Source organism: Furipterus horrens, unplaced genomic scaffold (genome assembly GCF_987537825.1).
Source record: "Furipterus horrens unplaced genomic scaffold, mFurHor1.1.pri manual_scaffold_8, whole genome shotgun sequence".
Lineage (NCBI taxonomy): Eukaryota > Metazoa > Chordata > Mammalia > Chiroptera > Furipteridae > Furipterus > Furipterus horrens.
In genome coordinates, this window is record NW_028327178.1 from 47895541 (window position 1) to 47967629 (window position 72089).

Below are 72089 nucleotides of genomic sequence, written 5' to 3' on the forward strand. Positions count from 1 at the left end.
CAGTCCGACTCGGGAGTGACACGGTATCTGTCTCCTCCCGTGTTGAATGGAATGGACATCTTGCGATGACGCTGGAGTGTCCTCTCCAGTGAAGCTGAAGCTACAGAGCCTGGGCAGGGTGATATGGAGGGTCTGCTGTTGCCCAAGCAGCAGACCCCCCCCTCTCTTCGCAGCTGAAGGGTCCAAGGGAAAGATGGAGTCAATACAGCTTGGTTTCAGGTGCGCCGCAGGAGTTGCCGGTGTTGACTACAACGTCAAACCGCCTTAGGGACTCCGGCTCCGGATTTTCTGTCGGGGTTTACTCCCTTAGCCTTTCCCCTAAAGAGGTATGCCGCAAGGCAGCAGAGGTTTTTTGGAGTCAGAGTTTTCCTTCTCTGATGTGCCCTGACTGGAAGATCGAACCAGCGACACTTAGCTCGCAGGCCGACGCTCAATCCACTGAGCCAAACCAGCCAGGAGTATTCAATGAGATAAAAGGCAACCTGCAACCAGGATTACTCTATCTAGTAAAGCTATCATTTGGAATGGAGGGGCAAATGAAATGCTTCCCAGACAAGGGACTTACTTAAGAAAAAAGAAGATCAAAACTATGAACACTAAAATGACAACAAACTCACAAATATCAACAAGTGAATCTAAAAAATAAAAACAAAATCCAACTAAGCAAACCAGAACAAGAATAGAATCATAGGTATGGGGATCATTGGGAGGGTTATCAGCTGGGAGGGAGGAAGGGGAGAAATGGGGAAATGGTGAAGAGACTAAGAAGCATAATCAATTGGTAAAAAATAGACAGAAGGATGTTAAAAATAATATAGGAAAGGGTGAAGCCAAAGAAGTTATATGCATGACTCATGGACATGAACTAAGGGGGATGGGACTACTGGAGGGAAGGGGGGCACTGGGCAGAGGGCAGCAAAGGGGAAAAAATTGGGACTACTGTAACAACATAATCAATAAAATATACTTAAAATATTATATTTAATTATTTATTGTGAATTTTTCCCTATATTGTGGGATTTTGCAGTACTGTATACATATGTTGTTAAAGTTACATAGGTTTAAGAGTGTAGAATATGTTTAAGAACATAAGTAGTGTTTATAAAAGTGTGGAAAAGGTTAATAAGGGAGTGGGAAAGGTTTATAAGTGTGTGGGAATGGTTTATAAAGCCTTAAAATATATATAAATACTAAGATAAATGTAAGGTTCCTACTTCGTGGATATTTACCTATCGTGGGGTGGTGGTGGTCTAGAACATAATAGCTGTGATAAGTTAGGGAATACTGTACTTTGGTTATCTGACATGTAAAGATGGGCTACTAATTAACTTTGAAAGCCTCAGAGGAATCCTACCTTTTCCTCCTCCCAAAACAAGAAAGCAGCTTAGAGGATTCCTGGGTTTGACTGGATATTGTCGCAGTTGAATTCCAAATTTTTATTAATGGCCCAGCCTCTATATGCCTTATTAAAATTAAATTGATTTGACCACCTTCTTGTTCCTAGGAATGGTTTATAGGAAACTGCTTGATAATACTGACTTAATTAAGTTTACAGATGGATCTTTGGAAGATAAATAAGAATGGTACTCAGCTGGATAAGCAGTAACTCCCCTGGTGGACATAATTTGAAGTTCTTGTTTACCTAAATAAGATCTGCACAACAAGCCTAATTAATTTTTTAACTCAGACTTGTCAATTGACCAAAGGTCAAATTGTTACAGCTATATAGGTGAGATTAAACACTCTGAAGCAGTGTATAAAGTAAGCAATAGATTTTAATAATTGCCAGCAGTCAGGCAGACTCTGAGCTGGTCTCTAACAAGCTCCGACCTTCAGTGGGGTCTAAAAACTGGGTTTATATACTGATGATGTTTCTTTGTTTCTTCTTTGGCGGGAAACAGCCTTAGGAAGAAGGGACTGGGCAGGACTGCAGGAATGTTTTGGCAGTAACAGGAACAGAAATTCGCAAGGCTATAAAGTTATCTTTAGCTTGCAGCTGCAGCCTTTTAGTTATAAGGTCAAATTCTTTGTAAACCAATTAATTTTGCAAAAAGGCTAGACACTTTGTAAGACATAACTTTATTAGAGTTACAGACAAGTTACAAGCAAATGGAAGGAGATAGGGGCTAAGATGGGGTCTTTTAACTTGTAAGTCATTGAGTGGCTGTAACATTCTTTTTTTTTTTAAGGCTTTCTAGCAGGCCTTTGCTACTTCTTACAAAGAACATTTGAAGCCCCTGCATATTTACATATTTAGCAGACCTTTGAAACTTTTTACAGGGAATATTTGGTGCCCCTACATAATAGCCAGTATTTACATGAGTAATAGCTGTACCTTTGGTATAGCTCACAACTTTAGAATATTGTTGAAGCAGTGAGTCTTCTTAATTTTCTCAGGGCAGCCCATAAAGAATGGAAAGTAGGTTGCAAAATTATTAGCTGTCATACAGAATTTGAAGCAGTTGGCCATTATCAAAAATCCAGGGCTTTCTAAAGCTGATTCTGCAACTAGACAGGCAGCGTTAAACAGCCAAATTATCCAGACCTGAAAATGCTCCTTCCTTTCTACTAAATCAATAAAAGACTTCCATTGTTAGTTCCAATGGACAGCTGCAGAGGAAAAGAGAATATGACAAGAAAAGGGGGAAACTTTGTTCTAGGCAAACAAATATAGCTTGGACCCAATCAGAAACCAATCTTACCTATAGGAGCTTGATTACCTATACTGTACTCTAACATGTCATCGTCATCATCGGCAGCCATCCGTCTCGAGAGACGATGGCGTAGCTTCTTGAGAGTCTATCTGCACCGCCGAGAATGGCTGTGCAGTCCGACTCGGGAGTGACAATCCCTGCCGCACTTGTTACAGGTGAAGGCAGATGGCTGTTGTTGCTGCTGTTGACGCTGCTTCCGCCTCGATCTTTTCTGGACCGCCTCCTCGTTGCGCGCAGCCTCTGCGCATGACGTACCTTGCCTGACCGCGAGCCTCCAGGCTAGGCGGTCGTCTGCTTGAACTTCCCATGTGTTGAGATTGATGGAGCATTGTGTCATGTCCTTTTTGCAGATGTCTTTGAACCGCAGTTTTGGGCGCCCTGTCATCCTCTGGCCTTCTGCTAGCTCGCCGTAGAGGAGGTCTTTGGGAATACGGCCTGCATCCATTCTTTTGACATGGCCGAGCCACCTGAGGCGTCTCTCACTAAGAACTGCATGCAAACTGCTCATGTTGGCTCGCTTCAGCACCTCGGTGTTGGGGACCTTATCCTGCCAGGCGACATGCAGGACGCGTCGCAGGCACCTCATGTGGAAGCTGTTGAGTTTCCTTTCGTGCCTTACGTAGGTGGTCCACGTCTCGCTGCCATAGAGGAGAGTGCTGAGTACGCAGGCTTGGTAGATGCGCAGTCTGGTTTTCTCAGTGAGGCTGGAATTGTTCCACACTCGCCGGTTCAGTTTGGCCATAACTGTGGCTGCCCTGGCGATTCTCCGGTTGACCTCCAAGTCGACTGACAGAGAGCTCGAGATGGTGGACCCGAGGTAAGTGAAGTCGTTGACAACCTCCAAGGTGTATCCGTCGATGGTGATGCATGGGGGAGTCCCCGTGCCTTGAGCCATAACATTCGTCTTCGTCAGGCTGATGGCTAGTCCGAACTCCTTGCATGCGTGGGAAAGGCAAGTGACTAGCTGCTGGAGTCCCTCTTCGGAGTGTGATGTCAAGGCTGCGTCGTCAGCGAAGAGCATCTCACGGATGAGCACCTCTTTGACTTTGGTCTTGGCTCGTAGACGGGCCAGGTTGTAGAGCTTGCCATCGGATCTGGTGTGAATGAAGACACCCCCGCTGCAGTCCTTAAAGGCGTATTGGAGGAGCATGGAGAAGAAGATTCCGAACAGCGTAGGCGCGAGGACGCAGCCCTGCTTTACTCCGCTGCTGACTGGGAAGGCCTCAGAGGTGGCGCCGTTGTAGGACACCATGCTGTGCATGTTGTCGTGAAAGGACATGACCACAGCAAGCAGATGTGGTGGACAGCCAATCTTCCGTAGCAAGCTGAAGAGTCCGCTTCGACTGACCAGATCAAACGCCTTCGTGAGGTCGATAAAGGCGAGGTAGAGTGGTTTATGCTGCTCGTGACACTTCTCCTGCAGCTGGCGTAGGGAGAAGATCATGTCCACTGTTGATCGGCCAGCTCTGAAGCCACACTGGGACTCTGGGTAGACGCGGGAAGCAAGGGTCTGCAGGCGGGCAAGAGCGACCCGGGCGAATACTTTGCTGACGACGCTGAGGAGAGAGATGCCCCGGTAGTTGTTGCAGTCGCTGCGGTCTCCTTTGTTCTTGTACATGGTGATAATGTTGGCGTCTCTCATATCCTGGGGGATGTAACCCTCCTTCCAGCAGAGACAGAGTAGATGGTGGAGCGGCTGTAGCAGGACTGGTTTCCCGCTCTTTAGGATTTCTGGAGGGATTCCGTCGCTTCCTGGTGCTTTCCCGCAAGCGAGGCGGTCGATGGCTTTGCCGAGCTCTGCCGCAGTAGGTGGGGTGTCTAGCTCCTCCATGACTGGTAGGTCTGGGATGGCGTTAAGAGCAGTGTCTGTTACGGTGTTCCTCGTTGCGTACAGCTCGAGGTAGTGCTCGGTCCACCACCGCATTTGCTGTTCCTGGTCAGTGATGACCTCACCTGTCTTGGATTTAAGGGGGGGCGATCTTGGAGGGGATTGGGTCTGTTGCCTTCTTGATACCCTCATACATTCCTCATGCGTTGCCTATATCGGCGGCTTCCTGTATGGTTCTGCACAGGTTTAGCCAATAGGTGTTGGCACAGTGGTGGGCGGTCTTCTGGACTTTGTTCCTGGCAGCCCGTAGAGCTTGAAGTGTACTGGGAGTGGGCGTGGCCTTGTAAGCCAGTAGGGCCTTCCTCTTAGCCTCGATCACGGGTTCCATTTCTTCCCAGTGAGCCTCGTACCAGTCAGCGTTCTTCCGGTCTTTCTTCCCGTAAGCAATAATGGCGGAGTTGTATATGGCGTCGCGGAGACGTGGCCAATTGGATTCGATAATGTCATCTGCCGCCATTCCCTCGCCGAGTGCATCTTCCATCCTGTTGATGAATTGCTGGGTCTTAACTGGGTTGCTGGCACAACTGGTGTTGATGCGTGGGCGACCCTTCATCTTGGAGTGGTGCATCCTCTTCGGCATTATGCGCACCTTGCTTACCACGAGGGCATGGTCCGTGTCGCAGTCTGCACTGTGGTAGCTGCGGGTGAGGAGGGTGCTGCCAATATCCGTTCTTCTGGTGATGACGAGGTCAAGCTGGTGCCAGTGGCGGGAGCGGGGGTGTCTCCATGACACCTGGTGGATCTCTTTGCACTTGAAGAATGTGTTTGTCACGCACAGGCCGTGGTGACATGAAAGCTCAAGCAGTCGCTGACCATTCTCATTGATCTTTCCTCTCCCAAAGTTTCCGAGGCAGGTGGGCCAGGCCATGTGGTCGGCTCCTACTCTTGCATTGAAGTCTCCAAGGAGATAAAGAGCGTTACTTCTGGGGATCTTGGATAACGCTTCGTCCAGTGCATGGTAGAACTGTTCTTTCTCTTCGGTGGTGGCGCAGAGGGTTGGGGCGTATGCGCTAAGAATGCTGACTGGGCCGAAAGTTGTTGACAATCGGAGGGTAAGTAATCTCTCTGTGCCTCCTGTGGGTGGCTCTATGGAGTTAACAAGCGTGTTCTTCACAGCGAACCCAACACCGTGCTGTCTTGGTTGGTCCGGAGACTTCCCTTGCCAGTAGAAGGTGTAGTTGGTTTCTCTGATAGTTCCGTTGTCGGCCAACCGGGTCTCCTGTAGAGCCGCAATGTCGATGTTTAGTCGTGCCAGTTCCCTGTTGATGACGGCAGTTTTCCTGGCACTATTGATCCACGGAAGGTCTGCAGTAAGTCCGGGACACATGGTCCTGATGTTCCAGCTAGTGAGGCGAAGAGCTGGAGGCTTCTTTCTTGTTGCTTGCTTGGAATTGCCTGGTGCTAGTGTTTTGTGGCCCACTTTTCAAGAGACGCCTCTCTGATCCCCACGCACCCAGTGGGGCAGGTGAGCCATGGCGAGACGGCACCTAATTGGCTGGGGGCTGCCCAGCTTGAGGCGGGCGGTAGCTGTCCAGTGAGGTGCGATGACCTCTCCCACCATCAGAGGAGACCCCTGGCGCTCGTTTCCTTCGCCAATCGGATGAGCTTATAACCGGTAACTGTCTCCTCCCATGTTAAGTCGACATCTTGCGATGACGCTGGAGTGTCCTGTCCAGTGAAGCTACAAAGCCTGGGCAGGGTGATATGGAGGGCCAGCTGTTGCCCATGCAGCAGACCCCCCCTCTCTTCGCAGCTGAAGGATCCAAGGGGAAAGACAGAGTCAGTACAGCTTGGCTTCAGGTGCACCGCAGGAGTTGCTGGTGTTGACTACAACGTCAAACCGCCTTAGGGACTCCGGCTCCAGATTTTCTGTCGGGGTTTACTCCCCTAGCCTTTCCCCCGAGGAGGTATGCCGCAAGGCAGCGGAGGTTTGGAGTCAGAGTTTCCCTTCTCCTTAGCCTTTCCCCTGAAGAGGTATGCCGCAAGGCAGCGGAGGTTTTTTTGGAGTCAGAGTTTTCCTTCTCTGATGTGCCCTGACTGGAAGATCGAACCAGCGACACTTAGCTCGCAGGCCGACGCTCTAACATGTACATGAGCTAAAATTAGAATTTTTAAAGATGATTTCATGCAGTAAACAATATTACTGGGAACGTTCTCCTACTATATCTCATAATGTGTACAGCAGATGTTCTGTCTGTCCAAAACATAGCCCAGGAAAATAATTCCATGGATCCCAAGAACATTTTTCACTTCCTTTAGATTTATTTGATATGGTAATTGAATTTTATCAAAATGCCACCATCTCAAGAATACAAAAAATGTTTTAGTTATGATTTTGTATAGGTTGAGGCATTATCTTGCAGGAGAGCAACAGCTTTAATGGTAGGTAAATTATTAAAAATATATATTTAATTAATTTCCAATTGGAGAATTCCCTCTGAGTTAGTGACTAAAGGATTCATTTTACTAGTCAAACAATGTAATCCATTTGTAATATTTGGCCTTTTCTACAGTATTTTTATTGTGCCTATCATCCCCAGTTCTCTGGATTGGTAAAACACACAACTGATACAATTAAAACTCAACTAGGCAAATTTTAAGAAGCTTTTAATCTCCCTTGGCCAAAAGTTCTCCTTATAGTACTCCTCAACCTGAGATCTATGGTAAACATAGCCTTTCTCCTTATGAAATAGTCACCAGCCACCCTATGAATCTAGATGAAGGGACATATGCATCAACTTTACTAAAAGGAGACGTTCTGCATTATTATCGAGGGCTCATTAACCACCTTATAAGGACTAATAAGTTAGTAACACTTCACAGTGTGCTCCCAGAAGATGAAGACTTCAAAGACCACAACTTACAACCAGGAGATTTTTGTCCACTGGAAGACACATTGTTAAAGACTCTCTCTCCATTGTTGGAAGGGACCTTATTAGGGCCCTAACTGCAAATGGCATCTGCCCCTGTCTCTGACAATTGCCTCTACCTACAGTGGAGATCAAAGACTTCTGAGATGAGAAGCCACAGACCCCAGAGATAAACAGATATCCCAAAACATGGACAAGGCCAGTATACCTAATGATAATAATAGTAATAAAAGTTGTATTTGTTCTTTAGACTTTTCTCAAACCTCGTGTATACAGCACAACTGTTAATTACTAAAGGTATACAACTTTTTAAAGGTATACAACTCCGGAGCCGGAGTCCCTAAGGCGGTTTGACGTTGTAGTCAACACCGGCAACTCCTGCGGCTCACCTGAAGCCAAGCTGTATTGACTCCGTCTTTCCCTTGGACCCTTCAGCTGCGAAGAGAGGGGGGGTCTGCTGCATGGGCAACAGCAGACCCTCCATATCACCCTGCCCAGGCTCTGTAGCTTCAGCTTCACTGGAGAGGACACTCCAGCGTCATCGCAAGATGTCGATTTAACACGGGAGGAGACAGATACCGTGTCGCTCCCGAGTCGGACTGCACAGCCATTCTCGGCGGTGCAGATAGACTCTTAAGAAGCTACACCATCGGGGAGATCCAAGATGGCGGAGGAGTAAATGGAAGCTACACTAACCTCCTCCCAGGACCAGTCTGGGTTTACAACTTAATTTTGGAGAAATCATCTGGAACAACCAACGAACACTAGCTGGAAAGAAGTCTTATAACCACGGAGAGACAGAAAAGGCCGCTACATCACAACGTGACCGGTAGGGAGTGCGGAGACGCGGAAGGGCTGGCTGGGCTCACATGGGTGGCAGCTGAAGGGACTGAGAAACAGCTCAGCAACCGGGGATTCCCCCTGAGAAGGGCAGGGTCTAAACCCCCAGCTGGGCTTCCCAGCCTACAGCAACAGAGTGGAAAGTAAAACAGTATCAGCTGTGAAAAGCGAAAAGCCACAGGGTTTCTTGCTAGCCGGAGAGAAACAGCAGGAGAAAAAGAGCTCTTAAGTGGATCACATACGAAAATATTTTGGCCACCACTTACCCTGGGCTCAAGCAGAGGGAAGGCAGAGAGGACTGGAGACACTTGGGGAGAGTTTGGCACGGTGGCTTTGAGGGAAGAACTGGAGGAGCAGCCGACTGGGTCCCAGTGCTGACTCATCCCCAGTACTGCGGGTAGACCATTCCCCTCCAAGTGGCGTCAGCCTGAGGGGAAGCAAAAGCCCTGCCGACGGGAATTAAGCTGCCACACCCACAGTCCTTAAGCCTGACAGCTAATCACAGATTGAGCAGATTAACAATCAAAGAAGACAGACAACAGCAGTAGATCCCTGGAAGTCTCCAACAGGCTGCCTAGGGCCAGACTGGTACATGATCTGACGCCACCAGAGGCAGATCCAGGAAGTGCAGATCATTCTAGGAAGCACCAACAAACAATAGGAGTCAAAAAAATGGGGAGACAGAGAAACAACCTCCCATCAAAAGGAAAGGTAGAATCCCCAGAAAGAGTGCTAAATGAAATAGAGGGGAGCGAACTATCAGATATGGAATTCAAAACATGGATTATGGAGAAGCTGAATGAGCTCAGCGGAAACTTCAAAGAACTCCAGAAAAACTACAAGGAACTCACAGAAAATTACGTGAGCATGAAAAAGGACATAGAAGCTATCAATAAGAGCCAGGAGGAAATGAAGAATACGATCTCTGAATTGAAGAACACAGTAGAAGGAATTAAAAGCAGGCTAGAGGAAGCAGAAGATCGGATCAGCGAGCTGGAGGACAACCTACACAAAAACTCCCAGACAATGCAACAAAATGAAAAAAGACTGAACAAGACTGAAGAGGTTCTAAGACAGCTGCAGGACAACATGAAACGTAATAATATCCGTATCATAGGAATTCCAGAAGGAGAAGAAGAAGAGCAAGGGATAGAAAACCTCTTTGAAAAACTAATGACAGAAAACTTCCCTAACATGACGAGAGAAAGAGTCACGCAAGTCCAGGAAGCACAGAGGGTCCCAATGAAGATGAACCCCAACAGGCCCACCTCAAGACACATCATAATTAAAATGGCAACATTCAAAGACAAAGAGAGGATCCTAAAAGCAGCAAGAGAAAAACAACTAATAACATACAAGGGTACTCCAATAAGGCTATCATCAGATTTCTCAGCAGAAACACTACAAGCCAGAAGGGAATGGCAAAAAATATTCCAAGCAATGAAAAACAAAGGTCTACAACCTAGAATACTATACCCAGCAAAACTCTCATTCAAAATGGAGGGTGAAATAAGGAGCTTCCAAGACAAAAGAAGGCTAAAAGAATACATCTCCACCAAACCAGCAATGCAAGAGATGCTAAAGGGTCTGCTCTAAGAAGATAAAGAAACAGAGAGAGACAGAGAAGAACACAAGTACAAAGGGGAAAAATGACAGTGAATAAGTACTTATCGGTAATAACCTTAAATGTAAATGCATTAAATGCTCCAATTAAAAGACATAGGGTAGCTGAATGGATTAGAAAGAATGACCCACATATATGCTGTCTACAAGAGACCCACCTTAGAACAAAAGATCTACACAGACTGAAAGTAAAGGGATGGAAAAAAGTATTTCAAGCAAATGGGCATGGGAATGACTGGGAATGACTTTCAAAGGTAATAAAAGCCCGCGAAATAAAAGGCCTGCTGCCATGGTTGGTTGTGTGGTCCACAGCAATCTCTCCAGGGAAAGAATGAAGGTTGTTTTCCTGAAAGATGGCTAGAAGGGACCTTAAGGCACAATGGAAAACCAGAAAGACTTGGAAAGGACAGGTGTGTACAGGCAAGGATGAATGCCAGGTATGTGGCCCAGCTTCTGTGCCCTGAAGAGCAGACTGAGGGCCACCCTAAATGTTCCTTGGGTAAGTTCCAGCAAAACAGAACTAAAGATCATAAGTGATCATTTGCTGCTCTTGTTATGTTTATGCAAACGAACAGGATAAATTAAAAATGGACTTAATGTAGCCCCTTTAAAGACAAGGAGAGTAATCTTAGGGAGAAAAATCATTATTCAAGGAAAATCACAATGATCAGTGGCAGACTGTAAAGTAGGGCAGCTAACCGTCTTAAAAGTTTCTTCTCACTTAAAAAATGGTTTCACTTGAAAATTAAACCATATCTGTGATATCACCAAAGAGATTCAAGTTGCAGGCAAGTAGAATGTCAAGTGCCTTGCAACTGGATGTCTTCCCAATAAGACAGTCTTACAGATTTAGAGACTTGTTTGTTGGCTATGTTACATAAATTAACATGTGTTTTCTGTTTTCAAAGGGCATAAGCCTATGACCGCATTACCTCAGTGATTGTCTGTACGCAAAAGGCTCACTTAATCCTCTCTGCAGCGCTGCCTCCTGAGACTCAACGGTTTGGCTGAACTAAATGGCTGGGTTGATGAAGAATAGGGTGGTCTGTGGGCTTCACTTTAAAACTGAATTCTCTTTTCTATCCTAATGGCTTGGACAGAAAGGGCCCAGAGGTCTGAGAAGGGGGAAACATAAACTATTTCCCTCAGCCCAAACTAAATATAATGGGCAAAAGGGTTTTGGACAGTTGAGATGTGCCTAGCACACCTTCCTCCAAAGAAGCCCCCCCCCTTTTTTTTTTCTCCTAATGTGGAACATTGAAAAATTAATCCCTGCCTTTTGTCACCTAGTAGTTATGGATTGAATGATGCTTTTTAACCCTTTTTGCCAAATCTGTTCCCCCCAGAACACAACAAGGATGCCAACCTGCTAAACCAAGCACGCCGTTGTCCGGAGACAGCCAACTGACCTGGAGTCTGCACAATCCTTCCCCATGTGGAAGGCCACCCTCCCCTCCACACCCCCACTATTATTAGGGATTTCTGGACCCAAGGGTAGGTAGGACGACGACCATGTCCAGCTTGAAGCAGCTAGAGGAGCTTGAGACCTTCGCCCATTGTCCTTTACAAGATTACAAAGGGTCTTAATATCTGAGAGGGAGGGATAGTTATTTTTTACGAACCATGGGTACGGACTTGGGGGGGGATGCTGGGGGAGGGAGATACTGGGTGGAGGGGAGTAAAGGGGAAAAAATTGGAACTACTGTAACAACATAATCAATAAAATATACTTTAAATCCAAAAAAAAAAAAAAAAAAAAATAAGAAGCTACACCATCGTCTCTCGAGACGGACGGCTGCTGACGACGAGGACAACTTTTTTATTATCAGTAATACTCTTTATATTATTTCTGTTTTGAAATTTAGAAGAAATGCTATTGCAAAAGAAAGACAAGAGAAGTGTGTATGTTATAGGAAAAGTTAAAAGGAGCTAGCTTGTGCTGAATGTGCTTACCTGTTACAGAGCAGGGTCCCCAAAATTCCCCAGAGCCTGTGGTTTGGGAATGGAGGGTGGGACTCATTGGAGCACAGCCATTTTCCAAAGAAATACCTAGTTTTTAAATATGTAAATAGTTATGGCCATTCCACATGCCAAGGAGATGAGAGGGGCTTTGACTGTAGAATGGTAATGAAAAGCTTACGGGGTCTGCGCAAAATTCTACAAGTGGTCACGAGTGGTCACGAGTGGTCATCATACCCACAGCATCACAGGCTGCAAGTCAAGCATTTGAAAATAAGGTGGCATCCATTAAGCAGGGGAAATTCACCCAGTTTGCAAGGAGGTAGAAGGAAAGAGCCATGCAGGTTGAAAGAGAGCAAAAGCACCTTACCAGCTGGCCTTAAGGTCAGGTGGGTAAAAAGGTGCCACATTGTTCTAGATTAAAAGCTGAATAACACCCAACACAGGCAAAACCTCCCCAGTTAGGCACAAATAATTGGGAGCTACCAGTAAAGCTTAACTGTGTCTGGGAAATCCATGGACTTCTATTTTCCTAGAGGAAAATGATACCTCTGACTTTTCTGTTCTAAAACAAGCCTGGTTTGGTAGGGAGAGGCAGAACTACATGTTTGTGGGTGTTTTAAAGACGGTAAGACTTAATGGCAAAAATCTGCCATTAATCTAAATCTGTATAACCTTCAAATAAACAATTCTTTTTCTTTTCACCAAACACTGATATATATATATATATATATATATATATATATATATATATATATATATATTGGTGGCAGACCGTTGAGCCCCTCTTAACTGAACAGCTTGTGGGTTCTGCTTCAATCTGAACAACCCATGGGTTCTTTTTCATACCCACTAACCCAAACAAGACTACTAACTATATTAATTCAAATAAAAGGTGAAAATGACTGTAAAAACATAGTCATCTATAACTGCTGCTGAGATACAGAAAATTTACTTATAGAACTCTTCCTGTCCTCCTGGTCTCTGAAGTTTTTTAGGTGGTAATTGTAATTTAAAGCATTATGTTCTTACAGCCTTGGCCCTGATTAAAACTTAAGGTTACAGCTTCCAATTGCCCAACTATTGGAAATCAATTAAAAACAGCACCTGAGTGCTTCCAATGAGAAGTAAATGGGCCACAATAAATAGAAACCTGTCTCATGGTAGCTTATGAAAACTAAAAAGGTATATGGTGTGCCCTCAAACTGTAAGAGAATATTATACTAGATCCAAAATACAAACAAAATAAGACAGGCAACAAAGCATTGATTGTGATAGCTCATAGGTTGGAAATGATCCAGAGTGTTTTTCTTAATAAAGGCCCATAGGCTCTGACTGTCACCCATTTGCCTGCCTCTCACTTTGAAGATTAAAAAAAAATTGGCTTATACTTCCACCTAAGGTTACAGTCATGCCCCATCCTGGTGGTTCATCGTTCAGCAAGGCAAATGCTGACACTAAGACTTCCTAGACATGAGCCTTCCTAGAACTGTGGAAACTCATTATCCAAACAAGAAGCTGGTCTTCAATGCATCCTTTGCATAGATTTATGACCAAAAGGGAGTTCTGTAGAAGAAAAGGGGCCACATGCAAAACCTGACAAGCTCAGGGGAGGCCTGCGGCAGCCTTTACAACTCAGAGACCTAAAGAAACCACATAGGATAGTACGAAATTTAAACTTCCTAACAAAAAGCTGTTCGTGGCAGGTAGTCATGACCTAAGCTGGTATTTTTCCCTAACAAAAGTCATTCTTTGCCTTAACTAAGCCTGTCTATTGTCTTTTTGCATCTACAGTGACATATATTTGGAATGTCAAATTTCCTTTCTCTGGACCCCTCAAAGCACAGGCACTGCACCAGGAGGAAACCACAAATCCTGTAATTGTTATTGTTATCATGTTACTTGTTGACTACTAACTATCCTTACCCACCTGTGTTACTTTTTATCCAATCCCAGAAGTTCCCCCACTTTTGCTTTCTCTCACCTCCCTAATCTATCACCAGTGGATCTCTTATAACCCCCTTATGCCTCTTCTTTTTATTGTAGTGTATAAAATAAGGTGTTAAACTGCCATTCTCTGGACCATTTCTCAATCTGTTGAGATTTTGCTTCTTGACAATTGTTGTCAGTTTGGCTCAAATAAACTCATAAATTCTCTACAGGTTTGCGTGTTTCTTACATTGACACTACTAACAACTTATCATTAATAGATACCAAAAGCTTTATCAATAACATAAACATATATTTTGTATGTTATATGTACTATATACTGTATTCTTACAATAAAGTAAGCTAGAGAAAGGAAAATGTTATTAAGAAAATCATAAGGAAGACTAAATATGTTTTCATATTTATTGAAAACAATGTGTATATAAGTAGACCCAAGCAGCTCTACCCCCTGTTGTTCAAGGGTCCACTGAAGTCCTCTACCCTAGAGAATCTTTATACCTTGAGGGTTTGTGTTTTTGTTTTACAAAAGCAGCCAGCTTTGGAAACTTTTGGGTTTTCTACCCTGCCCTGCCTCCTCTGAGGCTATGAGCAGAGCTGGGCTTCTAGCTTAGCTGAGCAAACAGAAGGGGAATATGGGGGTCAAGGAAGGAGGAGGATGCCACCAAAATATCCAGTCAAGGAGTTTTCTATTTATTAGGAGGTGACTGGACTTTTTTAATCTGTTTGCCCCATTAGACTGTAAATTCCATGAAGGCTGAACTCACATCTGTTTCCCCTCGCCATTGTAACCAGGCAGCTTGCGCAACAACTGGCAAATGGGAGATACTCGATAATGATTAAGAGAGTAAATTAACTGCCAGAGCTGCACAGAGAACACTGTAAACCACTCATTTATCCAAATTTTTGACAGAATGACACTTTAACCATCTGGAATTTGTGCCCTCTAAATCCCATGAATTCCCCTATGTCCCTTTTCAGATTTTCCAGTGGTTCTCTCATAACTGTCAGTATGTATTATCTCAGATCTCTAACTCTTCTAGTTAAAGATGCCTATTTCTTCTGATACGGTTTCTAGAAAAGGCTAATCACTAGTCAAAAACCTACCCTACAAATAGCTCTTTGTAAACTTGAAAACACTCAGGTCATTCTTCTACTGACTTTTCCATACATCAAATAATTCACACTCTAAATAATATTTTTTTCTCACAAACCTAAATATTAATTTAGATTTTTTTATTTTTATTTTCTGGTTTAAGTCAATTTCTTCATCTTACCTCCTTACTGTTGAGTCCAGAAGTGAAAACAGCATCATTATTGTCTAGCTGCATAACCTTTGCTCTGCATTCTTTCCATAAACCATACTAGCAGTTACTTACAGCACGCAGATTGCTGGGAGCCTGCCCTAGGAACTAGTGGCTAGAAAAACTGAGATCAGATTTAAAGCCTAGCTCTAATGCTTACACTGGTGTGAACTTGAGCAAGTGACTTAATGTTGCACAGTAAGCTTAGTGCTGACTTCAGTGGGTTTGGGGGGTAAATGAGTTAACGCATTTAGAACAGTGTCTGGCCCAAAGTACAGGGTCAACAGATAATAGTGATTATTTCTGTTGTTGTCATAATTACTACTATAACTCTTCAGTCACAGTGTACTCAAAAAATTTTTTCAATATAATGAGTCATAAAAAGGCTGTGATAAGGGAAAAAGCAAAGAGGTTGGTAGGAAAAGAGCACATAAGTGAGTGGAGACCTTAAAGATTCTTGCCTACTTTGTTAACTGAGTCTGGACTTTTATCACCAAGGGTAGCATGGTCTTGGTTCATATGAGATGTTTCATTGATTGGATTAATCTAATTTACTCTCTCACCATTTATAAAACCTCATTCTCAGCAAGCAACTTTCTTTTTTTTTTTCTTTTTATTGAATTTATTGGGGTGACACTGGTTAACAAAATTTCACAGATTTCAGGTGCACAATTCCACACATATCATCTGTACACTGTGTTGTGTATTCACCACCTTCCTTCACCATCTATCCCCCCCAACGCCCTCCTCCAACTCCCCGCATTCCCCCACCCTGTCCCCCTGGCAATCACCACACTGATGTGGCTGCTGTGCAGCACATAAGCTTTCTCTCTCTTTTTTCTCATTCCCTTGCAATTTTCTTTTTAATGAAAGTTTTCCCACTTGCCATGTGACTAAGGGAAATGTAGTGACACATCTGAGTTTTGGAATCATTTATCAATTGGTTATAAAATTACAGAATTGTGGGTTGAAATGAAAATTAAACAAGATAATGTTAGTATTTTGTATATGTTCAATAACGTCCTCTGATATTATTATTGTTACATAAAACATGCATTCTCCAGGAAGCAAACTTACACAGGCTGACAGCCTCAGTCTAGTAAAGAATACTTTGTGTGTTCCTTAGCTACAATTGAACAGAGCATTGCAGGAACCAGTGCGAAATTCTAACTTTGGGAAAATGGCTCGTTTTTCCCTCTCTTCCTTTTTTCTTTCTTCCTTCCTTCTTTTAGCAAGCAACGTGCTTTAACCTATTAAATGACCACAGAACAAACAAATTTTCTCCCTTGGAGGAACTATTTCAGAGAAGGCTTCCTGGCACTTCTTCCTAGGGCAGCATTTTCTAAGCAAATGTGACAAACTCCAGAATTGTTGCTAGAAGAACTGTAACTCACAGTCTGTCTGCAGAGGCTGCAGAGGCTGCAGGCCACCAGGCCCTGGATAGATGACGGGCTTAGAACGCAGCGCTCCAAAGTTAAATCTTCAGAAGCTGTGTCCTGTCAGAGCACGACTGATTACTACGCTGAATGCCCAGGCAGCAGAAAGACCAAAAACTGATATGGAGTACTCCACAAGCCAGAAAGCAAGGTACTGTCCTCCCCCGAGCCTCGCAGTCCCCTCAGGCTCTGCTCCAGCAGGCTGTGGCAGACCCTGATGCCCGAGATCTGACGTCACAGCGCCTGACCCATGCTGGGCAGAGGGCTGCCTCTTTTCTCACTCTGGTCCTCTTGGGCTGCTCTGAATCAGATGGTTCTTGCTGCAACACAATGAATATGTCCTTCATTTATGCTGTTTTCGTCTTATGTTGACTTCAGTTTGGGGTCCTATAAAAATTCCACTTGTTTAATATGCTGCTTACATCCCTGCTTCCCAAAGAAAACTAGGGCATCAACACAGATGTGAACGTCTACACAGAATACCAGTGACTAGTGGAACACCATAGCATAGCTCTCTCAGGACTAAAATCTTCTAAAAAATGTAAGGAAAGTTCAGTTTTAGAAGATGATTAAATATTGGCACATAGCATCAATGGAATGAACTTTAAAAAATAATAATCTAAATAGATACTGAAAAAGGACTTTGATCACCAGTACTTATTCCTAATAAATTCATGGATGTAAATGGGAATGTGATGAAGACTATGTAGTTTAAATCATACTTAAGGGTAACTACTAGAAACAGCCTCAGAATAAAATGAAGGAACCCAATATTATGATTACTGTTTAATATTTTAGGTAGATTTTGTCCATAACAAGAGGTCATGAAACAAAAATTAGATGCATAGGTATAGAAAAGAAAAAGATAAAATTTTAAGCCTAGAAGTAGCAAAATTATCAACTGAAAAATTATGAGATTTTAAAAAATTCAATGAAGTGATTAGATCCAAAGTGAATATACTAAAATTAATAGTGTTCATATACATCAACAAAGACCAATTTTAAGGAATTGTAGTTTTTAAAAGAAGTTTCCATTTATAATAGAAACTGACTAGACAGCATGCCTGACTATACAGTCTTAACAAAAATTTTTTGCCCTAACATGGAGCGTTAGAGAGATTAGAATAAGCAAAATAAGAGAGGATGAGGCTCTTGGGTCGCTGCAGCAGTCTGGAAGACAAGACACTGAGAACCTCCAAGCTTGCCCAGATGCTGTTGGCATCCCTCAAACTTGCCAGATAGGCTTCCCCCCAGGGCTTTGGTAATCCTGGGTTCCTCTGATTGGGACTTTGATCACGCCAGAGATATCCTCTCTGCTCACTCCTCACTCTCCACCTGCTTCCTCCCTTAGCTTGGAAGTCACCTTCTCACTGAGCCTCACTCTGATCATTCTATTAAAATTACACAGCACCCTACTTTTATCTCCTGCACTGCACTTATCATCTCCAAATATATTTACATAATCTACTCATTTATTTGCTGTCTCCCCTCACTAATGTAAGCTCCATGGGAACAAGTTTATTTTTAAGTTTATATTGTTCACTGCTGCATGAATAAATCAAAATACTCATACATTTAAGAGATAAAAAGAAAAACACTAAAATAAAACATCAAGTATGCTGTTGTAATGATGTTATGAGTGATCATTTTTTTTAACTTTCCACACTTTTTATTTACTAAAATAAAATTTAACTTATGTTGAAAGGATTACTATTCTGCTTAGCTAGCTCATTTCCAAGTTATTTGCTAGGGAAAAGAAATATGCAGGAACAGATAGGCTCATTATACAGATATACAACAAAAACAAGTATAAAACCTATTTTCATTAAGCCTTTTTAAAATTTCATTGTTTTAAATCAAATTACATGTTCTTAACTAAAACTGCTATCAGTGTCTTGAGACCACATTTTTATCTCCATCTTTTAATTACCATCGTTTTTCAAATGAATCAAACTTTTCCTATCTAAATTGAACACCTCCAGCTCACTGAAATTAGGATTAATTGCATTTCATCAAAATGTTCTTAAATGTATGCTCTTTTCTTTCAAACTGAACCCTTTTTTCCATTATTAATATTCAGTGAATTTTCTCTTTTAGTTTTATTACAGCTGCATGACTTATTGTTTATAATGGTCTCCAAATATGTCAGCTATATAAAATGTTTTTTTTAATTGAGTTATTAAACATTAAATTTATTTATTAGGTGGTAGTTGTAACTACTGAAAGAAAGATATTATCTTTGTGTATATGAGGGTCAATTTGTAACCTTGTCACCTAGTTGCTTGGAAGAATTCTTAATATATATGGAATATTCTGGAATCCCTCTTTTAACATGAGGACACTTAGCCTTATAGGTATTCCCATGAAAAGAGCTTTGAGGTCTATTTCTAGTCCTCCTTCCTCAATATATATCAAGGCATCCCTAAGAAGGCAAATATTGACCACACTATGGTTCCCAAGAAAGAGCCTAGAGTTTAATTAAGTTTTTATTATAACTTGGTAATAATAAGCTGAGAATAAATGTTTGCATAATAGGTACATTTAGTTTTATTAAAATAGTCATGTATTCTCATTTCTACATTTTAAGGAATTGTTTAAGATTTACTACTAGGCAAAGTCAAGCACTTTTGGAATTAGGTGATCTCATAGTCTCCATGAAAGTGCTTCTTAACCTTTCAGAACCACCAAACATTCCCACTCAACTAAAAATTAAATTGGCAGCTGTCTTCTTGCTCTAAGCAAAGTTCAAGTGGCAGGAAACCCTTGAAGCAATCTCTTTCTGGACAATTGCTTGTACGTTTCCATTCAGTGACCCAAACACGCACCATCAAGGCCCTTGTGTGAGGCCTTGACTCCTTTCTGTGTTCTCTTGACCTGAAAGAGCTCATATGTGATTATCTGGTAAAGGAAACTTGCCAAAAGATGTTTGCTTGGCTGCATTCCCAGCAGTGAAGCACATTTATGCTAAAGCAACATCTAAATGTCCAAGATAGGAAAGTTAGAGCATATGTGAGGATATTTTGCATGATTAGACCATGCCCTCATATAAGTGATCCACCATTACACTGTGTTCAGACTAAACCTGTTGGGCCTAATTATAAATGTTACAGCCTATATGTGAGGGTGGTACTCACATGGAGGAAATCCCCAGAGCTGGGCCCAAAAGGGAACTTACATTGGAAATACCCATGCATCTAGAAGCTGCTCCTAAAGAATAGTTACTAAAAAACCCAGGAAATGGAATCTGTGGTTGAGACTGCTAGTGTCTCCAGTTGTCCATTCTCTCTTCTTTTAGCCTCAGTTTAAGCTGGGCCCATGGCTCCCTAGCTAAAGACTACATTTCCTAGTTCTCTGCCAGCCACATGTGGCCATACAACTAAATTCTGGCCAATGAAATATGAGTTGAAGTGATGCATGCAACTTCTGAGTTCTGTGCCTAAACAGAAAGAGAGATTTTTTTTTCTTTCTCTTTTCCTCCATCCCCGGGCTGCACAGAAGTAGAAGCAAGGAGCACCATCATGGACCACAAATTGAAAGCCGTATGTTGAGGAGAGCAGAATGACAAGAACTAAAGACTCTAGCTCCTCAACAGCACGGAGGCTCTTTTTAAGTCCTGGGCTGTTTGCACTCACACTGTTATATGTGTTAGACATACAGTCGTATCTTGTTGAAGCCACTGTTATATTGGCCATTGTCATAGCAGTCAGACTTTTATTTCAACTAAAACAGACTAAAGGGCAAGAAATGGAAAGATAGAAAATTAGTCTATCAAACTATTTTAGTTATGTAGACATAAAAATAGAAGATAAATTAGGATCAAAAATGAGAATTTAAAAGAAAAAGTGAGGGAGTGTCTCAGCTCAGGCTGCTACAAAATGCCATACGCTGGGTGGCCTATTAACAAAAGAAATTTATTTCTCACAGTTTTGGAGACTGGGGAAGTGAAAATCGAGGTCCTGGCTGATTCAGTGTCTGGGGAGGGTCTTCTTTCTAATTTATATATTGCTATCTTCTTGCTATGTACTCACATGACAGAGGTCGGAGGGGAAGAATCAGTTCCCTGGCCTCTTCTTATAAAGGGTACTAATCCCACTCATGAGGGCTCTACCCTTATGACCTAATTACTTCCCAAAGGTCCATCTCCAAATACTAATACATTTGAAGTTAGATTTTAATATATAAATTGGAAGCTGTTGGGGAACACAAATATTCAACCCATAGTAGATGATCAAATTAAAACAAATGTTTCACAGCCAATTTTGTGAATACTGAAGATGCATCAGGGTGCTCTTTTTATATCCATCCGGGGATATAATGAGATTGAGGTAAGATCAGTGTTGTAGCTGGTGTGTCTTAGCTCTTGCCTCATGAAGTAGGACTTTGAGCTTGTACTTTAGAATAAATTTAGATTCTTTTGTGTGTCATATGGTAACAAAAATGAATGGAGTTGAGTTATTCAGCCTATGGCTAAGTAAAATATGCAGTCTTTTAATCTTAATATTTAATATTAAATGTGGATGATCTCAGGTCACTAAACTATTGATTCATAGTTGTATTGTACAATACATGTCCTATAAACAATACTTTCTTTGAATACTAACTATGCTAACACTCAATTTTTGCATTTATTTTTGGTTTACTCAATGAGATCAGAAAAACTAATCGATGATTAAGGAACTCACAGCAAAACTTGAGTGTTATTTTCAGTAGCATTTTATGCGGGGCTAATAATAATATGTTAATTATCTTTCTAATTAGTTAGATAATAATATATTAAGTGTGTAATCAGAACCAATCTGTGTACTTTTTTTTTTCAATCTTTGTACTCTTGTAAAATCCTGTGGCATTTTCTTGTGACCATGTAAGGACTAGGAAAAAGTTTTTCTTGTGTCCCAATCAAAATCTTAATGACAAAATTAATTAGAATAGAAGGATACCTAGATTTTCATTAAAATTGAGTCACTATATTAACCTTTGTGAAAATTAGGAACATAAGGTATAGTTTCTTGAATTATCTTTCATACAACAAAAAAACTGACTTCTGAGCATATACTACATTATTAAAATATGTACTTCAGTTTTAGCTTTTTCTCTGTTATAAAAGTTTCTCATGCCCCAATTAAAAACCACTGTGTGTGCTAGCTCTATTGCTATGTAGTTAACCCATATGATGGAGAAGAAAACTGATAGTACTTTTGGTTTCAAATGGCATCATGACAATAAATAGTATGAAATCATTAAACTCTAATCGAATTCCAATATCTTTAATATATTAGAAGGCACCAACTAAGCACCCTTTGGGATTCTGAGGAAGCAGTGTGCTCAAAAATACCCCTAGAAAATGGCAAAGTGTAGTATCTGCTCAGGGCAAGCCCTTCAGAGTATCTATGGCTAAAACCTGTCATGGAAAGGCATAAACTGAGGAATATTCAACTATCTAGAAGCTGCTCCTAAAGACTAGTTACTAATGAAACCAGGAAATGGAATCTGTGGTTGAGACTGCTAGTGCCTCCAGTTGTCCATTCTCTCTTCCTTTAGATTCTTCATGAAACTGTAAACAAATAATTTCAAAAATGTATTTCTATAGTCAAGAGGTGTATGTGAGACAGGTATAGGAAGTAGACATAGTGAAAAGACATCTGAGAAGTCGAAGATGGGGGAAATCTTCAAGATGGCACTGTAATTTGTCAGAGATAATCCTCTTAACTCCAGAAAGAACTGTAACCCCACACTCCCCAATGTGGCTGAGGAAGAGGTTTTGTAAAAATAATTCAGTCACAGCAGACATTTTACAAAAGGCATCTGTAGAGGACATTTATATTTAGATAAAGTCACATCTCTTGAACTGTATATATCACATGACATGTAAAATGCCACAGGAACTGAAAAACTATAGTAATAGAAATTTTGTGATAAAATCTGTATAACTGGGACTGAAAGTCTCTCGACTTTGATGACTTAAATTGAAATAACTAAAGCCAGAGGCTTAACACATTTTGTATCAAGAGGTGATAGCCATTCAATGTGGCCTAGATTGAGATGGATGTCAACTAGTATGTGATAGGGGAGGAGACCAATAAACTCTGCAGATCCAGGAAAGGGGAAAAGAAGTCCTGAAAAGGTGTGTCCCTGCCCATGTTGGCCTGAGGATTTAGCAGAGCCCTAATCAGATGCTAATGGGTAACTCCAGAACAACACCGCCATGCTTACACATTTTATATACTTTATGGTATTTACCTCCTTGTATTTGTTATACATCGTAGATTAAGTCCTTTAGTTTGCCCAAGGCTGGCTCACTTTAGGGGATGCCCTTTCAGATATTATTAAGGATAAATTTCTGTAACAGACAAAGCCATCCTTTTCATTTACTCAAGGATGTCTTTCACAGCAATTCTTAGTTCCTTCTCCTGTGTCATATACTCTCTGATGGATAATTCTCATTAGCAAAGAAATATACTTAAAAAATTTTTCCATCTTAAAACAAAAAATAAAACTTTCTATTGACCCCAACTTCTCACACAACCTATAGTTCCAATTCTTTACTCCCATCTATAGCAAAACTCCTTAAATGTTGTCTAAACTCACTGCCTCCAACTTTGTCTCCCTGTTCTCTCTTTCTCTTGTCTTTATTTTATGCAAGTGAAATTTACATAAAATTAACTATTTTAAAGTGAACAGTTAAGTGGCATTTGGTACATTCACAATGTTGTGCAACCACCACCTCTGTCTAGTTCCAAACATTTTCATTACACACATACAAAAACAAAAACAAAAAACCCACCAAAAAACCAATACCCTTTAAGGACTTCCTCCTCCTTTTTTCCTCCCCCTAGTCCCTGGCAAGCACTAATTAGCTTTTTGTCTCAATGGGTTTACATTTGATATATATTTATATAAATGGAATTATATAATGCATGGCCTATTGCACCTGGGTTCTTTCGTTTAGCATTGTAATTTTAACACTCATCCACATTGTAACATATATTGCTATATTATTCTTTTTTATGGCCAAATAATATTTCATTGTACAGATATACCACATTATTTATATATTCATTCATTGATGAACACTAGGGTTGACTCCACCTTTTGGCTATTGTGAATAGTTCTGCTGTACATTGATGTAGTTTTTGCTTAAACATCTGTTTTCAGTTTGGGCATATATCTAGCAATTCAGTTTCTGAGTCATATAATGATCCTATGTTTAAGTTTTTGAGGAACTGGCAAACTTTTCTACAGCGTCTGAACCATTTTTCACTCCCAATACCAGTATATGAGGGTTCCAATTTCTCCACATCCTGGCCAGCACTTGTTATTTTCTGCTTTTGTTGTTGTTGTTATAGCCATCCTAGTATGTATGAAGTGGTACCTTTATGAAGTTTGTATTTGTATTTTACTAATGACTAATGATATTGAGAATCTTTTCATGATTCTTGACCATTTATATATCATTTTTGAAGAAATGTCTATTTAAGTCCTTTGCTCATTTTTCATTGGCTCTTTAGTTGTTGTTGAGCTGTAAGAGTTCTTTATATATTCTATATTAAGTCCTTATCAGATATGTAATTTGCAAATATTTTCTTCCATTCTGTATGTTGTATTTTCACTTTTTTGATTATGTCCTTTAATGTACAAAGGTTTTTAAATTTTGATGATGAATTCAGCTCTGCCTATTTTTCTTTTGTTGCTCCTGCTTTTATTTTTCATATTTAAAAATGATTTCTAAATCCAATGTAATAAAGATTTCCCCCTATATTTTCTTCTATGGGTTTCATGAGTTTAGCTCTTACATTTAGGTCATTGATACATTTTGAGTTAATTTTTATATATTGTGTGAGATAGGGATCCAGCTTTATTCTTTGGCATATCAATATCCAATCATCCAGCACTAACTGCTAAAAAGACTATTCTTCTTCCATTGAATGGTCATGGCACCCATGTTGAAAATCAATTGACCATGTGTGTGAGGGTTTTTATCTGGACTCTCAATTCTGTTCTATTGGTCTATATGTCTGTCTTTATTCTGGTATCATATTGTTTTAATTACTATAGATTTGTAGTCAATTTTGAAAAGAAAAATTGTGTGGGTTTTCCAAGTTTGTTTTTCTCTTTAAAAATTATTTTTGGCTGTCCTAGCTGGGTGGATCACTTGCTTGGATTGTCATCTTGTGCACCAAAAATGTTGTGGGTTCAATTTCTGGTCAGGGCACATACCTAGGTTGCAGATTTCATCCCTGATTGGGGCACATACAGGAGGCAACCAATTCATGTTTCCCTAACACATTGATGTTACTCTTTCCCTCTCTCCCTAAAAATTAGGTGAGGATTGAAAAATTATTTTGGCTGTTTAAGACCCCTTTGATTCCATATGAATTTGAAAATTGGCTTTTGCTTTTCTGCAAACAAAGAAGTTACTATAACTTTGGGAAGGATTGCAATGAATCTACAGATTGTTTTGGGTAATATTACCATCTTAATAATATTGTCTTATAACTAACATTTCCATTTATTTAGTTATTTAATTTCTCTCAGAAATGTTTTAAGTGTACAAGTTTTTCACTTCCTTGATTGAAAATTTTATGAACATTTTATTCTTTTTAAAAGATTTTATTTATTTATTTGTAGAAAGAGGGGAAGGGAAGGAGAAAGAAAGGGAGAGGAACATCCAGATGTAAGAGAAACATCATCAGTTGCTTCTAGTATGTTCTCCTGACCAACCAGAGATCAAACCCTCCAATCAGGCATGTGCCCTGACTAGGAATCAAACCAGCGACCTTTCACCTTACTGGATGACATCCAAGCAACAGTCACACTGGTCAGGGCTAAATATTATATTCTTTTAGATTCTCTTGTAAATAAATATTTTTCTTAATTGTGTGTTTTGTATTATTCTTTGCTGCTGAATACAAAAAGATTTTTACATGTTAATCTTGTTTCTTCAATTTTGTTGAATATATTTAGTAGCTCGAGCAGAATTTAGTGTGTGTGTGTTTGTGTGTGTGTGTTATTTAGAATATTCTAAATATAAGATTGTGCTATCTGCAAATAGAACTAGTTTTACTTCTTCCTAATTTAAATAGATTGTATATTTTTATCTGTTTAATTGCCCTGGCTAGAACTTCCAGTAAAGTGTTAAAAAGCAATGGTGAAAGTGGACATCACTATCTTGTTTCTGAACTTAGGGAAAAGGTTGTCAGCCTTTCACCTATGTTTATGATATTAGCTGTGGGTTTTTAAATATATACCCTTTATCATTTTTAGAAAGTTTCCTTCTATTCTATGAAAAGCTGATGGATTTTTTTTTCAAATGCATTCTCTGCATTCGTTGACATAATTATATGTTTTTTTTCTTTTATTCCATTAATGTGGTGTGTTATATTGATTGACTTTATTATGGAGAACCATATTTGAATTCTGGGCATAAATCCCACTTGGTCATGGTGTATAACCCTTTTAATATGCTGTTGAATTCATTTGAGTAGGTTTTTTTTTTTTTTGAGAGTTTTAGCATCTATATTGTTAATATATATTTGTCTATAGTTTTCTTTCCTTATAATGTCTTTGGTATCCCAGTAATGGTGACTCCATAGAATGAGTTAAGAAGTTTTTGCTTGCCCTGAATGGTGTGGCTGAGTGGGTTGGGCATCATTCTGCAAACCAAAAGGCTGCCAGTTCAATTTCCAGTCAGGACACATGCCTGAGTTGTAGGCAAGGTCCCCAGTTGGGGGCATGTGGGAGGCAGCTGATTGATATTTCTCCAGCACATCAATGTTTCTCTCTCCCTTGCTTGCCCTTCTCTGAAAATAAATAAATAAATAAATAAATAAATAAATAAATAAATAAATAAATAAATAAATAAAAGTTTTTAAAAAGAGAGTTCACTCCTGTTCTATAGTCTGAAAGAGTTTGAAAAGTATTGATGTTAGACTTCCAGTCAAGATGGAGGCATAGGTAGACATGCTTCACTTCTTTGTGCAACCACAAAAAGGGATGACAATTAAATCTCAAAACAAATAACACCCAGAACTATCAGAAAATCAAACTGTATGGAAATCTGACAACCAAGGATTTAAAGAAGCCACAGTCATCCAGATGGGTAGGCGGGGAAGAGACATGGAGTTGAGGCATACAGGTAAGGAGATTCAGTGTGGTGCAGATAGGTGGCAGTAGTGTAGGAACAGGCACAGGTGGTCTCACACTCATGCGTGGTGGATAAAAATTGGGAGGGAGCCCTCGCTGGTATAGCTCAGTGGATTGAGTGTTGGCCTGTGAACCAAAGGGTCACTGGTTTGGTTCCCAATCAGGGCACATGCTTAGGTTGCAGCCCAGGTCCACAGCTGGGAGCTTTGGAGAGGCAAACACACATTGATGTTTCTCTCCCTCTCTTCAACCCTCTATTCCCTTTTCTCTAAAAATAAATTAATAAAATATTTATTTATTTATTTATTTATTTATTTTTTACATAAACAATTTTATTTACATAAAATCAGGGACAGACCCTTTAAACCCCACTCAAAAATATGGAACGCTTCACGAATTTGCGTGTTATCCTTGCGCAGGGGCCATGCTAATCTTCTCTGTATCGTTCCAATTTTAGTATATGTGCTGCCGAAGTGAGCACAAATTAATAAAATATTTAAAAACATTGGGAGAGGCCCTGGCTGGTGTGGCTCAGTGGATTGAGTGCTGGCTTATGAACCAAATTGTTACTGGCTCGATTCCCAGTCAGGGCACATGCCCATGCCTGGGCTGTGTGCCAGGTCCCCTATTGGGGGTGTGCAAGAGGCAACAAATTGATGTTTCTCACTTTGATGTTTCTCTCCTTCTCTGTATCCCTCCTTTTCCCTCTCTCAACAAATAAATAAATAAAATCTTTAAAAATTTTTGGGAGGGATACCTTGGGAGCAAGCAATCCCAGCCCCAAGCCAGATTGCATGTCGCAGGATAACAGCACCAGGAAGATAAATACCTATAATTTCTGGCTATAAGAACCAGTGGGGGTTGGGGCAGCAGAAGAAATTGCCAGATTTTCAGAAAACTTCGCTTAAAGGACCAACATGGTCTTAAAATATATGTAATCCCACCCACTCTGGGATTCAACACCAGGACAACATCTGGAAGGATACCAGTTGCATATAGGAAGTGGGTGAAGTGACTGGAAATGGGGTGAGTGCTGGGAAAACTTCCAGAAGTCAGACAGTGGTACAGTACCCTCTCTGAGTCCTCTGCCTACACAAAGCCACAAAGCCACAAAGTGGTGAAGCAGGTTGCCCTATCCTGGTGAATACCTAAGGCTCTACCCCACACAATTTATAGGTGTCTTTTACACAGAGTCAAAGAAGCTCTACCTAATATACAAAAGCAAACACAGGGAGGTTGCCAAATTGAGGAGACTAGAAATATGGCCCAAAGGAAAGAACAGAATAAAACCACAGGTAAAGAACTAAATGGAGTGGTGATAGCCAACCTATCAGATGTAGAGTTCAAAACACTGGTGATCAGGATGCTCAAAGAACTCATTGAGTATAGCAGCAACATAAAGAAAGAAATGAAGGTTACAGAGTGAAATAAAGAAAAATCCACAGGGACAAACAGTGAAGGGAAGGAAGCCAGGATTCAAATCAATGATTTGGAACATAAGGAATAAATAAACAGTAAACAAGAACAGAAAAAAGAAAAAGAATTCAAAAAAATGAGGATGGTGTAAGAAGATCCTGCGCTATCTCCAAAAGTGTCAACATCCGAATCATAGGGATGCCAGAAGGAGAAGAGGAATGGAAATTGAAAACTTGTTTGGAAAATAATGAAAGGAAACTTCCCTAATTTGATGAAGGAAATAGACATACAAATCGAAGAAGCGGAGTCCCAAACAAGTTGGACCCAAAGAGGACCACACTAAGACACATTATAATTAAAATGCCAAAAGTTAAAGATAACAAGAGAATCTTAAAAGCAGCAAGATAAAAGCAGAGAGTTAAAAAAATAAAATAAAATAAAATAAAAGCAGAGAGTTACCTACAAAGGAGTTCCCATAAGACTATCAGCGGATTTCTCAAAAGAAATTTTGCAAACAAGAAGGGACTGGTAAAAAGTACTTAAAATGATGAAAAGCAAGGACCTACAACCTAGATTACTCTATCCAGCAAAGCTATCATTTAGAATGGAAGGGCAGATGAAGTGCTTCCCAGAGAAGGTAACGCTAAAGGAGTTCATCATCACCAAGCATTACTACATGAAATAATAAAGGGACTTATTTTTTAAAAAGATCAAAACTATGAACATTAAAAAGACAACAAATTCACAGCTATCAGCAACTGAATCTAAGAAACAAACAAACAAACACGAAGCAAACAGCCAAAACAGGAACAGAATCATAGGTACAGAGATTATTCAGAGAGTTATCAGCTGGGAGGGGGAAGGGGAAGAATGGAGGAATGGTGCAGGGATTAAAAAGCATAATTGGTAGGTATGAAATGGACAGGAGAATGTTAAAAACAGTATAGGAAATGGAGAAGCCAAAGAACTTACATTCATGACCCATAGACATGAACTAAGGGGGATGGAATTGCTGGAGGGAAGAGGGTATTGGGTGGAGGGGGACAAAGGGAAAAAGTGGAACAACTGTAATAACATAATCAATAAAATATACTAAAAAAGAAAAGGAAAGGATTGATGTTAATTCTTCTCTAAATATTTGATAAAATTCATCGGTAAAGCCACCCAGTCCTTGCCTTTTTGGTTGAGAGGCTTACCAGTTAAATTTCATCTGGGCCAGTTTTGGTAGTTTGTTTGCTTCCAGAAATTTATCTATATCATGTAGATTATCCAAATTTTTGTGGTGTGATTATCCATTATAATTTCTTAGCATCTTTTGTGTTTCTGTAAGGTTGGTAATAAGGCTTCCACTTTCCATTCTAATTTTAGTTACTTACATCTTCTTTCTTTTTTTCCTCTTCGTCTAGCTAAAGGATTGTTAATTTGTTGAGATATTTAAGGAACCAACTTTGCTTTTGATATCTCTATTGATATTCTATTCTCTATTTATTTTAGCTCCACTGTTAACATTTATTACTCTTTCCTTTTACCATATTTGGGGTTAATTTGCTCTTTTTAAGTTTCTTACAGTATAAGTTAAGTTACTGATTTAAGGTCTTTCTTCTTTTTAAATATATGAACTTACACCTGAAACTGTCCTCTTAGTACTGCTTTCACTTTATCCCATAAGTTTCGATGAGTTGTGCTTTGTTTTCATTTGTCCCTTATGACTTCTCTCACCATTGGTTATTTTAAGGGTGTGCTATTTATTTCTACTTATATGTTAATTTTCCAGTTTGATTTCTGCTCTTGATTTCTAGCTCACTTCATTGTGTTCCAAGAAGATATTTTGTATGATTTCAATCTTTTGAAACTCACTGAGATTTATTTTGTGGCCTTACATATAGTCTATCCTGAGGAATGTTGCTTATACACTTGAAAATGTGTATTTTGCTATTTTTGGTAGAGTGTTCAGTCCATGTCTGTAAGGTATATTGGTTTATAGTGTCATTCAAGTGCTCTGTTTTCTTATTAATCTTCAGTCTAGTTGTTCCTATTCACTATTTAAAGTGTGGTATTAAGTATCCAAATATTGTAGAACTGTCTTTCTTTAATTCTTCAGTTTTGGCTTCATATATTTGGGGACTCTATTGTTGTGTTTATGTGTTTATATCTTCTTGATAGATTGAAATTTTAATCAAAATGTAATGTCCTTAGTTATCTTTTATAAACTTTTTTGACTTTAAGTATATTTTTTCTGATATTAATAGAGGTACTTCTGTTTTCTTTTGCTTACCATTTGCAGAGAATATATTTTTCTATATTTTTACCTTAAACATTTTATCTTTTATCTTGTCAGTTTCTTGTCAACTTGATTTAAGTGAGTCATGTTTTATTCATCCAATCTGCTAATCTCTGTCTTTTGATTGGAGAGTTTAATTTATCTACATTTAAGTAATTACTGATAAGGAATGATTTAGGTCTCTTATTTAGATCTCTTTTCTGTATGTCTGGTTTTTTGTTCCTCAATTCCCATTTTACTGCCTTATTAAAATTTGGTTTAATTTTTTTAGTATGCCATTTTGATTCTCTTCTTTTCCTTTTTATATCTTTTTTGTTTATTTTTTTAGTGGTAACTATAGGATTGAAATTAACATCTTTAACTTATAACAGCCTACTGTGAATGGTAATTTAGTTTCAATAATCTACAAATACCCAACTCCTGTACATTTTCATCTCCCCCCCTTATATTGCCAAAGAGTACATCTTTATATTATGTATTTACCTATGTATTTATATTATTGTATTTATTTAAGGTTATATGTTTTTGTGCTCATTAATATAGATTTATAATTTTCATGAATTTGCCTTTTAAATCATATAATTTAAAAAAATGAGAAGTTACAAACCAAAGTATATTAACACTGGTTTTTCTATTTACAAATGTAGTTATCTTAATCAATAAGTTAGAGGAAACAAAGGCAAGCACCTTGCATTAGTTTCTCAGGTAGCCCTAGATGGGTTAGAATAGACAAGCACAGTTCTTTGACAATAAGTTCTACTCTTCTCCTCCAGAGCCAAGGACTAGAGTCCCACACCTGGAATACGGGCTGTGGTCTTCTAGACTGCTGCCATGTTGAGTTGGGGACAAAGACAATTAAAAACACACAAAATTTTCCTACTGTTTTTAAGTTGCCTTTTTCTTAATTCAGGTTTCTCTTGGTTGTTGTACATCTTTGTCTATTCCCTAGAATTCTGACAAAGTTGATCCTGACAGTGTTTGCTTGGTTGTTTGATATTTCTGTGAAGGAGTGGATCTTGGAGCTACCCATCGTACCATTTTTGCTCCTTATTCTCTTTTAAAGCATGTACTTTAAGCCCTCTCCAACGGACTTGATGGGTCACATTCCCCCAGGACCCCCTCACCCACATTTCCCACACCCCCCCTGAGGGAAGAAGCAACTTCATGCTTGTTTGCTCATTGCTGTCAAAAACAGTCACATGCTTGCTCTAGGTAACAGTAACGTACACAGAACCCTTACTTCTAACCTTGGGGTTCACTTCTAGGCCCTCCTCCAAGTAGCTATCAGAATTAAATACCTCTGACTCAGATTATTTCAGTTGGATCCCAAAGCATAATTCTTATACGTTATCTACTTTCCTTATAAAAGGCATTCGCATCCCTATACTACCTTGCACATTTACTCTGTTGATTGTATTCTTCACTGCACCCCATCTCCTCCTAGCACGTTCCTTTTGCTTTCTGGAACCCCTACATAAGGATCAGCAAATTCCTCCAACCCTTCTCTAAACATTCCCTCTATCACTTGGCCCTAATTGAACCCTGTCTGTCCTCTGGAGGCAGTAATTCCTTTCAGTCCTCTCAAACAGAGGCGTTTGCACTCAAACTATTTAAAGTTTGGGAGTCAGAATAAGTGCCCCTCCATATTCCTCACTATCACTTTCCAACCACAGTTCTCCATTTGTCTTTTATTTCAGATTTATAAAATTTAATTTTTAAAAGAAATAGGGTTCTTGGCCAAAAATTCAAATCAGGTGTGCATTTGAAAGTAACACTTTTTTAACCCAGAATCCAGCTCCCCCCAGCCATCCATCAGCATGTACATGTATGTGTACTCCACATAGGAACAGGTACACCTGGTTACATGTATGCACATATACAAATAGACTGATACCTGCATCCTTATGCAAGCATGTACACATGTAGACACAAGGACACACGTCCCATCTGCACACGTAATTATGTACACACATGTATATGCATGCTCACATGTTTGTTTTTATAAAATGAGATCAATCTATTCATACTTTTAGTTTATCAGTAAACTTTTGTGAAGTATTATATATGTGTAGAAAAGTTCCCAAATCAGCTTGATGAATTATCTTAAAGCGAATACACACATTTAACACTCCTCTGCTACTTAACACTACATTGTGTATATCTTCCCAATTGACTCAAATTTCAAACTCACTCTATATAGCAGGTCCATTCTAGGTGTGAATGTATAGTTTATTCAACTAGGCCTGGATCTTTAGGCCTTTTGCAATGATTATCCACGTGCATGTCTTCTAGGTCACATTTATGAGCATATCTGAAAGTGGAGATTCTGGATTCCTTCACTGTCTTATGCCAATGTCTCCACAAGTTCCCTTACCAGTCTCTCATTGGTTGTTGGAGAAACTGTGGCCTACCGGCTGTAAGGCCTCCACTTGGCCTTTGTCATCTCAGAGCTCTGTCACCCCCACAAATGTGCATGTGCTCAGCTTTGTGCCAGCCTCTCTCACCGTCACCCCAACCTATAGAAGAGCCACCAATGAACTTTATAGTGATACTGCTGCCCCCTCATCAGTGTGGGCAGGATGGCCTTAATGAATGGGTGTCCTTGGAATTCTCCTGTGGAACCTAATCCTCAGGGAAACTTCTGGATTCATAATATATGCATTCTAGCCTGACCACATCCCTCAGACTCTTAATCTCTTTTACCTTCTGCCAGGGCAACTCAGACATATCCAGTTCACTTAAAGTTGGCCATCACTTTCTCCAGGCTTCAGAGAACTCCCCTTGTAGCAAGTTTGCTCATCTCCTGCCAGATTTAGTGAATAAAAATGCAGGATGTCCAGTTAAATTTGACTTTCAAATAAGCAACAAATACTTTTAAACATAAGTATGTCACAAATATTACATGACATATACTTTTATTTTATCTGGCAACCCTCGCTGGTGTCTTTGCCAGTGTCTTCAGTCCTCTGCTCCCCAAAGTGTTCCCAAGTCAATAGATTCCTGCTTTTCCAGTCTTATATTCTGTCCCCCTTGATCAAGTATCCTCCAAATCCCATACCAGGGGCTTTCCAGGTTATTGCAGTTCCTTCCATGTATATTGTCTTTCTCCCTTTATCAGGTCCAGTACATCCCCAGGCAAATTAGGCTGGAATTTAGCCATAATTATCAGCCCGAAGGCTAGGAGAAGTGGCAGGAACGCTGATTGCTTTTTTGAGGAAAGACCTCTGCAACATCTTCAAGCACAAGGAGTCATTGGCTCTTTCTGGGGAAGGTTTGCCTCCTGTGCAGGTTCTGAGGGTTTGGGTGGTCTGCAGAGGTAGCAGCTTCTAGAATGTGCATCCAGGTATTCCATTCCACATTTCAAAATCCCAGGCTTTGCCAGCCAAGGCCCTCACTAATGGTGTGCTGGTAAGTGTTTAACAACCAGCTCTCAAAAAAGGAGGAGAAAAATCCCTCAAATCATAACGTTTGCTGATATTCATGGTATAAATATTCTACCATGGCTGATTTCAAGCTATCAATATGATGTAATTGAACATGGAGCTCTGAAGGCATACTAATAACCATGAACTAGGAAGAGTTAAGGACCAGCATAACGCTGTCACTGCCCAAAGCACATGACTTTGGATGAGCATTTAAACATCTCTGGAGCACTGTGACTCTATCAGGACTGGTGTCTGTTGAACAGTTGTGTCCACTCTTCTGTTGCAGGAGATAAGGGCCTGTTTGTAAGCTACTGAAGAGGCCATCTGCCTCACACTTAGCTTGCTAATGTCTCTCAGTCTCCCATTATCTGTCTATAGAGCAGTGATACAACTTCACAGTAACCAGACTATTCTGCCATCCTTGTAGGCATATTTTCCAAGTACCTGAATAATTTCACCTACAAGGGTTTTCTCTTTTTCTGGCACTTTCCCTAAGTCATTGCCAATAAAATCTTTAGCAATTGGGCCATGCTGGGCTAGAGACTACCTTCATCTCACATAATACTCAGATTTTTGCCCACTGGGAGGTAAATAAACCAGCCTCCAAACCCAATCTTACTGTCTATGAATATATATAACTCACAAAGTGATTACCCAATAAATCTAGTACACAGCTGACACCATACATAGTTATTGTAATATTATTGACCATGTTTTCTATGCTGTACTTTGTATCCTATGACTATTCTTTGACTACCAATGTGCACTTTTTAAAAAAGATTTTTAAATTTATTTTTAGAGAGAGGAGAAGGAAGGAAGAAAGAGAGGGAGAGAAGCTAAATGGTTGCCTCTCACACACTCCAACCCAGGATCTGGCCTGCAACCTAGGCATGTGCCCTGACTGGAAATCGAATCGGCAACCTTTCAGGCCGCAGGATGACACCCAACCCACTGAGCCACACCATGTGTACTTCTTAATTCTGTCACCTTTTTCACCCATCCCCTCAACACCCCTCCCATCTGGCAACCATCAAAATGTTCTTTTTATCTATGAGTCTGTTTCTGTTCTGTTTGTTCATTTTGTTTGGTTTATAGATTCTACATATAAGTGAAATTATCTGGTATTTGTCTTTATCTGTCTGACTTATTTCACTCAGCATAATACCCTCTAAGTACATCCTTGTTGCAGATGTCAGGATTTCATTCTTTTTCATGGCTGAGTCATATTTCATTTTATATATGCACCACTTCTTAATTCATTTATTTATTGATGAACACTTAGTTTGCTTACATATCTTGACTATTATAAATAATATTGCAATGAACACATGGATGTTTTAAAGTCTATTTTGTGTAGTATAAGTATTGTTTCTTCCTTCCTTCCTTCCTTTTCTTTCTTTTCTTTCTCTCATTCGTTCTTTCTTTCTTTCTTTCTTTCTTTATTTCTTTCTTTTGTTTTCCTTCTTTCTTCCTTTCTTCCTTCCTTTATTTCTTTCATTTCCATTTTCATGAAATATCTTTTTCATCCTCTTGCTTCCAGTCTGTGTGTGTCTTTTGATCTGAAATTAGTTTCCTGTAGACAACATATGTAAGGATCATATTTTGTTATTTATTCAGTCACCATATATGTCTTTTGATTGGAGGATTAAATCCATTTATATTTAAAGTTATTATTAATAGGTATGTATTTGTTGCCATTTTATTATTCATATATTTTATTCTTTTTTTTTTCTTATTCTTTGTAAAGAAGACCCTTTAACATTTCTTGTAATACTGGTTTGGTTGTGATGGGCTCCTTTAGCTTTTCTTTGTCTGGGAGGCTCTTTATCTGTCCTTTGAGTCTACATGATAGCTTTGCTGGGTAGAATAATCTTGGCTATAGCTCTTTGCTTTTCATCGCTTTGAATATCTCATGCCAATCCCTTCTGGCCTGCAAATTTTCTGTTGAGAAATCAGAGGACAGTCTTATGGGAGCTCTCTTACAGGTAAGTGCTTCTCTCATGCTGCTTTTTAAAGTTCTCTGTCTTTAAGCTTTGGGATTTTAATTATGATGTGTCTTGGTGTAGGTCTCTCTTTCAGGTCTTCTCGTTTGGGACTCTCTGCATTTCCTGGATTATATATCTGTTTCCTTCACCAGGTTAGGGAAGTTTTCTGTCATTACATTTTCAAATAGATTTTAAATTCTTTGCTCTCTCTCTTCTTCTTCCAGCACCCCCATATTGCAAATGTTGGAATTCTTGAAGTTGTCCCAGAGGCTCCTTAAACTACCCTCATTTTTTAAAAATGCTGTTATGATTGGTTGTTATTTGCTGCCTTATCTTCCAAATTGTTGATTTGATCCTCTGTGCCATCTACTGTTGATTCTCTGTAATGTATTCTTCATTTTAGTTAACACTGTCTTCATTTCTGACTGGTTCCTTTATACATTTTCTATCTCCATTTTTATGTTTTCTATCTCTTAATTAAAGTACTCACTAAGTTTATCTACTCTTCTCCTAAGTTCATTGAGCATCCTTATAACCAGTGTTTTGAACTCTGCATTTGGAAGATTGCTTGTCTCTATTTTGTTTAGTACTTTTTCTGGCATTCTATTTTGTTCTTTCATTTGGGACATATTTCTTTATCTCTTAATTTTTGCTGCCTCCCTCTGTTTGCTTATATGTATTAGGTTGAGTCGCTATGTCTCTCAATCTTGGAAGAGTGGCTTTATGTAGTAGGTGTCTTATAGGGCCCAATGGTACAGCCTCTTCTGTCTGGGAGTTCCATGTGTGCTCCTTGTGTGGGCTATGTATACCCTCCCATTGTGGCTGAGTCTTGATTGCTGTTGGCACATGAATGGGAGGGACTTACCCCCAAGCTAATTTTCTATGAGGACTGGGAGCAACCACAATGGAAGATCTGCCTTACAGGGGCCAACTCCATGCAGCAAGATTTGCTTCAATGGGGATCTGGCACCCGATGAGTCTTCCCCTTGAGTGTGTCACTCATGGAGGTGGTTGTGTGGTGCTCTGGTGTGGTCTGAAGCTGTCCAGAGGTACACTAACTCTGGGGCCCCTTGGGGGATACAGGCCAAGGTCAGCTGCTGCCTAGGCTCTGCCCAGGCCACCTAGCATGAGCTACACAGGGATCTGAAGATGGTTGCTACTTGTGCTGAGTTTTTAGGTGTCCAGGAGAGATCAAGCTGTAAACTGAGGATGTGTGCTGCTAATGCTAAGCCTGGGGACACTTAACAAGATGTACCCAGACCAGATGTTGCTTGTTTTGGGGCTTGTGAATCTTTAATAGATATTAGGAAAGTTTGAAGCATGAGCCAAGACAGGCCATTTATATGGAAAAGCCACTGTTAAGAGCTTGGGTGGGCCTGCAAGTTGGGTGAGGAAGAGTCTTGGGGATGAACAATGTTCACCAGGCTGATGGAGACTCAAATACTGCACCTACCTGCTGGCTTTGTGGGGGCAAGGCTTAGCTAATAAAAAATATCCTTTTCCACCACTTCTGTCCAGGAGAAAGCTGCCCCTTCAGCCCCTCCTGGACAATTCAGTTCCTCCCAGTATGTCCCTGGCATCTTTCAAGTTGCCGACCCAGTGCTGGAGCTCAGAGTGAGTCTGAGTAAGTCTGTGTGTGGGCCCTACAAGAGGCATGTGTGGGCCCTTGTCTCACTCAGACACAATCTCCACTGGTTTTTGACTTCTCTTCCTGGGTCTGGAACCCTGGGCTAGGGTGCCTGATGTAGGGCTGGTACCCTTGCTTCGTAGGGGCAACTTCCACAGCTGGGCTATCCAGTCTCAATTTTTAACTGCCACATAGGTAGTGGGACCAGCATGTTCCACATCTCTACCCCTCCTACCAGTCTGAACATGGCTTCTTCTTTATATCTTTAGTTGTAGGACTTCTGTTCAGCTAGATGTCAGGTGGTTCTTATTGATAGTTCATCATCATCATCGGCAGCCGTCCGTCTCAAGAGACGATGGCGTAGCTTCTTGAGAGTCTATCTGCACCGCCGAGAATGGCTGTGCAGTCCGACTCGGGAGTGACAATCCCTGCCGCACTTGATACAGGTGAAGGCACATGGCTGTTGTTGCTGCTGTTGATGCTGCTTCCGCCTCGATCTTTTCTGGACCGCCTCCTCGTTGCGCGCAGTCTCTGCGCATGACATACCTTGCCTGACCGCGAGCCTCCAGGCTAGGTGGTCATCTGCTTGAACTTCCCATGTGTTGAGATTGATGGAGCATTGTGTCATGTCCTTTTTGCAGATGTCTTTGAACCGCAGTTTTGGGCGCCCTGTCATCCTCTGGCCTTCTGCTAGCTCGCCGTAGAGGAGGTCTTTGGGGATACGGCCTGCATCCATTCTTTTGACATGGTCGAGCCACCTGAGGTGTCTCTCACTAAGAACTGCATGCAAACTGCTCATGTTGGCTCGCTTCAGCACCTCGGTGTTGGGGACCTTATCCTGCCAGGCGACATGCAGGACGTGTCGCAGGCACCTCATGTGGAAGCTGTTGAGTTTCCTTTCGTGCCTTGCGTAGGTGGTCCACGTCTCGCTGCCATAGAGGAGAGTGCTGAGTACGCAGGCTTGGTAGATGCGCAGTCTGGTTTTCTCAGTGAGGCTGGAATTGTTCCACGCTCGCCGGTTCAGTTTGGCCATAACTGTGGCTGCCCTGGCGATTCTCCGATTGACCTCCAAGTCGACTGACAGAGAGCTCGAGATGGTGGACCCGAGGTAAGTGAAGTCATTGACAACCTCCAGGGTGTATCCGTCGATGGTGATGCATGGGGGAGTCCCCGTGCCTTGAGCCATAACGTTCGTCTTCGTCAGGCTGATGGCTAGTCCGAACTCCTTGCATGCGTGGGAAAGGCAAGTGACCAGCTGCTGGAGTCCCTCTTCGGAGTGTGATGTCAAGGCTGCGTCGTCGGCGAAGAGCATCTCACGGATGAGCACCTCTTTGACTTTGGTCTTGGCTCGTAGACGGGCCAGGTTGTAGAGCTTGCCATCGGATCTGGTGTGAATGAAGACACCCTCGCTGCAGTCCTTAAAGGCGTATTGGAGGAGCATGGAGAAGAAGATTCCGAACAGCGTAGGCGCGAGGACGCAGCCCTGCTTTACTCCGCTGCTGACTGGGAAGGCCTCAGAGGTGGCGCCGTTGTAGGACACCATGCTGTGCATGTTGTCGTGAAAGGACATGACCACAGCAAGCAGATGTGGTGGACAGCCAATCTTCCGTAGCAAGCTGAAGAGTCCGCTTCGACTGACCAGATCAAACGCCTTCGTGAGGTCGATAAAGGCGAGGTAGAGTGGTTTATGCTGCTCGTGACACTTCTCCTGCAGCTGGCGTAGGGAGAAGATCATGTCCACTGTTGATCGGCCAGCTCTGAAGCCACACTGGGACTCTGGGTAGACGCGGGAAGCAAGGGTCTGCAGGTGGGCAAGAGCGACCCAGGCGAATACTTTGCCGATGACGCTGAGGAGAGAGATGCCCCGGTAGTTGTTGCAGTCGCTGCGGTCTCCTTTGTTCTTGTACATGGTGATAATGTTGGCGTCTCTCATATCCTGGGGGATGTAACCCTCCTTCCAGCAGAGACAGAGTAGATGGTGGAGCGGCTGTAGCAGGACTGGTTTCCCGCTCTTTAGGATTTCTGGAGGGATTCCGTCGCTTCCTGGTGCTTTCCCGCAAGCGAGGCGGTCGATGGCTTTGCTGAGCTCTGCCTCAGTAGGTGGGGAGTCTAGCTCCTCCATGACTGGTAGGTCTGGGATGGCGTTAAGAGCAGTGTCTGTTACGGTGTTCCTCGTTGCGTACAGCTCGAGGTAGTGCTCGGTCCACCGCCGCATTTGCTGTTCCTGGTCAGTGATGACCTCACCTGTCTTGGACTTAAGGGGGGCGATCTTGGAGGGGATTGGGCCTGTTGCCTTCTTGATACCCTCATACATTCCTCATGCGTTGCCTATATCGGCGGCTTCCTGGATGGTTCTGCACAGGTTTAGCCAATAGGTGTTGGCACAGTGGCGGGCGGTCTTCTGGACTTTGTTCCTGGCAGCCCTTAGAGCTTGAAGTGTACTGGGAGTGGGCGTGGCCTTGTAAGCCAGTAGGGCCTTCCTCTTAGCCTCGATCACGGGTTCCATTTCTTCCCAGTGAGCCTCGTACCAGTCAGCGTTCTTCCGGTCTTTCTTCCCGTAAGCAATAATGGCGGAGTTGTATATGGCGTCGCGGAGACGTGGCCAATTGGATTCGATAATGTCATCTGCCGCCATTCCCTCGCCGAGTGCATCTTCCATCCTGTTGATGAATTGCTGGGTCTTAACTGGGTTGCTGGCACAACTGGTGTTGATGCGTGGGCGACCCTTCATCTTGGAGTGGTGCATCCTCTTCGGCATTATGCGCACCTTGCTTACCACGAGGGCATGGTCCGTGTCGCAGTCTGCACTGTGGTAGCTGCGGGTGAGGAGGGTGCTGCCAATATCCGTTCTTCTGGTGATGACGAGGTCAAGCTGGTGCCAGTGGCGGGAGCGGGGGTGTCTCCATGACACCTGGTGGATCTCTTTGCACTTGAAGAATGTGTCTGTCACGCACAGGCCGTGGTGACATGAAAGCTCAAGCAGTCGCTGACCATTCTCATTGATCTTTCCTCTCCCAAAGTTTCCGAGGCAGGTGGGCCAGGCCATGTGGTCGGCTCCTACTCTTGCGTTGAAGTCTCCAAGGAGATAAAGAGCGTTACTTCTGGGGATCTTGGATAACGCTTCGTCCAGTGCATGGTAGAACTGTTCTTTCTCTTCGGTGGTGGCGCAGAGGGTTGGGGCGTATGCGCTAAGAATGCTGACTGGGCCGAAAGTTGTTGACAATCGGAGGGTAAGTAATCTCTCTGTGCCTCCTGTGGGTGGCTCTATGGAGTTAACAAGCGTGTTCTTCACAGCGAACCCAACACCGTGCTGTCTTGGTTGGTCCGGAGACTTCCCTTGCCAGTAGAAGGTGTAGTTGGTTTCTCTGATAGTTCCGTTGTCGGCCAACCGGGTCTCCTATAGAGCTGCAATGTCGATGTTTAGTCGTGCCAGTTCCCTGTCGATGACGGCGGTTTTCCTGGCACTATTGATCCACGGAAGGTCTGCAGTAAGTCCGGGACACATGGTCCTGATGTTCCAGCTAGTGAGGCGAAGAGCTGGAGGCTTCTTTCTTGTTGTTTGCTTGGAATTGCCTGGTGCGAGTGTTCTGTGGCCCACTTTTCAAGAGACAACTCTCTGATCCCCACGCACCCAGTGGGGCAGGCGAGCCATGGTGAGACGGCACCTAATTGGCTGGGGGCTGCCCAGCTTGAGGCGGGCGGTAGCTGTCCAGTGAGGTGCGATGACCTCTCCCACCATCAGAGGAGACCCCTGGCGCTCGTTTCCTTCGCCAATCGGATGAGCTTATAACCGGTAACTGTCTCCTCCAGTGTTGAGTCGACATCTTGCGATGACGCTGGAGTGTCCTGTCCAGTGAAGCTACAAAGCCTGGGCAGGGTGATATGGAGGGCCAGCTGTTGCCCATGCAGCAGACCCCCCCTCTCTTCGCAGCTGAAGGATCCAAGGGGAAAGACAGAGTCAATACAGCTTGGCTTCAGGTGCGCCGCAGGAGTTGCCGGTGTTGACTACAACGTCAAACCGCCTTAGGGACTCCGGCTCCGGATTTTCTGTCGGGGTTTACTCCCTTAGCCTTTCCACTGAGGAGGTATGCCGCAAGGCAGCGGAGGTTTGGAGTCAGAGTTTCCCTTCTCCTTAGCCTTTCCCCTGAAGAGGTATGCCGCAAGGCAGCGGAGGTTTTTGGAGTCAGAGTTTTCCTTCTCTGGTGTGCCATGACTGGAAGATCGAACCAGCGACACTTAGCTCGCAGGCCGACGCTCAATCCACTGAGCCAAACCAGCCAGGAGGTTATTGATAGTTATTCTGTAGTTTTAATGTGATTGTGGGTGGATGAGAATACCATATTACCTACTACTTCATCTTGACTGGAAGCTACTATTTTTTCCCACAACTTCTGGAACCAGTAGTGTTAATTTTGCTTCCCTGAGAAGCAGATGCCAAAATGGGATTAGAAGTGTAAAATACTTATTGAAGGATATGCCTTTGAATTATAAATAAGTAGAAGAAAAGGAAGAAGGTGAGCAGTCAGACCATAATTCCAGTCTGAGTGCTGTAAAGGAGGAAGAGAAGGAAGGAATTGGGAAGTATAATCACAGACTAGAGTGCATTACTAAGAAAGCTCCAGCCAGGCTGATAATGGAGGGCCCTCAGACAACAGTTGCATGCCAGAGGAATCCTGCATTTTACAGAAATAGCTTGCACTAGAACACAGAGTATGCAACTGACAAGTGGGATGCGGGAAGGGGAAGGCAGCCATGCAGGTGTGAATACAGAATCCCTCAGTCAATCATGCCCCCTATATCAGGAGATCTGAGCTTTACATTGCACAGTTGCCACACATATGTTCCCTAGAAATTGTATCTAAATTATATCTAAATGGACATTATATCTAAAGGCTTAATAGTTTGAATTTAAGAATTTGGGGCTACAATGGATCACTTGGCGATACTGTGGAGCTCATATTGCATTAGTTTTGAAAGCTCATGACATATGATATACCTGCAATTAGTGATGCTCACACTGACTCAGGTTCAGGCAGTAACTGTCTCTTTACTAAAGTACTGTCATCCTTGATCACAATCTTTCTCACTGGCGACCAACCTCCCACCCCCACCATCTCAGCCATCTGTGAACCCCCATCTTAATATGAACTCTTTCATTTCTGAAACTGTGCCATCTTCATAACACTTGCTCAAATGATCATTTCCAGCCTCATGTATCCATTCATCAAGCACATTTCACAAGCATTCTACCTGGTTTTCTTTATTGTCAATAATGTAACTGTTCTCAATTTCATCAAGAAGTTAGTTGAGTGGAAAATGGTTCACATTTCTTTAGCATATAGTATCTTTCAGGTTGACATGGCAAATTTTATTTAATTTTCATAACATCCTCTGAGGAAGGCGTGATTATCCCTGTTGTACAGACAGTAAGTGCAAAGGTGGCTATGAAACTGTGTCTGCTGACCCTGTGGCTGATACCCAGCAAACAGAAACAGCCTGAGCAGGCAAGGAGAGGAATTTATACTAAATGCTGTAAGTAAAAAAGGAACCAATGGGGATTTTTAAGTAGGGAATTAATGTAATTAAAGCAGTATATTTTTAAAATTAGTCTGATGGTATAATGCAGGTGGGAATAAAAGCGGGGGAACAAAAATCAGAGATCATTGAGAAGGCAAGCACAATTATCTGGAGGCTCATATATGGGAGCAGGTATAGCAGAGAACAAAATGAAAGGAACAGTACTTGGAAGGGGAAATTGATGGGAAGTATTTTTTGCCTGTCATACCAAGGCTATTGAAAGAGTTAATAGAGTTAACAATTTTGCCAGATTTTGAGGCCGGGTGACTGAGAGAACTGGGTTGACCTAAAAGAATGATGGGAGGGCATGGCCTGAAAGGGATGCACGGGTTGTTAGTGGAGTCATGCATGTGAAAGAGTGCTTCCAAAGAGTCTGGAGAAGAAGAAGGCAGAGGGCCAGTGGCCATGTGGTGGGAAGCTTCCTCATTCAGAGGGGAGAAAGAATAGGAGCTAAGATGTCAAAGCAACACAAGGAGCCAGGGGGGTGGTTGGAGGAGACAGGCAATGAAGGACCCAGAAACTAAGTATGTGGGATTGAAATCATGCTATATCAGAGAGGTTTACATTTTCTGGAGTATTTAAAACTAAGGGCAGTATAGGCAATATTCAACTTAGCATGTTTGGCTGAATAATATTATTAATAATAGGACTTCTTTTTTTAAAAAATGGAAATTTTTGCAATTAAGCCAGGGGTGTGATATCTTTCACAAAAAGAAAGACTAGATGTGGTTCCACAATTAAGACAAGAAGGCCAGTAATTATAAAACAGTCAAATAAGTATTTAGACAAAGGGAAGTCCTGCTCAGAAGAAAGGTGTTTGGAGTCCAGCCATACATTTTCTCATCATTCCTGAACATATGAATACTTTTAGGACACCCTGTCCTCAGCCAGCAGCCTTGATTCCCAGCCCTTTCTCTAGAATTGCAGCTCTGCTGATAGCTACCCCTGAAATACTGGCTTTACTCCATGTCTGTGGCAAATAAATGTCACTTGGTTTCTTTTCTTTGAAAATTGTGAGGTTTTTCTTTTAAGGTCTTAAAACCACACAGTCCTTGCTGGTGTTTAAGCTGTCTCTACCAATGTTGTATTTTACACATGTTTGGGCAAGAGCTCACTGAACTTAAAAATCACATTAAACATAATAAATAAGAAAAATGAAAATGTCACAGAACTGGAAACTGTTCACTGAGCAAATTCATTGCATGGAGCATAGTCAGCCAAAAAGCCTCTCTACTACAAGAGCAGGTACTCCATGATATTGTGACTTATATTAAGAAATATACGAGGTCTGTCCAGAAAAAGTCCAGCCATTGTTAATATAATGAGAATGGTTTGCAAGACATTTGGCAACCTGGCAGTCAAGGAGAGTGGACTGGAATGCACATGCATGAACAGTGATGACTTAACTCTATTAGTCAGTGAGGGCAGTAGACGCCATTGAGTGAGCATGTGTACTGTATGGCTGTCACATTCAAAGTGAATGAGCAAGTAGAGCAATGAATCTGCATCAAATTTTGTGTTAAGCTTGAACATCCCTACACAGAAACTATTCAGGTGAATCAGAAAGCTGCAGCTATGGATAACTGGTGACTGGCAGCTTCATCATGGCAACGCGCTTGCTCATACATCACATTTGTGTGGCGAAACATCAAATCACCCAGGTGACTCGGGCCCCCTATAGTCCAGATTTGCCGCTGTATGACTTCTGGCTTTCCCCAAAACTAAAATCATCTTTGAAAGGAATGAGATTTCAGACCATCAATGAGATTCGGGAAAATACGACAGGGCAGCTGATGATGACTGGGAGAACTGTGTGAGGTCCCAAGGTGCCTACCTTGAAGGGGACTGAGGTGTCAGTCTTCTGTGTACAATGTTTCTTGCATTTGGATCTTCTATTTCATGGCTGGATACCTTCTGGACAGAGCTCATATATTTGATCTTTGTCCTCATTTCTGGCTGGGTTCCGAAAACCCTTGGGATTTTCTAAGTGATGAGAGCAACAAAAATATCTTGATACTTATAACAAGCCTGTTTCAAGTACACCTGTGTTTGTGTTAATGAGCTGACATTGGAAAGCCTCTAAGGATGAGAGCTGGTTACCAGGGGAACTAATGTGATTGGAGAGTTAGAACTTTCAGTCTTACCTGCTGACCTTTTGGTAAGGAAGCAGAGATGGAGGCTGAGTACAATTACCAATAACCAATGATTTAATCAATCATGTCTATGTAATGAAGCCTCCATAAGAACCCAAAGAATGAGTTTCGGAGAGCTTCTGGGTTGGTTGGTGACCACATGGAGATCCAACGAGAGTGATGGCTGAGACAGTGCATGGTAGCTTCATGCCCTTTCTCCAGCCTGAATTTGTGCATCTCTTCCATCTGGCTGTTTCTGAGTTATACCCTTTTATAATAAACTGGTAATCTAGTCAGTAACATGTTTCTCTGAATTTTGTGAGCCACTCTAGCAAGTTAATCAAATCTAAGGAAGGACTGTTTGGAATCCTTGACCTATAGGCAGTTGGTTAGAAGCCCAGGTGACAACCTGGGCTTCCAACTGGTGACTGAAGGTGTAAAGGGTGTTGGCAGTCTTGTAAGACTGAGCTCTTTACTTGAGGGATCTAACGCTGTCTCTGAATAGATACTGTCAGAATTTTATTAAATTGTAGAACACCTCCCTGGTGTCTGAGAATTGCTGGGTGGTGTGGGGCACATTGGAAGTGGGTGCAGAACTTATACTCAAAGGTCACTCTCAAAGGCCATGCATGTCAACAGTCCTATCACTATTTTTTGCACTATGTTCTAATTAAAGACACATAGTTTGGGGTTTTACTCTTATTCTAGTTCTACGGACAATTATTTCCTAACCCACAATAAATTTGAAGTAGGTAGTTGCATTTGTGTGGCTTTGGGTGACTGTGGGCAGGGTGGAGAAGGCCATTAGAGACAGAGGCAGAAAGAAGACAGATAAGCAGGGAGAAGCAGAGCAGACAGTGTGATAGTGAAGAGAAAATGAGAAACCCAAAGCAGAAGCAAGAACTAATATGAGTAAGTCAACCAGAGTTCTTTTAATGTCAGTGCAAACAAGGTTGGTTGCCAAACCTGACCTCTGTTGTCCTGGAAGGTATTGCACAAAGAAAATCCAAAGTTCAGTGGGGACCCCTGGTCTTAAAGAATCACTTAGAGTATATGCCATATTTTACCTGACAAGAAAGACATACTATATTTAAGAAAGCTATCTATCCAAAATGATTAGCATTTTCCAAAAATATTTTGAGGCCTAACTAAGAAGAATTTGGTGACTACATTTTTAATTAGCTTATTGTACCACCACTAATATTGGATAAATTAATTTTTATATCCTACAATTTCCCTGCTGTTTATAATGATGCTACTACACTGAATGATTTGAAATTGATGAAAATTGAAGTTTTTGAACCTGGATATGAAAATTTCTTTTTAAATTAAATATGGCATATTCGTCGTCGGCAGCCGTCCGTCTCGAGAGACGATGGTGTAGCTTCTTAAGAGTCTATCTGCACCGCCGAGAATGGCTGTGCAGTCCGACTCGGGAGTGACACGGTATCTGTCTCCTCCCGTGTTGAATCGACATCTTGCGATGACACTGGAGTGTCCTGTCCAGTGGAGCTGAAGCTACAGAGCCTGGGCAGGGTGATATGGAGGGTCTGCTGTTGCCCATGCAGCAGACCCCCCCTCTCTTCGCAGCTGAAGGATCCAAGGGAAAGACGGAGTCAATACAGCTTGGCTTCAGGTGCGCCGCAGGTGTTGCTGGTGTTGACTACAACGTCAAACCGCCTTAGGGACTCCGGCTCCGGATTTTCTGTCGGGGTTTACTCCCTTAGCCTTTCCCCTGAAGAGGTATGCTGCAAGGCAGTGGAGGTTTTTTGGAATCAGAGTTTTCCTTCTCTGATGTGCCCTGACTGGAAGATCGAACCAGCGACACTTAGCTCGCAGGCCGACGCTCAATCCCTGAGCCAAACCAGCCAGGGTAAAATATGGCATATATGTATTAATAAATAGATTATTCCTCTTAGTTATGTTTCTCTGCACATGGAATCAAAATTTCTCATTGATTTAGATGTTGGGTTTATATGCTAAAAACTTTTTTTAATCCTCACCCAAGGACATGTCTACCAATTCTGGAGATAGGGAAAGGGAGGGAGAGAGAGGAAGAGAAACATTGATTGGTTACCTCTTGCACACGCCCTGACAGGGGACCAAATCCTCAAAGAGATATGTACCCTGACCAGGAATCAAACTTGCAATCGCACAGTCTACTGGCTAGGACTACTAAAACACTTTTTAAATGTTTCATAAACAGTAATAAATAAGAGAATAATCCAGTGCCTCTCAGAATTGGCATTCAGGTGGTGTGGAACAACAGAAAGGACTTTAGGGGCACTGGATCAAATTTGGAGCTAGTCACAGACTGTTGCTGTGTCCTTGAACAAGCCACTTTGCCCCTCAGAATCTTGGCTTACTTATAAATGATTCATCTAGGTGCATACTTTACTCATTTAAGAAGCATTTTGAAAGCGATTAAGTCTCCACTATGAAAAGGTAAGACAAGGTCTGTAGCTTAATATGTTATTAAAGAACCTTAGAACTGTTTAGAACTTTGGAGATCAATAAAGCCAGAAATGAGTTCAAGACAAATGACATGCAGATTTTAGTTGCAAAACGCTAAGGATTACAAAATTCACTCACTGCTTTATGTCTACAGGAAAATCACATTTCATTTTCTTCTGCCTGTAAGGTGCTAAGCTCAATTTGGGCTGGGGTCCATGCTGCCTCATCACCACCTACAGGCTCCCCAGGGAATGGCCGGCCCACCCTAGTCCAGTCTGTCAGCTTCACCTTGCCAGCCTGGTGGAAATAGTGCTGGAACGTTGGGCCATTGTGGTGCAGATATCTGGGAGGAATATGAGGCCTGAAGTGTTAATATGGTTTCCCAGCCTGGCAGGACCTCACACAAACAAAACAATATGATTGCCCTAAGTATTATAAAAAGAGTCATTATTTTGTTGTGAGTATAATTTAGGGAACAATAATAAGATCACATAACCTATAGTTGAAACTCTAACCCAAGTCTGTGATTCCCTGTCCTGTACATGGTTTCCTCTAAGGAGATGCCTGGTAGAGGGTGGCTGAGACAGGCACCAGCCCACACTCCCCTGTGTACTTGCCATGGCAGAGAGCCCAGTGTTGGCAGATGTCCAAGGGGTGCATGTGGGTCCCTCTTTTCTAATTCCTTTTTTAGCACTTTAAAAGCCTATATATTGGCTTAGTAATTTTCAATCGGGATTGTATCTTGTTCGGTTTTGAAGAGAAAATGAAATATTTGTTCCTATAGAAAGACATACACTAAATAGTATTGTGCTGCCTGGGTTTCTCCATGAAACGGAGCCTGAGACAAAGGCTTATGTGTGGGTGGTTTATTTTGTGATGGTGGGGTGTGGTACAGGGGCATAAAGCAGGCAAGGAGGGAAAGCTAATACAAGAACATGTTCTCCAAGCGCTTCTACGACTGCCACTGATGCCCTGTCCAGCCCGGATCTTCTGAGAAGTGCTGTGAAATGTGTCTCAGAACTGTTGTCCATACGGAACTGAGGCTGGACCCTATTCTATATCTCCCATCCTTTGAATTGTGCAGGTGAAAAAAACAGTGTGGGCTCCTACCTCCATCCTGCACTGTAGCCTCTGGCAGGCCCCAGGGCAAGAAAGCTGAGGTATGCACAGGTGTGAGAGTTCACCTACAAGAAGCAATCAGGACCCTCAGAGAGGCAGCTTTGGAAGGTCATGAAATGTATGCAAGAAGTGCCCAGTTCAAGTATGACCCTGTTTTCACTGAGCAATAAAATGTTTCGAACATTTCACAGATAATTTGTAACTACCACCTAAGTTATTAAAACATTATTGATTGATTGAACAGGTGAAAAAATGTGAAAGCCTTGCTGGGGTTGGAAGTGAGGGTGGGCCACCCTTCAACCATATAGCAAAGAGGATCTCCAATCACTTTAAAAATATATTTTATTTATTTATTTTTAGAGAGAGGGGAAGGGAGGGGGAAAGAGAGGGAGAGAAACATTAATGTGTGGTTGCCTCTAATGTGTCTCCAACTGGGGACCTGGTCTGCAACCTAGGCATGTGCCCTGACTGGGAATTGAACTGGTGACCCTTTCATTCACAGTCCAGCACTCAACCACTGAGCCACACCAGCCGTGGCTCCAGTCATTTTTTTTATGATCGGTGTGCTGCCAGACTCTGACTCTAGCAGTCTTGCTTAGGATAATATTAGATGTAGAAATTCATTCTGGAAACTAAGGCTATACATGAATGGTTCTTAAAAAACAAAGATTTATCATTTATTTGACTAATTGTGTCTAATTAGGTAACTAAAATGCATAATAAAGATCCAAAGAGGATTTTACCACAGAGAGGGATTAATTGAATAATTAATAGCCTTTTCCATTTAGCATGAGTAATTAAGAAGTCGAAAGGAAGTGCATGCTGAATTCCATTACAGTGAAAGACTTTGAGGCCAAACCCATAGCATATCAAAAGCAATATTAAATATAACCAAATTGCAAGACATGCAAACTATGTGAGCATTCTTTAAGAGCTTGTGATAGCATGTTTTAACACTGCGCAAAAATCACTGGAATTTTCAACGTTGCCATGGAAGGATACATTGTGTGGTCTGTTCACTTCTGGTCCAGGTGGACAAGGTGTGTTATTCCAGGAGCAAATCAATCTGTTCATTGTTAATGTGGCATTTGGTGGAGAGGGAAGTTAAAACTTATTGGCTAATATATCACTCTCATTTCTGGAGATTATCACACTGGTTTTGAATGCAAATAAGACATTATAAATGCAAAATACACTAGGATTTGTCTATAATGAGCTTCACTCTCAGAACAAGTTCTTTGTAATTTAGTATCTAAATCTCCCTTCTACATGAAAACTTTATTTTATATGTTGGCAGCAAAACAGCACCAGAATGTTACTGAAGATTGGACCTTGGATCAGCAACTTTAGTACTTCAGTTTGGCTTAGAAAGAATTCAGAATCAAGACTCAAATACCAGCAATTTACTTAGAAAGTCACAGAGGTAGAAAAAAGGAGATGTAGAAGAAAGGGGCTTAGGAAACAAATTACAGAGGCAAAAGGGGGGGGGTCTTGGAGCTTAGGAGAGGCAAGGAAAATGGGCCTGGGGCAAGGGGGTAGGGTAAGGTACAGGTATGCTCCTTAGAGAGCCACCCTGGGTTCCAAGTCTTGAGGGTATTTATCTGGAGGTCTCAGGGTAGGATTCTGATAGAATATTCATTAGTTTTCTAGGTGTGTCCTTTCAGGGTCATATTCTCTACTGATTTCTTGGTGCCAGGACAAGAGGTCGTTAGTCAATGCAGCTGATCCTAATGTCAGCCATGGCATCGCTTGTCTGGTTTTGCTGCTTTTCTTGGCCTGGAACTGAAACACAGTTGAGGCCTAGATGTATTTAATGCAGGTCAGAACTTCATTGTCCTGGAGACCTAATGCTTAAGGGCTATTCTGCAGCCCCCTTGTTAATTCCCCTGCTAAGGGGGTCTAATCTGCATGACTAGCCACATGCCAGGGGAGGAAAGATCAGGGGAAGGTCCAAATGACCAGTAATATGAAAGGTCAAGGGTCTAAACCACATGATCAGTGATAAGCTAGAGGAGGAAAGGTTACCTTGGGGGTGAGGTCTTTGTTTTCCCAGTTTTGCCCATTGCTAGGCATTCAGGGCTCTCTACCTGGGTGACCTTTTGTACCTGGTTCATCATCCTTGTTTTGCTCATGTCTGTCTAATTGCCTACCGCAGATATAGTGGGGGTCCTGCAAAGCGGTTCAGTTGTACCTTGGGACTCAGCATCTGCTGTTAGTACTCTATGCATTTTTAAATATATATATATATATATATATATATATATATGTATATATATATATATAATTTTATTTCATTGTTTTCAGTTACAATGTCAGAGCTAAAAAGTCTATATGCATAAAGCACCCAGACACCCTCTCCCTCCTCAAGCACTTTTTCCTATAATGACTGTTTACTGTCTGTAAACAACAAGAGTTTATTATGCATTGAATTACAGGGCAAGAGCTTTGGCTAAAACCAAAATTAAAATCATAGTTTCTCTACTAACCACCTGTAAAGATATAATTTAAATGGATCCTTTTAATGTGTCTTAAATCAGGATGCATCTTAGATTTGACAAAAATATTTTAAAGTATATTTTATTGATTATGTTGTTACAGTAGTCCCAATATCTTTTCAATTTGCTCCCTTCTGCACAATACCACCCTTTCCTCCAGCAATCCCACCCCCCCTTAGTTCATGTTCATAGGTTGTGCATATAAATTCTTTGGCTTCCCCCTTTCCTATAATATTCTTAACTTCCCCCTATCTATTTTGTACCAACTGATTATGCTTCTTAGTCCCTCCACCATTTCCCCTTTTCTCCTCCTTCCTCCTTCCAGCTGATGACCCTCTAGATGATCCCCATACCTGTGATTCTGTTCCTATTCTGGTTTGCTTGGTTGGATTTTGTTTTTATGTTTTAGATTCAGTTGTTGATAGTTGCGACTTTGTTGTCATTTTAATGTTCATAATTTTGATCTTTTTCTTAAGTAAGTCCCTTTGACATTTCATGTAATAATAGCTTGGTGATGATGAGCTCCTTTAACTTTGTCTTATCTGGGAAGCACTTTATCTGTCCTTCCATTCTAAATGATAGCTTTGCTGGATAGAGTAATCTTGGTTGCAGGTCCTTTCTTTTCATCACTTTGAATACTTCTTGCCAGTCCCTTCTTGCCTGAAAAGTTTCTTTTGAGAAATCAGTTGATAATCTTATAGGCACTTCTTTGTAGATAACTCTATGCTTTTCTCTTGCTGCTTTTAAGATTCTCCCTTTATCTTGAACCTTTGGCATTTTAATGATGATGTGTCTTGGTGTGGTCCTCTTTGGGTCTAGCTTGTTTGGGACTCTCTGTGCTTCCTGGACTTGTATGTCTATTTCCTTCGCCAAATTTGGGGACTTTTCCTTTGTTATATTCTCGCAGATATTGGCACATTTAAAGTTGTCCCAGAGGTTCCTAAGCCTCTCATTTTTTTCAATTCTTGTTCCCTCATTCTGTACTGGGTGACTGTCTATTTCTTCCTTATGTTCCAAATCATTAATTTGAACCCTGGTTTCCTTCTATTCACCATTGGTTTTGTGTGGATTTTCCTTCATTTCATTTAGCATAGCCTTCCCTTCTTCCCTATGTGTTTGCCATACTTAAGCATATCTGTCAAGCCAGTGAGCATCTTTATCACGTGTTTTGAACTCTGCATCTGTTAAGTTGGCTATTTCCTCATTTGTTAGGTTGGCTATCCCCTTATCTCTTAATTCTCCCACTGAAACCTTGATCCATTCTCCCTTTTGGGCCATACTTCTCTGTCTCCTCATCTTGACAAGCTTCTGTGTTTATTTGCCTCTGTGTCTTAGGTAGAGCTGTCACTCCTGTTATGTTGTAAGGGGCCAAAAATATTTAATACATTGTCTTGGGAGGTTTGCAATCAATTCTCTCATACAATCAAGAAAATACTGTATTAGAATAGAGCAACAACACACAGAGTATTGCATCCAGGAGATTCATAGGGGAGTTTAAAAACAATGACATTTAAGGTAGTGCTTCTCAATGTTTTTCCAGTCCAGCATACCTATAGGATGTGATCATGACCACAGATGTGGTGAAAATTTTTAAAGTCTACAAGGTTGAATATTTGCTTTTTCTCCTCTCTCTCTCCCACACTTACTTGTTAAACAACTACACTGTGCTGCACACGGGGCCTTAAATATTACAGTCTGTTCGTACTGCAGCCCCTCCCTCAGTCTTCTGCATTTACCTTCCTCATTTTATATTTTTCAGAGCAAATATCACCCCCTGATATGCTAGGTGCTTCACCTATTTATTTTTGTGTCTTCTCTTGTGTAAGGTCTCCAAAGATAGGAACCTTTGTTTTGTTCACTGATAAACCCTAAAGCCACACAGTTGGCTCATTGAATATTACGTGAAAGAATAACCACTTGAATAGGTAATTCTAATGGATAAAATGAACCAATGAGAAAGTAAGTAATTAGGGAGGCCCTTGGGGGGAGGGGGGTCTTCTGTGAGAGGTAGCAACCAGAAACCCAAGGATGTGTATGTGTATGCCACAGTGTAACAGCACATCTGTTCCAGGCAGAGGCCATATTGATAGTGAGTCCTGGATAAGGCAAGTTTGGGGTATTGTCAATGAGGAAGATGACCAGTGAGATTCATCTCAGACAACCAATAAAAGGAGAACGGTAAGAGATGAGGTCTGGTGGAAGATTAGAACAAGCTTGTGCTCAGACCAGGAGGTCATGGTACAGAGGCTGGATTTTATTTCTAAAGCAATAGAAAACCACTGAAGAATTTTTAAGTCACTCCATGAGCTATATGATCTGAAACTTTATGATTTTCTTCCCAGGGGAAATATGCACATTACTGTTGCTGGTGGAAATAGGATTCTTCCACAGAGTTGCAAGAAAAGCATTTCAGGAATACATGCATAGGAGGACTTGAGGCATGGGGCAGGTTTATTGGAGTGAAAACAAAATGCTCTTCCCGGGTGCCAGTGTCTCATTTATGATCAGGTGGCTCAGCTCCATCCTGCTGTGGAGGAAGTCCAGCCTCTGGAGCCAAAAGCCCACACCTGTGCCTATCAGGACCAAGAGGGCCAGGATCTGGAGATGCAGAACTTCTGTGTGTCCCATTTCCCCATCTGCTTGTCTGTCCCCAAGGCTACACTTGGGTTGTGATCAGCACTCACTTGGGCCAGTGCTTAGGCTTATGTAGCTGCCAAGCCCCCATGGCTGCTATGGAGAGAGACCATGGGAATGAACGAACAAATGAATGGGGACCGGGTCCTTTGTTAAACTTTGATTACATTGTCTTGGGTTTGGGAAGTGGTAAGCTTTCTTTCAGACTAATCAATTTTTTTCTTGACTCTTTGTGGGCTTGTGCTGGACCCTTCCCCTATCCAATTCCTTTTTGGGATCTTCCAGGACTTCATGCCCTTATCCAATCTGATCCATTTCCCAGAGTTTCCCAGGCTAGATTCCTCCCCTTCATAGGAAAAGTTGTCCGCTGAGGAGATTGGAAAGCCAGTTTTTTCTGCCCAATGGGGCTGTCCTTGGGAGTGTCTGGCAGCTATAGCTTCCTAGTTAATCTGGCTTAATTAGAAATCTGGCTCCATTTGCTCCTTTTCTTTGTCAACAACTAACTAGCTGCCTATGTTAACATTACCACTTGAAAATCTCTGGCCTAAGCAAGAACTTGGTACCTATTTCACTAATCCTTAAGTATTATGATTCCTCGTTTTTCTCCTTTAAGGCTTCAAAAAGCGAAATCCTTAGCAACATCTTCCAGGCCTTAGCAACAACCCCTATATTTCTGTATAGCCCCAGGCTTTGTGGTTTCACGTGATATCAAAACCCCTGACTGTCTGTGCTTGAGAAGGAGGCTGCTTTCTTTTCTAAAGATCACAGTCCTCTTTCTCCTTCTTTCCTCTTTGCCCTCAACTCTCTTTCCATTCTCTTTTAAATGACAACTGGGCTAATCTGGAAAAGCAGCTTTAATTTGCTTTGCTAACTTCTTGGCTCTCTGTTCTTTCTAGACCCCTGTTCTCTAAGGTGAAGCAGGTTACAACCACTCAAACAGCCTCTATGTTAAACGCAACTCCACTCCTTTTTCCCCAGAGAAAATTTACATTTCTGCCTTACTTTATCCTCACCTTTTGGGAGAACTCACTTACAGCGACCTATTGAAGACTGTACTGTCAAGACCTTCCTTAGTATCTCCATAGCAACAGCTATGCTACACCTACAATTTTTGAAATTGCCCTTGTTTAAAGTTCCCCCCAAAGAGTTTTCCAAAAGAACCTGGATCTCATCTCATGAAAACAAACAAACAATTTTTTTTGCAAGGCTTTCTGAATATAGGTTTGTTTCCAAATCGTTCTACTAATAGAATTAGGGTCACACCTTTAATTGTGAATTTTAGCCTCTTATGGTTAAGTAAGCTTGAAGCCAATGGCTAATAAATAATGACAAAGTTGTCATTTCTTCTGAAAACATAGGTTCTTCTCTTGGGTGGTATCCTGGAGATAAGATTAAAACTTTTTCCCCCTCCTCCAGTGAGGAAAGAGCTTCTCCAATATAAATAATGGAGAAATGAGTTGAGCATACATGTGAAGTTTATGACCATTCATGTTATACCAAATCTTAAAGGACTGGGAGGCAATGCTAGAAGTCAAATTTCTAATGGCAGTAATGTTTCTACATGATGCTCAGTCACATGAAAATATCCCCACTTTGGTTTTCAAATGAACTAAATTTCATCCCTTGAACTCCTGGAGATATATATATATATATATATATATATATATATATATATATATATATATATATATGAATAACAGTTATCTTAACTTCCCATTCTCCAACAACTCACTGATTCTTGTTGATTAATCTTGGCTCTTGTGCTCATCTCTGGAAAAGGACTCTGTTCAGTTCTGGGAGAATTACATGGGTTAAGAATGAGAATGTCTTTTGAAGGAAAATCAAAGTGCTGTTGCAGAAGAAGGAGGATTTGAGGCTGAGTAGAAGAAAATTAAATGAACAACAGATGTACGAGGTCTGTCCAAAAGGTATCCAGCCATGTAATATGAAAAATAGAGACCTTTATCATATTCTGAATGAACTAAGACAAAATGTTTTGTTTTCCTCAGGAGAAATGCCACAGTTCATCAACCATGATGAGTTTTATCATATTCATAAGCCAATCTGCCTCAATCAGGTCATAGCCTCGCCATTAATCACCAGGTCAACTTAGAATTGTTTACCTCTCAGTTCAGTCCTCTGTCTATAAAATGGGAGTAATTAATAGTAACTATTTCATGAGGCTGTAAAGCTTAACTGAATTAACAAAGCTAAAAAATTTACAGTAATGCTTAGCACATAGTAAGTGGTCAATAAATATTAATTATTATTTGTACAGTGAAAATGTTAGTGAATTAATTTTCAAAGGTCAGAGAGAATTCATGGTATGTTGGAATGTAAGACTATAGACAGAAGATGTGAATTCTAGACTTGCTTCTGTCCTGAATAATGGTAATATCTCCTCTACCTATATCATAGGTTTATTTTTAATCTATAAAGAAATAACAAATTTAAAGATTTTATAATATTTGTAGTGCTAAGCAGCTGTATCTGTTAGGATTTGGTTTTGCCACAAATGAGAGAAATCTCTATTATAGCAGCTTAAGTAAGAGGAAAATGTCTTTCTTCCTCATCTAAAATAAGTTTTGCTAATAAGCAGTGCCAGGGCTGGTATAGCAGCTCCAGGACACGAGAAACTGGGTGCCGCTGTGTGCAGGGAGTGTCCCTTATTTTTGTGGGACAAGATGTGTGAAAGCTCCACATGACACATCTACTTACATCTTATTGTTGCAAAGGAAGATTGAACAAATAGCCCTGTAGTTAGATGGTAATATGCCCAGCTAAAAATCATGACCCATTAATAAAAGAGACAGAATTGAATTGCAGGCAACTGGCAGTCTCTGCCACAGCAGCTTTATTGTGTCAATATCTTTTACATACATGAGATTTTCCCCAAGTGAGTTTGTATTCTGTCTCTTTCTTCCTCTTCCTCCACTTCCTTCTCTTTCATCTTCATTAAATTTTTTTTCACAACATACAGTTATGAATTAGTTGGTTAGTGTTAAAATGATAGCTTAGGATATAATCTATATTTTTAAAATCTTTTTCTCCTTGGAAACAAATGAGCTCTTTCAGAATCAAAATCACTATATTAATTTTATTAGAATTATCTCTTTAAAAGACAAACCAAATGGCAGCAGCTAAAAGCCCCAAATTTCAACTGGTCACTAAAAAGCTCCCGCTATTGGTCTCCACAGGCTCTAGGGGAAGGGGGTTAATCAGAGCAAAATCCTCATTTGTCCTAGCTATGCAACTGGGTACACACATTATTAGACTCCCCCCTACTGCCAGGTAATAAAATAATCCTTTAAAGGTCTTCTGTAATGACAACTGTGAAAAGGCCTAGAATGACTTCTTCTAAGATGAGATGTTTGTATGTTATTTACTCAGGGAGAGATTTTTTTTCCATCCAGTCAAATAATTCTTACAAGCTGTACACAATTATGAAATCACTCTCAGGTAATACTCAACCAAGATTTTAACTCATCTTCAAGCCAATATTTCTGTGCTGATTTGGAAGATAATTCTGAAAAGAGAATTACATCCAAGAATCACCTAATCTACACTTGTTTTACTGTTGAACTCCACTATGATGGGACCCTTAACTAAGACTACTTATGAACTAGTTATAAAACAGTGAAAACAATCATTCTTGGCTCCTGGGGCTGGTGTGAGGATTACATGAGATAACTCTCAGTGCACATCCCTGGCATGAGATAAATCTTCAACATGTACTGGCTTTTGTTAATGTCGCTAGAGGCAGCACAGCACCAGTCCTTCCGCCGAGAACAACTACACGTTCCACATAAAGTACACAGACACATGCTTTAAGTTATATTGATGATTCAGCAAGAGTGAAGGAATCCTGGGCTAACCAGTAAATGAAAGTGGACCCAGAAGGAAAAGCAGAGCAAGTAATAAGGCTTTCGTGTTGAGGGCATGTGTACTTTGTTTTTCTTTGTTTGCTTTATTTTTGTTTTTGTGGAGGCTTATGAATACAGACGTCAAAGATCAGGCCCTATCTTAGAGGTCAGATGGAATAGTATAAGAATAAACCCCCTGCCTACTGCTCCCATGTAGTACAAAAGATGACAAGAAATTTTTCTTGGTTCTGACTGGGGACATGGAGGTCAGCTAAGAAAAGGACCATTGTCCTTACAGGGTGCTTCTCAAAATGAAGCAAGTGCTCAGGAAACCATGGGTGGGCTTATGCAGCAGCCAGGTGAGAACAGCGTTTTGCAAAATGACACTGTTGAACACTGCCAAAGGGAACTATTGGGACCATCTATGCAGAGAACAAATAAGTCTGCTGCAGATACCTACATAAGACCAACCCCAAAGGAGAAAGCAGGCTTTCCTACTTCTTACCACCACCTATCACTGAGAGTTCAGAGTCAGAGACTAAAATGACTTGAATTTGAAATGAAGAAGAATGCGTTGTTTTTTTTTTTGCATACTCGACTTTATTACTGTAAAGCTTATAGCTATTGAACTAATAATTAGTGAACACTTTGTGCCAAGAAAATGGGCTTGCTCATTATACGATGTCTGTCCAGAAACTATCCAGCCATATAATATGAAAAATAGAGACATTTATTGAAGAAGATACAAGAAACATTGTACATAAGACAATGATGCCTCAGTCCCCTTCAAAACAGGCACCTTACACAATTCTCCCAATCACCATTAGCTGCCCCATTGTATTTTCCTGGATCTCATTGATGGTCTGAAATCTCTTCCATCTCAAAGGTGATTTTAGTTTTGAGAAAATTCAGGAGTTGCAGGGTGCCAAATATGGGCTATAGGGGGGCTGAGTCACCTGGCTGATTTGATGTTTCACAAAAAAACTGCAGGATACATAGTGCATGAGCGGGCATGTTGTCCTGATGAAGCTGCCAATCACCAGCTGCCCACAGCTGCGGCCTTCTGAATCATCTGAATAGTTTCTGTGTAGGGATGTTCAAGCTTAACACAAAATTTGATGCAGATTCATTACTCTATTTGCTCATTCATTTTGAATGCTATGGCCACACAGTACACATGCTCACTCAAGGGAGTCTACCACCTCCACTTACTAGTACAATGAAGATGTCATTGTTCACACATGTGCATTCCAGTCCTCTGTTCTTGGCTGCCAGGTTACACAGATGTCTCACAAACCATTCTCATTATATTAACAATGGCTGGACTTTTTCTGGACTGAGCTCATATATTATCTCATTTAATCCTCACTAGACCTATATAAGGTTATACACTCTTATTATCCTCACTTTATAGATGAGGACATTGAAGCTTAGAGATTTAATAATTTGAGCATGATTACATACCTGGGTGTTTAAACATCTGGAATTTAAACCTAGGCAGGCTCATGTTCTTAATCACTATAATTTTTTCTATTGAAGGCTTTTTCAGGGAATCTGTATTAAAATAAACAAACAAACAAACTTTTTGCCTAAATCTGGCATCCTAAAAAGTTAAGTCTTCAATGTGAAGGTGAGCCAGAAGTATATATTCCCTTTCTTCCCCCAATCCAGTAAGAAAATTTGCCCCTGGCTGGTTTGACTCAGTGGATTGAGCGTCGGCCTGCGAGCTAAGTGTCGCTGGTTCGATCTTCCAGTCAGGGCACATCAGAGAAGGAAAACTCTGACTCCAAAAAACCTCCGCTGCCTTGCGGCATACCTCTTCAGGGGAAAGGCTAAGGGAGTAAACCCCGACAGAAAATCTGGAGCCGGAGTCCCTAAGGCGGTTTGACGTTGTAGTCAACACCGGCAACACCTGCGGCGCACCTGAAGCCAAGCTGTATTGACTCCGTCTTCCCCTTGGACCTTTCAGCTGCGAAGAGAGGGGGGGTCTGCTGCATGGGCAACAGCAGACCCTCCATATCACCCTGCCCAGGCTCTGTAGCTTCAGCTTCACTGGAGAGGACACACCAGCGTCATCGCAAGATGTCGATTCAACACGGGAGGAGACAGATACCGTGTCACTCCCGAGTCGGACTGCACAGCCATTCTCGGCGGTGCAGATAGACTCTTAAGAAGCTACACCATCGTCTCTCGAGACGGACGGCTGCCGACGATGACGAGTGGGAAGAAAAAATTCTTTCCACCCCACCCCATAATTTATAGCCACAAATTGGACCTCACATGTTTTCAGTCTGAATTCATACTATTGGGTTGGATCAGTAAATTTCAAATCAGGAACTTTAATTCAAGTGACTCAGAACTGGGAAGGAACCCAGACAACCAACAGTTAAATATGAGCCTGCCGAATAGTTCATCTTCAACCCAGTCTCCAGAAAATTTTGACACATTGAGATCTGAAAAACCTGAGCTCTACCTATTATCTATCTATCTATAAATAACTTTAAAAAAGAATCACAGAAATCAACACAATCACATCTGCAAGATTGCAAATATAATTAATAGGTATAGAGTATTAAATGTGTATTTAATATGATAAAATATTAAACAGCTGTTTAAGGATGGACCTGGAGAACATTATGCTAAGTGAAATAAGCCAGTCAGAGAAAAAAAAATACTGTATGATTTCACTTATATGTGGAATCTAATGAACAAACTGAACTAACAAGGAAAATGGGGATAGACTCATAGATTGAAAGCAGGATGACAGCTAGAGGTGAGGGGGAAGAGGTCAGGGTGTGGAGGGTTTGAGCAAAAAGGAAAAAAGATTCATGCATATGGACAAAAGTGGGGTGGTTGCTTGGGGGAGGAGAACACAAGGGACTAAATGGTAATAAAAAATACAATAAAATTCTTTTTAATAAGAAAAAGAAAAGAAAAGAACATAGGGAAGGCGTGTTTCAATCCCTAAAAAAATATAAAAAGTAATTAAATAGCCTGGTGGGTACTGGAATTATTGGGGAGACCCTTTTCTAAATTATATGATTATCTAACCACTATGCTGTACACCTGAAACCAATGCAAAAATAATATTGAATGTAAACTGTAATTGAAAATAAAACGAAATAAAATAAAATGGATAAAAATTTCAAAAAGAAATAAAATAAAATGTGTAAGCGACATATCAATCTTTCTACAGCTATTTGCATATATCTTAAAAAAAAAAAACACATAAGTCCATGCTGATACTTTACATTCCAATGCAACACACCAGGTTCATTCATGCCTTCTCCCCACTTATTTTATTTGTAACCTATTTCTCTGACAGAGAGAAACCTGGCTCTTGTAATCTCCATTCTTTTACTTATTTTCTCCATTCTAGTATATCCTAAAATAGCTTTAGAATATCTATTTCATAGTCCAGTGAAAATAAACATGTTATCTTGAGTACAAGATTTGTATACAATTCTTTAGTAAGGCTTACAGTATTAGTATACAGCCAAGATACTCTTTTCCAAAGTAATTAAACTAGTTTTTCATACCCCCTCCCCACTTATTTCAGTATGGTTATTACTAATTTGTATTACTGTTAGGCTCAATTGTCAGTTTGTATTTCATTTGAGTTCTCCCACAGCCTGATAGACTTTAATTGCTTATTTATTTGGGGGCTATGTGAAACATTACCATGAACATCTTTTGTTAAAACCACAAGCAAGACAAAATTGACATTTGTCACCAATTTATTCAACATTGTACTAGATATTTTAGCTGATATAATAAGGCCAGAAAAAGGAAGTTTATAAGGATTGTTAAAATTAAAAAAAGCTCATTACTTTTAAATATTATTTCTACATGGAGAGCTCAAAAGACTCTACAGATTTTTACAATTAATTCAAGTTTAATAAAATTATTGGCCAAAAATATATAGAAACCAATGCTATGTCTAGAAAAATGTTAACTAGATTTATTATAATGATCATTTTACAATATATATAAATATTAAATCATTATGTCGCACACCTAAAGTTAATATAATGTATGACATTTATACTTTAATTAAAAAACACTAAAAATAGGTTTCTGGATGAGATGAAGGCACCCTCCACAACAATAAGAAGAAATACAACTACCTCAAAACTAAGAACAACCAGAACTACCAGAAAATTGAACTGCATGGAAGTCCAACAAACAGAGATATAAAGAAGCAATACTCATTCAGACAGGTAGGAGGGGTGGAGAGAGCTATGTGGCAGCAGCGGTGGCAGCAAGGCAGTGGCCGTGGCTGGCCAGTGGAAAGAACAGTCACACATTATAAAAGTTGGGAGGGGCACCCAGCCCCAGACCAGGCCGTGCAGCTCATGGCTCCAGCACCAGGGAAAAATAAAGCCTCTCTGCTTCTGACTGTGGAAACAAGTGGGGGTTGGGGCAGAGGGACACTGCCAGTCTCTCAGAAGAGTCCATTTGTTTAGAGGCTGTCCAGTCCTAAAACATCCCCAAACCCACCCATTCTGGGAACTATCATCAGGGCAACAGCTAGGAGGGTACCAGTCCCATATAGAAAGTAGGAAAGGTGCCTGGAAAAGGAGCGAGTGCTGAGCATGTGGCATTATCTCCTCTCAGACTCCTCCTCCACATGCAGCTCCATAACATGGTGAAATGAGATGCCTCACACTGACGAATATCTAAGGCTCTGCCCCTTGCAATCTACAGGTGTGACAGCTCTACCTAAAGCACAGGTAAATACAGGAGGTGCTCAAGTTGAGGAGGCTAATAAGTACAGCCCAAAAGAGGGAGCAGATCAAGATTCCAGTGAGAAAACTAAGTGGCAAAGAGATAGCCAACTTAACAGATGCAGAGTTCAAAACACTGGTGATAACAATGCTCACAGACTGAACAGACAAGATTAAATACAACAAATACATAAGGGAAGAAATGAAGGCTATGCTAAGTGAAACAAAGGAAAATCCACATGAAACCAATGGTGAAGAGAAGGACACCAGGGTTTAAATCGATGATTTGGAACATAAGGAATAAATAAATAGTCATCCAGTACAGAATGAGGAAACAAGAATTGAAAAAAATTGAGGAGGGACTTAGGAACCTCTGGGACAACTTTAAATGTGTCAATATCTGTATCATAGGGGTGCCAGAAGAGAAGAGGAACAGAAAGAAATTGAATACTTATTCAAAAAAATAATAAAGAAAAACTTCCTTAATTTGGTGAAGGAAATAGACATATGAGTCCAGGAAGCACAGAGAGTCCCAGACAAACTAGACTCAAAAAGGACCACACCAAGACACATCATAATTAAAATGTCAGAGGTTAAAAATAAAGAGAGAATCTTATAAACAGCAAAAGAAAAGAAGAGAGTTACCTACAAAGCCATTCTTATAAGACTATCAGCTGATTTCTCAAAAGAAACTTTACAAGCAAGCAGGGACTGGCAAGAAGTATTCAAAATGATGAAAAGCCAGGACCTACAACCAAGATTACTCTATCCAGCAAAGCTATCATTTAGAATGGAAGGGCAGATAAAGTGCTTCCTAGACAAGGTAAAGCTAAAGGAGTTCATCATCACCAAGCCATTATTATATGAAATGTTAAAGGGACTTATTTAAGAAAAAGAAGATCAAATATATGAACATTAAAATGACAACAAACTCAGAACTATCAACAACATAATTTAAAAAACAAAAACAAAGTAAGCAAACAATCAGAATAGGAATAGAATCATAGGTATGGGGATCATTTGGAAGATTATCATCTGGGAGGGTGAAGAGGGAGAAATGGGGAATGGTGTGGGGCTTATGAAACATAATTGATAGATACAAAATAGACAGGGGACATACAGACATGACCTATGGACATGAACTAAGGGGGGAGGGACTGCTGGAGGGAAGATGGTACTGGGCAGAGGAGACCAAGGGGGAAAAAATTGAGACAACTGTAACAGCATAATCAATAAAGTATACTTTTAAAAAAGCACTAAAAATGAAAGTGCCTTTTGACCCAGTGATCCCACTGCTGGGATTATAGTCTTAGCATCTTGAAACACCAATTCAAAAGAACCTATGCACCTCTATGTTCATAGCAGCATTATTTGCAATAGCTAAGTGCTGGAAACAGCCTAAGTGCCCCTCAGTAAAGGAGTGGATCAAAAAACTGGTACATTTACACAATAGAATTCTACACAGCAGAAAGAAAGAAGAAATTCCTACCTTCATGACAGCATGGATGGAACTGGGGAGTATTATACTTAGCGAAATAAGTCAGGCATTGAAAGACAAACACCATATGATCTCACCTATAAGTGGAACCTAATGAACAAAACAAACAAACGAGCAAAATAGAACCAGTGACATGAAAATAAGGAACAAACTGATGGCAATTGGAGGAGAGAGGGAAGAGGGATAATGTGGAAGAAGGGGAAGGGTCTAGTCAAGGAACAAGTATAAAGGACCCATGGACATGGACAGCAGGATGGGGACTGACTGTGGGAGCAGGGGTTGGGTGGAGCAGGGGAGAGCAATGGGAGTAAAATTGGGACAACTGTAACTAAACAACAATAAAAATTTTAAAAACAAGAAAAAAAGAATGAAAAGAATCATAAAAAAACAATGCTATGCCTATACTTTAGTGACAAATATAAAATATAATAAAAATACCATTTCAAAACTATTAAAATATAAACTATATAGAAATAAACCTAGCAAAAGATGTGAAAGAACTTAATGAAAACTGTATAAAACATTATTGAGAGATATAAAAGCAGGCCAAAATAAATGGAGCTATATTCCATGCCCATAAATTGGTATACTTAATAACATAAGCATATCAGTTATCTCTAATATGACCTACAGATTAAATGTACTTTAATCAAACCCTCCAATTTTTTTTTTGACTGGGGTTCTTTGATAGAACTTAATGAAATGATTCTGAAGTAGAGAATAAACAAAATTAGGAAACACTCCTGAGAGAGAAGAATCAAATGGGAGATTTACCCTCCTAAATATCAGCCTTTAATATAAATCTAAAACAATTAAGACAGTGGTATTTGCACAAGAAAAATAATCAAATGGAATAAAATGTGAAGCTCAGAAATCTACCCACATGTGTATAAAAACCTGAGTTATAGCAGAGCTGGCTTTGCAAATAAATATGAAAAGAATGGGCTTTTTAATAAATGAAGCAGTGTCAAGTGATTATCTATATGGAAACGATGAAAATTGAATCTTATTTTTTTATCAGAAAAAAATGACTCTAGGTAGATTAAAAACTTAAATGTGAAAGGCAAAACCAAATATTCATGGCAGCCAAAAATAGTCTCCTTTTATAATCTCAGGGGAAGGCATTTTAAAAATAGACAAAATATGATAAATTTTAAAGGGAAATATTGATGCATTTGACTACATTAAAATTAAGAACCTCTGCTTAGTACAAGACATCAAAAGAAAATAAACAGATAAGCCAAAGGAGAAGAGAGCCAAAGGGAAAAAATAGTTATAATACATATAACCAGCAAGGGGTTAGTATGATGGTGATATAAAGCACTCCTACAGCCCACCACCAAAAGACAAATAGCCATCTAGAAGAATGAACCCAAAATGTGAATAAGCTGTTCATACAAGAGGAAAAGCTCATCAATCACATTAGCAGTCAGGGAAATAAAACTGAAAACAATGAGGTGCCATTTTACAGCCACCTGATTGTCACAAATTTAAAAATTCTGTAGTGTTCAAGTGTTGGGCAGGATGTGGAGCAACTAGAATCCTTAGACCCTGCTTACAGGAGTATGGCTTGACACCACCAATCTGGAAAACAACATATTCTTTAAGTAAAAAATCTGCATACCCCTTTGCCAAGCCAGGCCTAGATATATGCCCTCCTAAACTTTTATACATCTACAGGAAGGAATATGTACAAGGAAATGGATAGCAAAAAAATTCACATTGATCTAAATAACAGATAATAATGTTATGTATGAGTATACATCAATGGTGGTCTAATCATTCAAGGGGCTATTGTAAAGCAATGAAAATGAATGAGTTCAGCTACAGGCATACATGCATGGATTTTATCTCATTTACATAAAGTACAATGACATTTAAAATTATATAACAAACTTTTTTAGAGATGATATGCATGAAAAAATTAAGAAAGATAAAGAATTGATAAACACAACATTCATGTGAGTGGTTACCTCTGAAGGAGAAGGGTAGGAGCTTCTAAATTAAAGGTAAGATTTTTTTCTTAAACTGGGTGTTAGATGCATAGGTGTTTCTTGTACTATTTTTCTGTATATTTACATATATTAGAGTAATTTATATCTATCAAGATTTAATAAAATATTTAAAAAATGAAATTGCAGAGTATCACATGCAATACAGTGCCCTTTAAATGGACATGCTCACACAGACCAAACTCCATACATCTGTGAGTATGTTGCTGCATAATCAGAAGGTCTGGAAGATTCTCCACACGCTGGGAACAGGGCTGTACTTCTGAGAAGAGAGGCCGCTGTTGTGGCTAGGGGTCAAACCAAATTTGCATATAGTTTTGATTTTGAGTTTTCTACAATAAAAATATTTTATATTACTAGATAATTAAAATAGATTTTATAAATTTGAAGAGATTTGAAGAGAATTTGAAAGAATTTAAAAAAAGATAAAAAGGAAGGGAAGGAGAAAGGGTGGGAGGAGAGGGAGGGAAGGAGGGAAGAAGGGAGTAAGGAAAGAAGAAAGGAAGGAAATAGGAAGAAGAGAAAGGGAGAGGAAGGGAAAGAGGGGGAGGAAGACAAGCAAAAACAAAAACCCCACTATTGCAGATGTCCTTATGCCCCACCCCTTTGCCCCCTCCTCCCAGTACCCTGCTCCCTCTTCCCTCTGGCCATCACATGCTGTTGTCTGGACCCATGGGTTTGCAATACTGTCAACAATAGAAATAAAGGAAAAAAAGAAAAGAAATATAACAATGTTAGGAGGGAGAGAGATAGAGAAGGAGAGAAAGAGAGAGGGGGAGAGAGATGGGGAGGGGGACTTCTGTTAGACCAGGAAATCCTGTTGTAACTCAAACTTGTTACATTATCTAAGGTGAATGTATGTGTCGCTTGGAATGAAACCCCAGTCTAGGGAAAAAAACGCAGGTCGTGTGTGTTCACAATACAGGGCTAGTGGAGGACAAACTGAGGCTGAGGCTGGTCCCCACTGTGAGCAGGCCTGGGGAATTTCAGAGTTGTCTTCAAGTCACAGCTCCACTGCTGAGACTCCATGGGCAAGGAAGCTTCAGTCACCCTCTGGGGTGGGCGCAGGATTTGAATACTCAGATGCTGGGTGAGCCAGCTGGTCCAAGAAAAGGAAAAGAGCCTGTGTCTAGGTTCTTGGAGCCACTGTTTTTGTTTTCAAGGTGTTTCTTCAAAAATATGCTAATAAATTGCTATGGAGGAAAAAAACTGGAAACTTCACCTTCCATTATTAATTATTCATAATGTAATTTTCCTCCAGAACACTGAGTCCTTTAAAAAATGAATTCTACTTTTCTATTATTTTTCTATGACAAGACTTCACTTCTTGCTAAACAATAGATTCTGTCTCTTCTTGATTCTTTTCCTTGGCTGGTGAATGTTTTCCTCAACACAGTGATCAAATTTACAAGTGAAATTATTTTTAAAAAAGCAATAAAAGTACAACTCCAGTTTCAAGGCAGGAGAGACATTAATAAAGACAGAAAGCACATCTGTAACCCAAAAAAATTCATAAATAAAGAGAACAACTTTAAAGAGCACAGAAATGCACTGACCTTTCTCAAGCCTACTTGTAAATGCAATATTATTTATAGCACACAGATTTACAACCACAATGCAATATGGGTTTCCAACCTTGACAATCATCTACCCTAGGAACCTTGTTCCATTTGGCTGGCTTTAGGACAGTGACTGGGAGGCCAGCAAGGAGTCATCTCTATGTCATTCCTTGGAACAGTCACATCTGTTAAGCAATTATGACAACTAATACATTATTGCATGGGTTCTATTTTTAATTTTTCAGAAGTCAAATTATGTGTGCCTTGTAAATTAAATAATATATAGTAGACATTTTAAGAATGAAAGTGGGGGGGCAGAAAGGGAGGAAAAAGAAAGAAGGATGAAAATTAAAAAGGAAAGCAAAGATTCTGATTAAATTTAGAGCTGAAGCCTAGACTTTAAAATCGTAAATTATTTTTGCTTAGCGATGCATCATTATTAAACAACACACAGACACTTCTTGCTTCTCATTGGTCTCCCCCTTGGATTTCACATTAGAGTCAAAATAGAAAAAAGTGTTGTGAAAAATTTATCATCGTTATTCACTATTGCACCTTGCTTGAGCTCTTCCCTTGACTCATTCATCTATCCGTTCATTCACTCATTCATTAAATATTTACTGAGAGCCTACTATGTGGTAGGTATTGTGCAAGGCACTAGGTATATAGTGGAGAAGAGTGCTGCTCTCATGGAGCAGCCCAGTATCTAGAATGTTTATGTCCTTCCTTTTTCACCTCTTTGCTATTCTCATACCCAATTTTCCAAGACTTATCAAATACCTTTCCTGACCTATGTTCCAACCTCCACTCCCATCTACCAGCCAGTTCACATCACAACCCACATGATACCCAAACCAAAACGTTTCATAGCAGTGCTGAGATACTGTTGCCTGGGAAGTTCTGTGGCACAGAACAAGTGAGGAATAGACGTTTAGTTGTAATCCCCGATTAGAAGCAAGGCTTCCTCAAAGGATTTAAAGATGTTCCACATGGCCACAGCAGCCAGAGAACACAGCCATGAGGATAGCTGACTGCACATCCCACAGATGGAAGAGAGGAGCAGTCAATAGTTCTAGACACATACTCAGGACAGAGTGACAGAGCTGCAGTATTCAATATGTAGCCATTTCTGGGTTAAAAAGCAAGAACTGAAAACCATCTGTGGTGAAATCTGAGTGCTCTGAAGTAAAATACAGTCATCCCAGTGTCTGGACATCACAGAAGATGATGCAAGTGGATGATTGACATTCTGGAGAAGGGCTTCTACCAGTTCTAATGATAGTGATGTGGAGAAGACACCAGCATCATTCTTTATAACTCATTGTGCATAAAGGGCATGTGGTTCTTGTTACAGAGCATAAGTTTATTCATTCTAAACAACCCCTTTTCCATTCACAGTAAGTCCCAAATTTAAAGAACATTTCTGGGACGCCTGAATTGGGTGGACCCTTTGACTATTAAAAGTTCTGATACCCAGCAAAGCTTCCACATCTTTCCACCTATCCAATCAATTAATAGTGAACAAGTTTCCATATCTGTGATCACTTTTGAGGGAATTTCTCACATGGAGCTTTTTGTTACAGTTACTTGTGTATTTAGCATATTTCCTTGAAAACATGCCAAACCCCATGTGGGCAGGACTACTTCAACTCCTCATCTTCGTTAGAGCTCAGTGCACTAATAATGGTGGTGCTTATGATGATGGTGGTGATGGTGGTGATGGTGATGATAGTGGCGATGGTTATGATCATGTTGGCAGTGGTGATAATGATAGTAGTGATGGTGATGATGGTGGTGGTCGTGATGATGGTGGTGGTGGTGGTGATTATGATAGTGGTGGTGGTGATGATGGTGGTGGTTGTGATGGTGGTGGTGGTGGTGATGGTGGTGGTGGTGGGTGGTAGTGATAATGGTGATGGCAGTGGTGGTGGTGGCAATGATGAAAGCCAACCTATATAGTGCTCACTATTTACCAGACATTGTTCTAAGCATTTTACATTTATTAACTTATTTAATCCTCATGACAACCTTTTGAGGGAGGTACTATAACTATCCGTATTTTACATAAGGAAGCTGAAGCATGAAGAGGTTAAATACAGTTATTCAGCCCTTGGTAAGTTTTGGTAAGTATTAGCTAGATTGAATTAAATTTTACCATTTTGAAGTAGGCTGAGTGATATGAGTCTTTATGTGATTTTGACATATGTAAAAATACATTTTTATATTAAATTTTACTGGTTTCAGAATTTGAACTGTTTTCCTCAGTGTATATCTGAAGGCTGACCCATGATGGTTTTAGAATAATATGAAATAAAACTCTTCTGCTAGGTATTGAACTATTTCTAATGTTTTAGTACCTTTAATGGTTTTGGTTTATCATAATTAATGATGAAACTTCACTTTTGCTTTTCCATGTTTTAAGCACATTCCATTTTGTATTAGATTTTAATATAGTTTAACAAAAACCCTTAGCCTTTCCTTCCCATAATTTTTCTTTTTGTTTTCTTTTTTCCCATGGGCTGAGATTGCTGAATCACTGTTCTTAAAATTGTCTGCTTCTGTCCCTTCCCAGTGTAAGCCCATGAAATGGGGCCTTATACCACCTGTGAGGGTGAAAGACAGTTTGAATGCTCCTGCAAATTTGGGGATACCAAGTCGGTGGCTGCTGTAGATTAATTTATCTTTGTGAGATAAATATGCAACATGCTACAAGTTGATATGTGTGTTTGAGAAAATGTTAAGCTGGGAGGTGTTGGGTATGTATGTGTGTGTCTCTGGCATTGTGTTTTCTCTGGTGTGTAAAATTCTTATAGGACAAGGCAACTGGCCAAATAACTTCAGCAGATTTTCATTAAGGTTTTGTGATTCCTTTGAACTATAGTCACACAGAGCTCCTAAGAAATGCATTTTTTCACTATCCCTTGCATAAAAAATAGAAACAGCATACCAGCAGCCTTTTTATGCTGCTTGGTTATGACTCAACAGTTCAAAATGTCCTTATTTCAAACTGGCCTAAGGGAAGTCTGGCTAAAATCAAGACTTGGGAGACAAGTAACATGACACTAAACAAATTCTGAGGCTCACTGTTTATCTTTTTCCCATTTGGGATCTCCTATGTGTACTTTTTTCTAAACTGTCTAGAGTCAAGCTGATGATTTTTTTTTTTTTTTGCCTTCAAGAATATTCTGTAAGCACGATGCTTGCTGGCAACGCAAGAGGCACAGTGACAGGAGCCCGGGCTGGGCAGAGCCAGCCTGATGGGGCTTATTAACCCAGTGCTCTTCCACATGGCTGGAGGTGAGCCTTGAACTTTGTACCAGAAGACTTCCCACAATCCCAGGTATAGAGAAAAATAAATCAGGCTCCATTTTCAGAAATTGAAATATAAAGTAAATGTCTTAAAGAGAAAATTTAAAACAATCTTCTCTCTTTATCCTAATTTCAGTTCTAGCATCCATAGATGAAGATGGAATGGTGGGGATAGGGGAACTTTTATTGGTTCAAAACAAGAGAAGATCATCTTTTGGTAGATATGGTATCTTATGTGGCTTATATACATAACAAACAGGTTTTATAAATCAGAAGATGTGACATACAGCGGTGGGATGGAATTTTTTTAACTGAAATTATGTAGAAAAATCTATGTTATGTGGTTCTTTGGTTTAGGTTCCCTTAGAGGCAGACCCTGAGACAAGGATTTGAACACAAATTGTTACTTGAGAGGTGAAGCCAGGAAACACTGGTAGGGGCATGGGGAAATGAGACAAGGGAAGGAAGTCCATAAAGTTCTCAGCAGAGGCCCAGATAGTGAGAGTTTTATCCACAAGCTGCTGATCATGATTGGTTGAGTGCCATTTCAGGAGTTTATCTTCCAGTCACTTCTGCCTTGCCCTGTAAGACAGCTAAGAACCAAGTGTGTCACTGCAGTTAGAAAGAAAAAAACTAATCCTTCAGGCATTATCACAGGTGTTTGTAGTAAGCAGATTTGCTGAGTAGAGGTAAGGAACAGGGGACTGACCATGGAGCTACATAAAGACAAGTCATTGACCAGGTGAGGAAACTGCTTCATGAGGTTTTTCTTTTCTTTTTTTTTTTTTTCACTCACCTCCACGTTTTGCTTTTACCACATAAACAGCACCATGACCGTGCCTGGCACTTAGGTCAAACCAAGCTGCTGAGTAAGTGAATTAATGAAAAGTTTTTTATGTAAGCTGTGATGACTTAACTTCGTTTTCTTACTTTTTTCCTTTTTTTCTACATCAACTCAGGGTTAATTCTGTGACATATTAGCCTAACTGCTGCCACGATAAGTATTCAGAAGCTCACAGGCCTCTGAATAAGCAGTGCCTTCTCATTCTGTGCTAGTTGTGGATGTGCAGGTAGGTGGCAGGACCTTCCTTTTTCAGGATCTTAGAAAACCTGGTGCAGCAGTGGAATCTCTCTGGCAGATCAACATTTTGAAATTAGCATTTTTTACACCCAAGTTCTGGGCACATTATGGTCAGGTGTTTATGGGGATAGACCTGCCGCATACAGAACAGATCTTTGGGGATGATGCTCAGAT

General features: G+C 40.7%; 1 non-coding gene across 1 annotated transcript; it reads right to left on the reverse strand.

The window, feature by feature from the left end:
* Window positions 1-27095: 27095 nt before the first annotated feature.
* LOC150002863 (U6 spliceosomal RNA) lies at window positions 27096-27202 on the reverse strand. The gene has a single exon (XR_016512917.1). It is a non-coding gene; the product is annotated as a U6 spliceosomal RNA (small nuclear RNA).
* Window positions 27203-72089: the final 44887 nt, after the last annotated feature.